The sequence below is a fragment of the Malaclemys terrapin genome, chromosome 3 (genome assembly GCF_027887155.1).
Source record: "Malaclemys terrapin pileata isolate rMalTer1 chromosome 3, rMalTer1.hap1, whole genome shotgun sequence".
Taxonomy (NCBI): Eukaryota; Metazoa; Chordata; order Testudines; family Emydidae; genus Malaclemys; species Malaclemys terrapin.
In genome coordinates, this window is record NC_071507.1 from 6,874,475 (window position 1) to 6,945,655 (window position 71,181).

General features: G+C 46.5%; 3 protein-coding genes across 4 annotated transcripts in view; 1 reads left to right on the forward strand and 2 right to left on the reverse strand.

The window, feature by feature from the left end:
* Nucleotides 1-519: 519 nt before the first annotated feature.
* On the reverse strand, nt 520-21,216 carry KAT14 (lysine acetyltransferase 14). 2 transcript variants are annotated; one of them, XM_054022515.1, is made up of 10 exons: nt 20,650-21,216; nt 19,042-19,160; nt 14,463-14,584; nt 12,230-12,411; nt 11,227-11,643; nt 9,550-10,121; nt 8,517-8,653; nt 8,048-8,223; nt 3,992-4,182; nt 520-1,986 (listed from the first exon to the last, which is right to left on the reverse strand). In XM_054022515.1, exons 1-10 carry the CDS (start codon nt 20,903-20,905, stop codon nt 1,813-1,815), a joined length of 2,346 nt encoding a protein of 781 aa, XP_053878490.1. In that variant the 5' UTR covers nt 20,906-21,216; the 3' UTR covers nt 520-1,812. The 2 variants fall into 2 exon arrangements, with proteins under 2 accessions (XP_053878490.1, XP_053878489.1); XM_054022514.1 differs by having other exon boundaries at nt 11,227-11,646.
* Nucleotides 21,217-21,226: 10 nt separating this feature from the next.
* On the reverse strand, nt 21,227-31,037 carry LOC128834064 (protein PET117 homolog, mitochondrial). The gene is made up of 2 exons (XM_054022516.1): nt 30,859-31,037; nt 21,227-21,376 (listed from the first exon to the last, which is right to left on the reverse strand). Exons 1-2 carry the CDS (start codon nt 31,012-31,014, stop codon nt 21,227-21,229), a joined length of 306 nt encoding a protein of 101 aa, XP_053878491.1. The 5' UTR covers nt 31,015-31,037.
* A 33,286-nt stretch (nt 31,038-64,323) lies between these two features.
* Nucleotides 64,324-71,181, forward strand: part of OVOL2 (ovo like zinc finger 2) — a 14,579-nt gene continuing 7,721 nt past the window's right edge. Inside the window, exons 1-2 of the mRNA XM_054024051.1 lie at nt 64,324-64,612; nt 67,006-67,205. Coding sequence (XP_053880026.1) covers nt 64,513-64,612; nt 67,006-67,205 — 300 coding nt within the window. The 5' untranslated portion in view covers nt 64,324-64,512. The remainder of the gene's footprint in view (nt 64,613-67,005; nt 67,206-71,181) is intronic.

Sequence of the window (71,181 nt, forward strand, 5' to 3'; positions counted from 1 at the left end):
GGCCTCTTGAAAATCTCATTGCATATTTTGTCTTAAAATCCAAAGAATCATTTCATTCCCATGGTTTATTTAAGATACTGCTTGATTTCATCATAATCAAACACTTCTTATGCTGTCTTCTGGAGAATGTGGAAAGGGCCTGTTAAGGCAAGATCCTCTATGGCCCTTATGCAGTTGTGCAATAGAGGTGAGTGTAAGGAGCCCTCCCCCCCACACACACACACACACCCTGCTTGGCTTGTTGCTCTGTCCCTGCTCTCCTGGAGGGAGTGAGGAGCAGTGTAGCCACAGAATCTCCCATGTACAGACCGCGAAAAACATGCTGCACTAATGAATGAAAGGCTGTCGCAGGATGCGCATTTCCCCTGCACATTGGGGAGTTCCACAAGGCCATAATGAGTCATTTTGGAATAGCAGAAAATACTCTGCGGGACATGTTCGATTTTGCATGACATCAAAGAAAGACGGTAGAAGGGAATGGTGGAAAAATAAATGAACACGCTATATGACTGCAGCTGGGCATGTCCAAGAGAAGGTCTTTAATTTCACTCAAGGACAGATCTTTCCAGAAACAGCTAACTCTTAACATCAGTAACATCAAAAATTTTCACACACAGTCATAAAATATTTGGAAATGTGCACAGATGGCAGGGCAGATAGTTCTCGAATGGTTTCAAAACGAGTTTTTTCTAGTACCAATTACATATGTTTCAGGGAGGGCTTACCTTGGCTGTACAGAAACAGAGACGGTGTCTGTCTCTGCTTCTATTAGAATGCAGACTCCATTAAGGCAACAACTACCATACTTAGGCACCTGAAATGTATACAAGGTGGATTTAAAAAAAACACATCTGTTCTCTGCAGCTATGTGGCCTGGACATTAAGACTACACAGAAGGTGTGGTTCATGTTCCAGATGCACAGACTGCCGTATCTACAACCTGCTAAACGGTAAAACAATCTGTCAAGCTACCCATTCACCTGCAGTAAAAGGGGAGTAGGAGTTGCTAAACTATGTAGGAAAAGGACTGGTCCTCAGTGTGAGACAAGCCCTGTGTTTGCTTCTTTTGTTGCCTTAACATTTTTCTTGGCATACCCAAGAACATTTAGAGCCTTACAATCACAGACTGGGTTTTTCTGAGAAAATTTACTGCCTCATCTTTGCCCCCTGTTCTCGCTAGGTTACAATAGGTTAATGCCATAAAACAAGGATCAGATTTCAAATCTCAACTGCCTCTCCTCTTGTGCTAAGATTCCTCAAGCCAGAGTGCCTATGGCATAGGGGAGTGGGGTGTCGGAGCCAGCAAGGCTGGGCCCATGGTTGGATGGGTGCTCTATAGCTTCAACAACTGATGGATGGATTTAAAGATTTCACAGAGTTGACTTAGCAGCTCTTGTATCTAACATTATCTAGCTACGAACACACCTGACATCCTGTTCCTGCTACAGAATATTGTGCACTGCACAAACTTCCTACTGAACACACAACCACTGCAACACACTTAGGTTTGAGAAATTTAATGTCCTCTAGCCCCTTCGAAGTCTCAAATTGTTTGTCAAAGGGCTCTCCAAAAAGAGGGCAGGAAATTCCCCTTCCATTGTATCCCAGTTCATACTCAGGCCTGTTGCTCGACACCCCCACGGAGGCCATAAATCAATCTCGGACTGCACATTAAGCATACAGTACGTCACTGCTGATGTTGGTGATAAAGGCATCGTTGCACTCTAACAGCCAACCTCCTGAGCTGAAATCATGGCAACTCTTAATTCAGCCTCTCAGGTTTTCCACAGAGCTCTGTGTATCCGTGGTATATTATCGTCGCAATCTCAGGAAGAACGCATGCTTGCACTCCTTGCTATCTAAGGGGTAATATTTGTCGTAAAAATCCAAAATGTATTCTTCAGTCTTAAATCCAAATTTTTGGTACAGCAGCATAGCGGAGTTGCTTGCAGAGACGTGAAGAGTAACATCTTTGCCCATGCAGGTCTGCCAAAGGAAAAAAACAGCCAGAAAATGAGAGCGCCTCCAGGGAAAAGGAGGAGGTGAAGAAACTCTTAAATTCTGGAATTTACCTAGTTAGGGAAACGTGAGAAAAGCAGAGGCCTTGAAACAGAGAAATTACAACACACAGCAACAGCTGAAATCAGATGGGAACTACTGTTTATCAAAAACCTTTGTGATTGAGTAATCAGCAGTTTGAGGGCAGGAACAGAAACTAGATTGTAATTTGTCAATTTTCTTACCTCCTTCTCAGTGTAATTGTTAATTAAAAATAATCTCAAACACTTAAGAAAAAAACAGCCAAGGAGCAGGCATTCTGCTTCTGGCACTGGACACATCTCTGTCATCAAATAAACCTAGACTTGCTAGAATCACACTGGCACCACTAGGTTACCTAAGGGTGTGTCACACTGGAATTCCAGTAGATCCCAGCCTGATCCACTCCCATCCTTCAGCCCCCGGGGCTCACCGCCTGAGAAGCCCAGCTAAATAGCTAGGTTCAGATAGTAAGTGACAATTCTGACATTAACTTGGAGATTCCTTGTTATTTAGCAACCAGATTATTCATAAAACCTCTCCAATAATGTTTAATATAATAATTCTTCTGCCTTTTAGAACTCCTTTCATGCCATGCTCTGAAAGCATTTTTCATCCATTACATCCAAACTGTAAGAACAAGGAAGGAGTAGGATACAGCCATTAAAGAATTTTAATGACAGAGCATTTGATCTTGGCTTGCAAGAAAACATAATTCTTGTTTTCAGAGGCTAGTAATAAGACTCCCACCTGTATGAGGCCAGAATAAAGCAATCAAAATTAGGGACATTTTTGATGCAGCCTTGCCCCCAATGAAATGTGTAACTTTTGGAAATGCATTCACACAATTCACAGCACCGTGCTTGCATCAGAGGATGGAATATAGTCTATTGTAGATTATATTACTGCCAACAGTTCGTCTTAAACTGAATATAACCTGCCTCCCACCATAGACACAAATACAGAGCAGATCAATGGTAGTCAAACAGAAGCCTAATGGGAAGTGGCAATCTCTCATTATCACTGGAGTCAGTTTGTGGGACACCAGTGAAAATCCTCGTTAGCTCTATTGAACTTGATGGCATTACTTCGGTTTTATCCCAGTGTAAATGGGAGCAGAATTTGGTCAATCGTTTATTACAGGTCCTGCAAACAGTAGTGGTAATTTTCCACAATGGCCCAAAACTCTGCCATAGAGGAGACATAATTCAGTTTTCATGCCCATTTGAATTTTGGCCTCTTTTCTAAGGATGTGTCCTCACTAGACTTTTGTATCTGGAGTTCACTGATGCCAGTGAACTCAAGGCAGTTAACATGTTTGTAAAAGCTAATGTGGACATTCCTCACATTTGATCCAAACGACAAACATTTGTTCTTTACCTAAACTGAGAGACATTTGAACAAGCACCCTGAACGTGAGAGTCTATGGCATTAACTCTGCTTGTGATCAAGTCATCAGTGGCCAGAGAGTGGCGTAGCTGAATTTTAGGTAAGGAAAGCTATAACTGGTACTGACTGAGCCTTCCCCTGCTTGAAACTGGGATTAGCTCATCCAGTGCAGATCGCAACTTTTCTTCTCTACACTTGTGGTTTGCAATGTTGCTGCTGAACAGTTACTGGCTGCTGATGGATGAATCCGAGCCAAACCCAAATACAGACAAGGCCTATATCACTTGGCTAATCTCCTGGCCATCCAATCCCCCATAGCCTATTCTATTTGAAAACGTCCTTTTGAATTCATTACAAAATTTTGTTCCAATGTAATGATTTTCACAATAAAAATTCACACATGGTAGCACATCACCCATGTAAATACACAAACAAGGGAACAAAGGATGGGAAGGGGAGAGAGAGAGGATAAAAACAAGCGCTATTGACCCAGCACTGTTGCATTCATACATAAAACTGGGGACAATGCTGGGCTCTTTATCAAGGAGAAGGATCTTCCAGCTACCTGAATAAGATGGTAGATCATAAAGGTTGCAATCCCCGCTCTTCTCCACTCAGGGTGAACAAACAGAAAAGAGATGTAAGCTTCATTGTATTTCACGTCTGGCACCATGAAGCCAAATGCAATGATGACTTTTTTGTAAAGGACAACAACGCTGAAGTCTGGATACTGCAGGCATTCTGACAAATCAATTCCTACAGTGTGTGAGAAGAGCACAGCTATAAAGCACTGCAAACCAAGGGGAAATGTTAATGCAATACAATACAGTTCATACACTATCATACAGTCAGGGCATGATGGAATTTAAGGGAAATTAACAGCTTAAAGACTGTTAAAAAGCATGTTTTTCAGGAGAACCTGCTCAACTACTACTTTTTGTTGTCATTTTCAAACTCCTATGCATAGAAAGATTCTATCAGTCAATAGGGCCAAAACAGAAGTCTCATTGTTGAAGTCAATGGGAGCAGCATTTAGCCCATGTACAGAAGAAAAAAAATCCTTAAAAACAGACTCGACAGCAGCCAGTGCTAAGAAATTAACAACACTGATTCACACCCAAAGGGTACGAAAATAAAGACAAAAAAACTAACTTAAAATGTGGTTCTGCTCTAAAAAGTGATGGCAAAAATGGCATCTTCCTACCCAACTGATCATCTTCCTGTGGGTATTCAGAGCCACATCTACTGCATTTATCAATGGCCCAATCCCAAGTACACACAAGAATAAAGTTGTATGTGTAAATGAGAGCTGGACTGGGCCCTAAATGTGTTTGTACTGCTCTTTACTTCTGCCCAGCCCAGCCAATAAAGCTGTGGGGCAGTGTAATGGATTCTATTACGGCTTGCTCATCAACAGGGTTGTATTGCTGGCAATGTGTGACTCCAAAAGAATTTCAGATCTCAGGCTGAGATTGCAGGGCTGCAGACTGAAAAACTATTTTTACTTGTACACTGGTCAGATCTGGTCTAGAGCCAGGGAGGTACAATCAACATGGAATCCCAAGAAGCCATGTGTAAGGAAGCCACCTCCTCTCTTCTGCAGCTGAGACTCTATCTTCCTTCTTCATGAAAAGAGGTAACACTGGACTTTCTGCAGATGCAATAAAGGGTTCATAGATTTTGAAATGAAGCACAGAAATTAAAATGATCCTGCCCAGATTTAAATCTGACTTATTGAGCTTAGATTCACTAGAGATTTTTTGCATCAGTTAAATTGAGGAAGTGAGTATCTTTGGTTATGTATCATTGCAAAGAGTTGTGGTTTTATGGCAAGATAACTAACTTACGTTAGTTTTCTTGATGCACAATCTTAGTGGAGACAAAACATTGTAGTTTTTATCTTAACATAGCCAGTTAATTAGCACTACAACCCCCACCTGGGATTTACTTCAACTAGCTACCTCAAGGGGAAAACTATATTGTCTTATCTCCAGAAGGATTTTATTATCTCAATGTAAAAAACCCAAACTTTTTTTTTTTCTTGCAGTGAAGACATAGTCGTTGTAAAAGCTAGTATGGACACTCCTCACATGTCTGTGATTTACCCTCTGCTGATCCCTCCTAGCCTGTAACAAAATATTTTAATTATCTGAGCCTTTACAAAGCTCCTAACTAACTTTAATTAAAGTGGCAATAGACTTATCCTTGAAGTCACTTTTCAGAGTAGAACAGTGCACTTGATCGGTGTCTGTACAGTCCTCAGGGCAATGGGGTTCTGGTCCATGCCTGGGGCTCCTACACACTATGGTAACAGAAATCAATAAATATAAGGTCCAGATTCTCTATTACACCTGTACAAAGGTAACGCCCAGTACATGTAAGCCATTACCTTCTAATTTGGTAGTATTTTACACCCATTTTCCACAGATGGAAATGCCTAAGCAAGATGTAAGGCAAGGAAGAATCAGACCCTTCATGTTTCCTCAAATGCTCATTAAAACTATCACGAAAATGCCAACAACGGATGTATTTGCAAAGGTGGAATAACAGAATAATGGCATATGGTTTTTCTGTAATGTGTATTATTCCTGAGATTTAAAACTTCATGGAACACAGGGAGCAAACAGTGGAATTAACCAATCTCTTGCTTGAGAAAGGGCTGGGTGGAGAGGAATCAATTGGCGATAAGAAGTGTTAATTATCTCAGGGCAGCAGTCTACTGTGAAATGACTCAGAGCTTGTCTGTACATAAAGTTGTATGACTTTGACTATACTGGTTATAAAGCAGTACAACCCCAGCATGGCTCGTATACTGGCTTTACATAAGTACAGTTTAGGGCTTATCTACATGGGAGGTGTTGCCATTGTACTATCAGAGGGGTAGCCGTGTTAGTCTGGATCTGTAAAAAGCAACAGAGGGTCCTGTGGCACCTTTAAGACTAACAGATGTATTGGAGCATAAGCTTTCATGGGTGAATGCCCACTTCTTCGGATGCATGTCCCATGGACTCTCTGTTCCATTATACTAGTATAATTATACCGGTATGGTTAAAGCACTGTCCCTTATACTGGTATAACTCCCCAGTTTAGACACACTTATTCCAGAATGAGTAGCTTTTTTAGGCTGTTTAAACTGCTATCAAAGCAACATAAGCTAAACCAGAAAAAAGCCTCTCCCATGCCATAACTACAGCTCCACATAGGGAGTCACTCTGGTATAATTAGAGCACTTTAAATTCACACCCTTCCTCATATCGGTATAATTTCCCCATGTAGATAAGCCTTATTCGTGGAGGTTCTTGTATCAGTATCAGGCACCTTTATACCAGTATAATTGTATCCACACTAGGGGCTGTACTGGTATAACTATCTCAGTAGAAAAATCACACCTTTAACTGACACCCAGTGTGACTGTAGTTTGGGTACACATACCCACGCTATCTTTAACCTCATTAGCTCAGGTACCAGAGCAGGGAAGCCAGGGCAGCTGACCAAAACCCTGGGTAATCACTCACAGAGCTGGCCCGCTCCGTCGCAGCTTCAGTGCTCTGGTACATGAGCTAGCTAGATTAAAACTAGATAGATGGATTTCCATTAGGAGCCTAAATAACTTTGTGTATTTGGGCCTTGGTGCTTATCACAAATTCCTGTCTGTGCCATAAGGATAAGCACTGAGTGGATGGGGGATTGAGGGATTTGAAGGGGTGTGGGGGAGAGTTGTGATAAAGGTGGTCAGTTTCTGTTAGAACCAGAGGGTGTCTCATGCTTTCCAAAGTGGCATGTGTAAAGAAAGACCTGCCATCTTATCTACTCCTGATTTGGGGCTTAATGGTGCTACTGCAATACAAATAATATCTAATAATCTGCCAAAGTGTAGTGCAAATATTGATTTTAAAATATAGGTGTGGACTGCTTGTGTGTTATGTAAAACTTAGTTTGCAGGGTTAGAGATGCTGAACCACACAGCAGATCATCATTACTAAGTCTCTACTGCCTAGGAACCACACCCGAGATCAGGGTTGCACGGTGACATGCACATAGTAAGAGACAGCCCCTGCCCCAAGGAACTTACAATAAATAAATAAATAAATAAATAAAGCAACACAGACAAATAAATTCTAGAATCCCTATTTTACCAAAGGGGACTTTGCCCATGGTCACGTAGACATGTGGCAGAGCCAGGAATCCTTCCCAGATCTCCTGAGTTCCAGTCCAGTGCATTGAGACCTTGTGCTTACTGGGAAGAAACTTTCTTCTCACACCAGTTAGAAGCAGGTGTGTGGTAAAACCTCTGTTTACTATGATAAGGCCCTGATTCAGCAAAACACTTAAGCGGGTGCTTCACTTTAGGCATGCAAGTAGTCCTAGCTCATGCTCAAAGCACAGTACATGTTTAAGTGCTTTGCTGACTCAAGGCCCAATTGCCCAGTACTGTTTGATCTCAGAAATGTAGAGGCTGACATGTCTGTCCAGCACAGACCGTCTGACAGAATTCCTCTTAAATATTTATAGAATAACTGAGCCAAACAAATACCCACTGAGAAAACAGACCTGCTCCAAAAATCATTTTTGAAACCAAACCTTTTCTTTCCTAGAAAACCAAGTACTGAGGGAATCCTACCAGGCCAGAAGAATTCATGGCACATGGAGTTGATAGTGGGGATGTGGTTCGGGCGAACATAGCAGTAATCGATGGGTGCTTCAGGCTCAGCCTTCCAGTCAGGATCGTTCTTGTGTGGATGGGCACAGATTTCTGCCAGCAGCTGGAGTTTAGGAGGCTTGGTCTCATGGTCACGCCTGCAAGTATCACAAAAACAGTCAACAATATGAAAGACAAGTTGGTAACAATAACTGCCATTGCTGCTAAATGTTTGTTGCACAGGAAATATTCCTCTGATAGACTACAAGTGCTACAAGAGGATGTTGTGTTCCATTCGTTCATGTGGAAACTTGCGCCCAACCAGGCAAAAATACAAGCTATGCACAGAAGCCAGGATGCTTTTGCAATCCCGAGCACCCTGCGCCAGCCTGCCCTTAAGGATGGGAGCAGAGAATGACAGAAGTGAGATTCAGACTCTAGGGGTCCATACCTGATGTAAGGTTTCAGGACGCGAGACGTGTAGGGACTGACGATGCTGTGGTCTGTCAACAAATCTTCTGAGCCTACCAGTCGGTACAGAAATTTTGTTGTCTGGTGCCTATATCCCTTCATAGCAGGCAGTGTAGTCTACAAGGCAAGACAAAAATAAACGGTCATGTCAAGAGAGCTGCCCAGCAGCCCAATGTTTGGAACCCAAAGCTACAGAAGGGAAAAAGATTCTCACAGTCAGGGTTTCCACCTGTCCAACCAGGGCATCTGGTACCTACATTCCAATGCTCCTGTCCATAGTGACTCCACAGCTCCCCCCAATTTCAAAGCCTGATCCTGCAAAGTTCTGAGTGCACCCATCACCCACTGTCATCTTGGGAGTGCCCAAGTTCCTGGATGGCAAGAAAGTAATGCAATTTGTCAAGGTACTTACACAGGCTCCATCACGATAGTGTTTGAGTGTAGAATGATCTTGAGCAACTGGAACTTAGCAATGGTGGCATCTACACGTGTTTGTATTTTATAGAGCAGGGGTCGGCAACCTTTCAGAAGGGGTGTGCCGAGTCCTCATTTATTCACTCTAATTTAAGGTTTCGCGTGCCAGTCATACATTTTAATGTTTTTAGAAGGTCTCTTTCTATAAGTCTATAATATATAATTAAACTATTGTTGTATGTAAAGTAAATAAGGTTTTTAAAATGTTTAAGAAGCTTCATTTAAAATTAAATTAAAATGCAGAGCCCCCCGGACCAGTGGCCAGGACCCGGGCAGTGTGAGTGCCACTGAAAATCAGCTCGCGTGCCGCCTTCGGCACACGTGCCATAGGTTGCCTACCCGTTATAGAGTATTACCCAACTGTAAAATGGAGCTGGGAAATGTGTTGGTGTGGATACAAGTCCTTTAAAAAATGAAGTTCATTCTTGTAATCCTTTTTACTTTGGCAGTCAGGCTTCTTCAGTTTGATGTCTACTGCCTACAACAGAAACCCTGATACAGCTGGCCCCAGGAACTAACTTGGAATTGAAAGCACTCACCTGGTACCTGTCCAGGATTCTGAAGTCCTGGCTAGTTGTTCTGTATGTTGCATGCCCTGCTGGCAGCCTGGAAATGCCTCTTTCTTTGGCTCCATAGATCCCATCAACCAAGAGCAGAGCAGCATTCACAACCTGGTCCAAGTCAAAGAGTGGCAGTCCCCTTTCCCTCTTGGCCTGCCGGACTATCAGCTTGCGCCTCAACCTCCGGGCCTCTGGGGTCATGCTCACGGCATTGGGACAGGCCTCCAGCCTCTTCAGAAGCAGCTTTTCCTCATAGATGCTAACAGATGTGTACTTGGAAGCTTTGGGCTTACTGTCCTTCTCCACCTGTGGCTTCCTCTTGTCTCGCCCCCTGGCCTGTAGGGATGAATTTGAATCTTCAGGGTCTTCGCTATCACCTTCCATCCTCTCTGCTTTCTCTTCTTCACTCTCCACCTCTTGCTTGATCTGCTCCGGCGTTTTCACTTTCTTTCTGCTCACTATCATAGGCCCAGCACCCATTGGCCCACTAGGAGGGGGAATGTACTCTATTCCTGGATCTATGACTCCATCTCCTTCCATCTCTTCATCATCTGTACAGAAGACCAAAATAACGCAGTAGACACACACAAATGCAAACCCAGCATAGAAAGAACATCAGCCTAGGGGGTTTGTGGCTTAAGTGTGAAGGAAAGATAATGTGGCGTTTACCTGTCATATCCTGCCAGTCATACACTCCTGGGCCTACATTTTCAAAAGCGACTAGTGATTTTGGATGCCCAACTTGAGAAATCTTAAAGGAGCCTGATTTCAGGAAATGCCAAGCATCTGCCATTTAAGGGCCCTTTAAAATGTCTCTCAGTTTGGCCCCTTAAAATTGGGGCAACCGAAATCAACAGTCCTTTCAAAATTTAGACTCTTTTTTTTTTCTATTTTAAAGGAACGCTTTTTAGAATTGTTCTTTAGTTAATGGCTTCCTTAAAAATTCCTTAAGGGCATGAAAACTGATGCAATAAAACGGCAGAGTGGAGCTGAAGCCTTACGGATTACCGGCCAGATGTTCAGCTGGTGTAAATTGGACAAGTTCCACTTAAGTTAATGGAGCAAAGCTGATGTGATGTCCTTACTTACAGTGAGTAGTGCTTATTCCATGTGTTCCCCCTATTCATTTCAATGGACTACTCATGGTGTAAAGTACTATTCTGCTTCAGTAAGCATCTCACAACCTGACCCAGAATTCATCTCTTTGATTTGGGAATGTTACATGTCTGTGCTCAGACAAATGAAAGCACTAGGAAACAAACAAACAAAAACCTCAATACTTTACTGATGTGAAAGACTCCTTCCTTTAAGAGAGCTCTCTAATTCTGCCTTGACCTGACACTGCAACACTATTACCTGTCATACTGTTTTATGCAGGAATTACTGGGTGAAATTGTCTGCCCTGTGTTATAAAAGATGTCACACTAGATGACCAAGTGGTCCCTTCCTGCCTTAGAATCTATGATTACATCTGTCTGTGAAAATCTAATTTAGATTGTCATGTAATTAGGAAGAAAACTGCGCTTTGCCAGTCATTTTCCATCATGCCTTGAAGTAAAGCAAACAGGTTATTCTTTTGTCAAGGTAACTATGTCACCCCTATTGTTAGAAATTGCTTGTCACTTCCTATTAAACAAAACACATGGCATCTCTTACCATGGAACAAGGCCTGTGGCGGCATTACATCCGGGATGAGATCTGCTTCTGAGAGCAGGCTGGGAGTAGCTGAATGGGAAGCTGGCGTCCCAGGAGCAGAGAAGTCCAGAGATGGGGAAGGAGATGGGCTTGTCAGAGGAGTTCGATCCGAGGAGCTCAAAGATGAGAAGTCAATCACCTCTCCCTTCTCAAGGACCATGTCAGGGCGACGGCCTCGGCTGGTGAATTTGACAGGAGTGGAAGAGGTGCTTCGGTCCAGGAAGCCAGCTGCCTCCTTCTGGGCTCTCCTAATGTCCTTGGCTTCTTGAGTGCGAGACCTCTTCTCCTTCAGCTCCATTGCTGACTCTACAGGATTGCGGCTCACCCGCTTCCTCAGCCCCTCCACTGTAATGATGGGATCCAGAGGTGGTTTTGAAGCTGCTAGAGAATAAATAGCTTGTTTATTCTTAAAGGCACTGAGCTTTTGATGCCTCTTTACTCATCATTTGTATCCACGTGAGCAAGTTTTGATGGTAGTCTTTCAAGAAGGGCCTTCAAACCATGGCTGAAATTCTCCCCTGTGCAGAGCATCCAGTATAAAGGTTAGGCACCACTGGAGTCCGATACTGGCCCTTTGCACAGGAGTGAATTTCACTCCATGTGACTAAACCGACAAAAGATGCTTTAAAAAGAGAACAGCAAGGTAACATGTGATAATTACAGAGACAGGAAAGCAATACAAAATACAAAAGCACTTGGATCATTTAAATGACAATACATGTCTGTACACTACAAAGAGGGTATAAAATACTCTGGGCCTCTTCTCACACTGGTATAAATCTGGAGAAACTCCTCTGAAGTCAGTGGATTTACACCAGTGTAAAACAAGTGCAAATGAGAGCAGAATCAGGCCCTGTAACCCCATTCACAGCTGTGCCATTTAAAATAAGCGTCATCTCATACCTTTAAACACTGTCAATTCGGGCCTGACTAGCACACTATGTGTTGTCATCAGAATAGTTACCTTTTGCTTTCAGTGCGGATGCAGAGAGCTTCTCTGCTTCAGGTTTCATCGTAGGAGGCTTATTGTGAACAAGTTTCCACCATCCTGGTTCTCCGAATTCCTGTGCCCCTGAGCGGAAAAACAAGGGGCTGCCTACAGAAAGACAGCCAGCAACAGTGCTCCACCAAGTTGAAGTCTTCTTCCTAAATCAAGACAGGGAAAAATGAGAGATACCAAGAACATTTTAGTTGGACTTTATTCTCCTTCACCAAAAAGACTAGGGGGGTGTTTGTGCCATTTACTCTGATGTAATAGTTCACTTGGCCTCCAGGCTTAAAGCATTTTAGCAATGCTACTCTTTCTGATTTCCACTGGGTGATTTCCAGCTGGAATCTGGGCCACCAAGTTCCAAGACCCAGCTAGATTCTGCTCTGAAAAGTGATTCCATTTCGATTCTCTCTCATGGACTCTCAATATCAAATCTGCTGAGTTTACTAGGAAAGGGATGATTTTCCTAACTGCTGGTGCTTTGTTGATTCAGGCTTTCACATCCCCAACCATAAAGATTCTGCAGTTGGGTGTCAATCAACAGTTCTCGTGACAATACAAGAGCCAGAACAGAATCCAGCTCACTCTCCAGTAGCTGTGCTAACTTAACGGTGCTAAGAAGAGTAAAAACTTACTCTGTTGTTAAAGTCAGTAGATAGGACTCAGGATACATGCGGGAGGAGGATTGGAAGGGGGGGGAGAGAGAGAAGGGAGAGATCTCCTGAGTAAGAAGGTGTCATTTGACATCTTCCCCCTTGTGACATTGCACTCTATAGGATTTTATAAATATATGCTAATGAGTGAATATAATGTAACTGGAATATGCTTCATGCAAAAGGTCTCTTGTAAGTCTATCATTACAAAGCTTATAAACTACTGAGTGTGGTCATCCTATTTGTATAAATGTATCACTCTTGTATCTGAAACTAGAAATATGAAATATAACTCTGAGAGCCTATTGTAATTATGCAAAATGTGGCCATTAATGGTGGTTTGGAATCTTGATGGCTCCCGTCAACCAGGGCAATTGACTATCGATGGCTCTGTTTGCAGGCAAGCCTTCCTGTGAGTCAGGCTGGGAGGAATGAAAGCTTGAAGTCTTACAGTGACATGTGATCATGTCACTTGAACTGGAATCCATCTTTAACCTGGTGTCTTTCCATTGAGAAGGAGGGGGTGGGAACCCAGAGAGGGACAAAGGGGGGTGGTCACAAGATTATTTTGTTTTGGGGGGGGGGGGTTGTGGCACTGCTACCCTTACTTCTGTGCTACTGCTTGTGACACTGCCTTCAGAGCTGGGCAGCTGGAGAGAGGCAGCTGCTGACTGGGATCCCAGCTCTGAAGGCAGCGCCACCACCACCAGCAGTGCAGAAGTAAGGATGCCATGGTATGGTATTGCCACCCTTACTTCTGCGCTGCTGCTGGTGGGGCGCTCCCTTCAGAGCTGGGTGCTTGGCCAACAGCTGCCGCTCTCCGGCTGCCCAGCTCTGAAGGCAGTGCAGAAGTGAGGGTAGCAATATTGCGACCCCCCGCAAAATAACCTTGTGACCCCCCGTCACTCCCTTTTGGATCAGGACTCCCAATTTGAGAAACACTGGTCTCCCCCATGAAATCTGTATAGTATAGGGTAAAAGCACACAAAAGACCAGATTTCATGGTCCATGACGCGTTTTTCATGGCCGTGAATTTGGCAGGGCCCTACATAGACTGTGAAAAATACCACAGTGTCACAATATTTTGTAGTAGATAGTAAACAAGAGATTTCATTAAGAAAAGATCCAAAATAGAAATAGGAAAAATCAATTTCTTTCTCTGGGGGTTCTGATCTCACATCAGTTTTGTGTCAGTGTAATTCTATTAATTGTGATGGTGTTCTCCCTTATTTACATCTGCATAAATGAGGGTAGAATCAGGCCCTGTGTGTTCAGAGGCAATTAAATTCCCCCAAAAGTACAAAGCTCTGTGTCCAGTTCTGTACAACACTAACTCTCTTTCACTGTGTAACAGGTTTTTTTCCTAAGAAATCCCTTCATATCCCTGTTTGAGCTCTGCAGGTCAAACCCTCCACTTCCTTCCTTCTTGTCCGCCCTGAATTGAATAAAGAGAGAAATCTCTGAATAACCTGGGATTCCTGTTTCCAACTGAGCAACACAATTTCTTCCCTCTCTAATCTCCATTCTGAGTTTCAGGGAAATATTGGCTTTACCTGTTCCCTAATAGGAAAGTCCAGTGTTTCTCAATAAAAGCACAAATATCTTCTTTCCATCTGAAGTATCCTTGACGGCCAGTTCCTTCCAGAGACAGGTTGTACATCGCCAGCATGACAACCTGGAACACAAAAGGGAATGGATTCAACCGGTCCATTACCATTTTGTCTGGTGGGGAAACACCCCCTCCACTCTTTGCTGATTTTACCTATTTATGCAAAGCTTCCAATTGATTCACAACCACACAGCCCATCTATGTAACCCATGATCTTGTTACCTGTACTCATCCTTCCTTCCTTCCTTCCTATTGTTTGTCACGCTCACCTGCTTTACTCACCCAGGGACCCTCTCATGCCAGGGGAATCCTCAGCTATCTGGTGATGCTGCTTTACAGCCCCTTTGCACAGCCTGAGTGGCATAAAGGAGGATCCAGACTGGGGACACAATGTCTTTTCTCTCCAGAAAAGATGGGTAGCAAAGGCTCCAGTTTGCTAATCCTGTAGAAATGTGTGCACAAGGACAGACTCTTTGGGTGTTATTTGCTTAATGTCTTATTTCCACTTAGAATCCAGTAAAAGCAGAGCAATCCATACAATACATTGTATCCCATGGATCACTCTGCTTTTGCTTTGTCTTTATTGAACACAGTCCTTTCAGAGCACATTTACATACATCACAGACAAACTCAATTGACTCACTAAGAGCCTACATTAAAGCACAGTTTTGGAAATCAGGCTTGTTTGTGAATAAATCTAAGAGGACAAACTGTCAATTACACTGAACCATTTCAGCCTGGAGTACAAATATTAATGGTGCAGATGGGTTTGGAGCTCCTGCTGTCAACCACTCAACTCCCTTGAAGGCGGTCTCCTACAGAGACTTATTCTCTTCTTTCTTAGGGCTCTGGAACCTACTTTGGCAGGAGATGGTCTCCAATGACAAAACACAGGTCAGAATTTTAAAAACACTGCTCCTTTCAATGGGTGAAATTAGATGGTCATGATAGTCCCTTCTCACCTTAAGATCAAGGAATCTGGGTTTTTTCATATGCCAGCTAAGGTGATTCTCCCACTTCCCAACACCAGACTTGGCTATCCTGGAGACACTGCTTCTTGTCTTAACTGTCTCTGAGAAGGTCCATTTTCTTTGTCTGTGTGTCAAGATGTGCACACACAAAACATTGGGCCCATGAGCAGCAGCAACGGACAGTGGACATTTCTAATGATCCATGCTGAGACAGAGCATCACTACTGCCCCGAGGGCACAAACATAGGCCTCAGCACCACAGCACTGGCATCCTGTATCTGAAATAAAGAACGCTGAACAGCAGCAGCTGCCACCGCTGAATCAGATTCACCATTCTGCGATGAATATATGGATTTGTGGCAGCATGTCTAAGTTGGCTAAATTCTTTTCTTCCGTTTCCGTAATTGACAAACATTCTAACCATTATACTCAGATGATGTACCTCAGTCAGACTCAGTCCTATTCCAGCTGAGTGAATATCCCAACCTTGCCTAAACAAGGAATTGAACTGGGGAAACACCTTAATGTCTGTCAGATTTACTAAGCTCTTGAAGTCCTGAAACGAGGACAGCTGGGACTCTTGATTGCAACTGTAATCAAAACTAAGCTGAATATCATGCAAGGAATCCTTCAGAGAGATGTCACTGTAGGGCCAAAGTTACTGCTACATAAATCAGAGATTATTTGGGGTTGCGGCTTCATGACTGGCTAAAACAGTAAATCCCAACAAAGACTATTACTAATATGCATGCAGCCAATCTGGAGCTTTTCTGAGCTGTATGGAGCAGAGATTTCTTTATTTTCAGGGACCCAACAGCCGTTTGGCTTGTACACAGGCATTCCACTGGCTTTAAATCATAGCCAAATGAAAGAATCATAGATCTGGAAGGGACCTCGAGAAGTCATCTAGTAGTCCATTCCCAAAAGCAGGACCAAGTATAGCTAGACCACCTTGGACAGGTGTTTGTCTAACCTGTTCTTTAAAACTTCAATGATAGGGATTCCACAATCTCTTTAGCTAATCTACTCAGTACTTAACTATCCTTACACTTAGAAAGTTTCTCCTAATATCTAACCTAAATCTCCCTGGCTGCAGATTAAGCCCATTACTTCTTGTCCAACCTTCGGTGAACATGGAGAAAAATTGATCACCCTTCTCTTTATAACAGCCCTTAATGTATTTGAGGACTGTTACCAATTTCCCCTGTCTTCTTTTCTTGAGACTAAACATGCCCAATTTTTTAACCTTTCTGCATAAGTCAGGGGTTTTTTAAATATATTTTACCATTTGTGTTGCTCTCCTCTGGACTCTCTCTAGTTTGTCCACATCTTTTTTTTTTAAAGCATGGCACCCAGAACTGGACACAATACTCCAGCTGTCGCCTCACCAGTGCCGAGCTGAGCAGGACAATTACCTCTTATGTCTTACATACCACATTCCTGTGAATACACCACAGAATTATATATGCCCTTTTTTTTTTTTTTTTTTTTTTTAAACAAACGCATCACATTGTTGGTTTGTGATTCACTATAACCTTCAGATTCTTTTCAACAGTACTATCGCCTAGCCAGTTATTCCCCATTCTGTAATTGTGCCTTTAATTTTTTTTTTCCCTAAGCGTAACATTTTGCACTTCTCTTTGCTGAATTTTTTATCTTGTTGATCTCAGACCAATTCTCCAATTTATCAAGGTCATTTTGAATTCTAATCCTGTCCTCCAAAATGCTAGCAACTTCTCCCAGTTTGGTGACACCTGCCTATTTTATAAGCACATTCTCCACTCCATTATTCCAGTCTTTATTGTAAATACTGCACTGTACGAGATCCTAGACGGACCCCTGTGGGACCTCATAGATACGTCTTCCCAGTTTGACAGTGAACCACAGATAACTACTCTTTCAGTATGTTTTTTCAATAAGTGCACCTACCTTATAGTAATATCATCTAGCCCACATTTCCCTAGTTTGCTAATGAAAATGTCTTGTGAGACTGTCAAAAGTCTTACTAAAATAAACATATATCATGTCTACTGCTTCCCTCATCCACTAGTCCTGTCAAAGAAGGAAATTTGGTTAGTTTGGCATGATTTGTTCTTGCCAAATCCATGCTGGCTTTTATTTATTACCCTATTATCCTCTAGGTGCTTACAGACTGATTGTTTAACAATTTGCTCCGATATCTTTCCAGGTATCAAAGTTAGGCTGACTGGTCCCTAATTCCCGGGATCCTCTTTGTTCTCCTTTTTAAAGACAGGTATTATATTTGCCCTTTTCCAGTCCTCTAGGACCTGACCCGTCCTTCATGAGTTCTCCACGATAATCGCTAATAATTCCAAAATTGCTTCAGCTAGTTCCTTAAGTACCCTAGTATCCCACTGATTTGAATACATCTAATTTATCTAAATATTCTTTAACCTGCACTTTCCCTATTCTGCCTTGTGTTACTTCCCCCTTGTTAAACAGTATTAAGCATCTGGTCACAATTAATCTTTTTAGTGAAGACTGAAGCAAAATAGGCATTAAACACCTCAGCCTGCTTGGTTGTCATCCTTTATTAGCTATCCTTCCCTGCTAAGTAGTGAACCTACACTGTCCTTCATCTTTCTCTTGTTCCTAATATATTTATAGAACTTCTCCTTATTGCCTTTTACGTCCCTTGCCAGATGTACCTCAATTTGTGTTCCTTAGCCTTTCTGATTTTGTCCCTATCTGCTTATGCTATTCCTTTGTACTCATCCTTAACTATTTGTCCATGTTTCAACTTTTTGAATGATTCCTTTTTGATTTTCAGGTCATTAAAGACCTCCCTGAGGCAGCCATATTGGCCTATTACTATTCTTCCTATCCTTCACCGCAGGATAGTTTACTGTTGTCATGTTAATATTGTCTCTGAGAAACTACCAGCTCTCCTGAATTCCTTTTTTCCTTTAGAATTTTTTTCTCATGAGACGTTACCTACCAGTTCTCTGAGTTTGTTCTTACTCTGTGCCTCTCACTTCTTCCTTTCCTTAGAATCATGAATACTATCATTTCATGATCCCTTTCACCCAAACTGCCTTTCACCAGCAGATTCGCAACCAATTCCTCCCTGTTAGAATCAAATTTAAAATGGCTGCCCCCTGGTTACTCCCTCTATTTTCTGAAACAAAAAGTTGTGCCCAAAACATTCCAAGAATTTACTGGACATTTTGTGTTTTGCTGTATTACTTTTCCAACAATGCCCATATGCCAAAAAATTGTTAAATGCACAGCAGCTAAATCGCATTCTCTTTGCTTTTCTAAAATTGTGTAGAGTTGTATTGAGCAATGCAGAGTATTGATGAAAAATGGGGAATTTGGCTTTTTTACAACATGTTAAGATGATTTTTTCAATTTGCTCACAAAAGTCCCACTTCCTGATAAGCAGGTACATAGCAATCCACAAAAAACTCATAGGTAAATTTTTTCACCACTTGTGACTGACTCCAAATTTCTAGGTGTTATGTATATTGTACACAGAGCAACTTTTGAAGGTCTTGTTGGTTTTATGCCTGAGTGAATGCTTTTACTTACTTGCTGCCAGGTTAGTCTCAGCCGTTCAAACTGCTCCTTCCCATCTTCTGAACAATCAGAGCAAGTAAACCTGAAAAAGTTATCTCCCTTGAGGTAGCTGAGTTGTTCTCTCAGCTGACCTAAAACAAACAAGCAAAAGGGATATGCCTCAGTCCTTTTATAGGAAAAATGGAGCAAAGTAAATTTGCATTCAGAACAGTGTTTATCCGCTGAGCAAGAGATCAGCAACCCTGATAATTCCATAACAGAAGTATAGAAACTCTGTGTGATGCTTAATTTACAGTTACAGAAGTCAACAAGGGATCAATAGAAAACAACCACACATTAAAGATGGGCTTTCCTATCTAATACTTGAATACAGGTAAAAAGGCAAAGATTTTAATACATGCAGTGTTATTGGAGCCAAGTCAGTCCCAGGATATTAGAGAGACAAAGTGTGTGAGATATCTTTTATTGGACCAACTTCTGTTGATGAGAAAGACAAGCTTTCAAGCTACACAGAGCTCTTCTTCAGGTCTGGGAAAGGTACTGACACTGACACACTCAGTACCTTTCTCAGACTCTAATTGAAACACTAACTGAAAGAGATTAGAAAAAACATATTTCCATTTTTTTCAGTTTGTTTACATTGTGCATTTGACAGCACTTGGTGTCGAGTCATTTTCACTGATCATTCTGGTGATCGATTTCCCTTGTATGGGTCTTTCAGAAACAGCAACAGAAGACAGAAAAAAAAAATGAAACATAAAAAACTGATTGTAAACACTGGCAAAAGGACACAGGATCAGGTGTCGTACCGAAGTAGACTAGATTTCAAGTTGACTGTGTCCCTTTAACTTCTTCCTACTGAACACCAAATGTGAAATCCTCGCTCCAGTAAAGTCAAGGGCAAAACTCCCAATGACTTCACTGGAGAAAGGATTTCACGCTACAGCTTTTGGAAAACCGGGCAGTTGAACTAACTGACAGGTGTGGAGCAAGTCAGAAGAATTCAGTATTTCCTGCCACAAAATGAACAGTGTTCAGGTAGATCTTGATTTTGGAAAGGAAAAACTGCTGTACTAGAATATGAAGAAAGCTAAAAGGGTTTATTTAATGTTAAATTGAGATATTGGAAAGATCATTTTAGCTATTTAGCACAAAATACCTTCTTCCCAGGGCTGCTGCTACTGGTTTTATATTGTTCTGTGAATGCTAATCTAAGTTCAGGATACCACAGAACCGTTCTTATATACAGAAGGCTGAAATTTATGCATACATCCCACTGAAATGACAAAGCAATCAGGAAAATAATAATAGTTAGCTCTTCTGTAGCACTTTTCATTGGTAGATCTTTACAAAGGAATTGTCATTGTCCCTGTTTTACAGATGGGGAAACTGAGGCACAGAGACGGGAACTGACTTGCCCAAGGTCACACAGCAGGCCAGTGGCAGAGCTGGGAATATAACCCAGATCTCCTGAGTCCCAGACCAGTGCTCTATCCACCAGGCATCCCTGCCTCCCATACATTCAGGAAAAAAACATGCATTATTTTCTGGGAGGAAAAGAACAAGTAAACCCAGAAAAGGAAAGTGACAAAGATAACAGAGGAAAATCTTGACTCTTACTTGCTGGTATCCACTTCTGACACTTCTCACAGTAATAGGACATCTCCTCCATCCAGGATGCGTCCCCCTCATCACTGTTCAAGGAGTCCCCACTCTGGTCATGGGATAAATCCACTGAAGCCTGATCCTCAGATTCAACAATCAGGAGAGTCTCCCCTTCCACCTCACCCTCCTCCAGCCCTTCTGAAGTTGATGTCCTTGTAGCTTCGTCATCGTGACGACTCATCAGCCCACTCATGTGAACGTTATTATCCATCCCTTCTTGGCAAGTAGAGGAAGATTTTTTTTACATTACATGGGGCACTTCCTCCCAGCATTTAAAATACTATCCATATAAGGTGAGCCAGCCAGGTATGGAGCCTACACAATATTTCTGCACATGTGAAAATACAGAAGCTAGAGAAAAAACTTCATGTTTGCACTTCTTAATGTATATAATTTCCTAGACTTGATTAAAATGTATCTAAAAGATATGGACTTTCAGAAACAACTTCTGTTTACTCAAACACCTGGGAACAGTCAAATACAAATCCTTGCTGTGTTCCTCAGTCCAAATTCTGATACTTCAGTTCTAGGTCTAGGATCGTTGGGACCTCTTTTCCATTAACATCTTGTCTCTTTCTGCTTCGAGTTGCTTGGTCAGAGTAATCTGTTCTTGTAAAAGACGAATGTTTTCCAGTTTACGGCTTTGTCTCTCAAGGTCTCGGATTACTCCTTCGTGCAGCCTCTGAAAATACAAGAGACATGGTTCGTTATAGTGTGTCCTCGGTTGCATGGGACGAATGCCCGTTTGCATTCCAACCTCTGTCACAGCATTGCCGAGTGTATAACTGTTACAAACCTTTAATTCTCTGTTAGCGACCTGAGCTACTTTTGGAGTCTAAAATTACAAGAGCAGAGATCTGATGTCTGGATGTTGATAAACTACTGGTAGCATGCCAGGAATACTGTATTTGTTGGCTTAGCTGTATGATCTTAATATAATGATAAAGTGTTGGACAACGGTAAATATTGTATAATTGATAAGCTCTACAACATTATGGAGAGACAACAATCTCTCCACAGAAGATTGACTTCTCCCCCATCCTTACCAGAACTCAACTAATCTGCCCCAAATTTCTCAATTTGTGTTCCTCTGCTTAAGAAGAATTTTAAGGTGACCTGAAAAGAATGTTAAGAACTTTTCTCCTTCTTTATGATGTATAAAAGCTGGCCTGAAAAGGTTTCTTTCAGCTTGTTTTTTTTAAAACTTAAAAATATCTAGTATGTAAAGTCTTCCCTGGTTTTGCTGGAGATCCACTGGAGGTCCCACAGCACGTTTATTGTGGGTGCTTGAAAAAGTAATATGTGATTCTACAAATATGTTCTTTCTTCAAAATGTTCATTAAAGTTAAATAGACATTGGTATACACAACATGGAGGCTACATTTTTTTTAAATGAAAATGTAATAGGATTACTATAACTGAAAGAGAAACAGTTTTTCCACTTTGTTTATTTTGTGCACTTGACAGCATTTTGGTCCTAATCCCATGGACAGACCTCTGCACCCATGCAGAGCCCCCAGACTTCGGTGGGGATTCCAATGCACACATAGGGATCTACCCACACAGAGCTCACAGTACTTCGTATGCAGTCAATTTAACTGTTTTCCCTGTATAATCAGTCAGGCCTTGATGCTGAAACTGGATCCCTGCAAGCGGATTCAAGTGCTGGGCCTTTGCCAGTTTCCTTTTTTGTTTATGTGAGTATTTTGCACAACAATAGGGGAAAGAAAGGCATATTGAAAACAAGAAAATACATCTACAAAACCACAAAAATTGGCAAAGGAACTATGTGGCAGGAGTAGTACCTGCAACTGTTCATAACTCCTAGCAGATTTCAAGCTGATGGTGGCACATTTAACAAAAGATAATAAAATATGATATCTGATTAGGAAAACATATTCAATGGTTACATGGAAGCCAATACTGGAACAAGCACAGGGTTCTGTCCACATGGATCCAACTTCAGGATCAGGGCCATATTTTGTTACTACCTATGGTCTTGATCCTTGAAAGGCTTATATGCCTGCCTAATTTACTAACTGATATATGTAAAATTAAACTTGGGCATAAGTCTTTGCATCATGGATGAGGGTTTTTTTAAACAACTAACAAAATCATCCAAAGCACAGGACTTGGTAGTGATGGGGGACTTCAACTACCCAGACATCTGCTGGGAAAATAACACAGCAGGGCACAGATTATCCAACAAGTTCTTGGAATGTATTGGAGACATTTTTTTTTATTTCAGAAGGTGGAGAAAGCTACTAGGGGAGAGGTGGTTCTAGATTTGATTTTGACAAATAGGGAAGAACTGGTTGAGAATTTGAAAGTGGAAGGCAACTTGGGTGAAAGGATCATGAAATGGTAGAGTTCAGGATTCTAAGGAATGGTAGGAGGGAGAACAGCACAATAAAGACAATGGATTTAAAGAAGGCGACTTTAGCAAACTCAGGGAGTTGGTAGGTAAAATCCCCTGGAAAGCAAGTATAAGGGGAAAAACAATTGAAGACAGTTGCCAGTTTTAAAAAGAGACATTATTAAGGGTACAAGAGCAAACTATCCCACTGCGTAAGAAAGATAGGAAGTATGGCAGGAGACCACCCTGGCTTAACCAGGAGATCTTCAATGATCTAAAAGTCAAAAAAGAGTCCTATAAAAAATTGAAATTTGGTCAAACCACAAACAATGAATATAAACAAATAACACAAGTATGTAGGGACAAAATTAGAAAAGCCAAGGCACAAAACGAGATCAAACTAGCTAGGGACATAAAAGGAAACAAGAAAACATTCTACAAATACGTTAGAAGCAAGAGGAAGACCAAGGACAGAGTAGGCCTGTTACTCAATGAAGGGGGAAAGACAATAACAGAAAATGTGGAAATGGCAGAGGTGCTTAATGACTTCTTTGTTTCGGTTTTCACCAAGAAGGTTGATGGCAATGGGATATCTAAAATAGTGAATGCCAGTGAAAATGAGATAGGATCAGAATTTAAAATAGGGAAGGAACAAGTCAAAAATTACTTAGACAAGTTAGATGTCTTCAAATCACCAGGGCCTGATGAAATGCATCCTAGAATACTCAAGGATCTGACTGAGGAGATATCTGAGCCATTAGTGATTATCTTTGAGGAGTCATGGAAGACGGGAGAGATTCCAGAAGACTGAAAAAGGGCAAATATAGTGCTCATCTATAAAAAGGGAAATAAGGACAACCCGGGGAATTACAGGCCAGTCAGCTTAACTTCTGTACCCAGAAAGATAATGGAGCAAATAATTAAGCAACCAATTTATAAACACCTAGAAGATAATATGGTGATAAATAACAGTCAGCATGGATTTGTAAACAAATCATGTCAAACCAACCTGATAGCTTTCTTTGACAGGGTAACAAGCCATGTGGATAGGAGGGAAGCTGTAGATGTGGTATATCTTGACTTTAGTAACGCTTTTGATACGGTCTTGCATGACCTTCTCATAAACAAACTAGGGAAATACAACCTAGATGGAGCTACTATAAGGTGGGTGAATAACTGGTTGGAAAATCGTTCCCAGAAAAAAGCAACAGAGGGTCCTGTGGCACCTTTAAGACTAACAGAAGTATTGGGAGCATAAGCTTTCGTGGGTAAGAACCTCACTTCTTCAGATGCAAGTAATGGAAATTTCCAGAGGCAGGTATAAATCAGTATGGAGATAACGAGGTTAGTTCAATCAGGGAGGGTGAGGTGCTCTGCTAGCAGTTGAGGTGTGAACACCAAGGGAGGAGAAACTGCTTCTGTAGTTGGATAGCCATTCACAGTCAACCCAGAAAGTTATCAATGGTTCACAGTCATGCTGGGGTCCCGCAGGGATCGGTTCTGGATCCAGTTCTGTTCAATATCTTCATCAATGATTTAGATAATGGCATAGAGAGTACACTTATAAAGTTCAGTGGCACCTTATAGACTAACAGACGTATTGGAGCATAAGCTTTCGTGGGTGAATACCCACTTCATCAGACGCATTCACCCACGAAAGCTTATGCTCCAATACATCTGTTAGTCTCGAAGGTGCCACAGGACTTGTTGTTGCTTTTTACAGATCCAAACTAACATGGCTACCCCTCTGACACTTATAAAGTTTGCGGACGATACCAACCTGGGAAGGGTTTCAAGTGCTTTGGAAGATAGGATTAGAATTAAAAATGATCTGGACCAACTGGAGAAATGGTCCGAAGTAAACAGGATGAAATTCAATAAGGACAAATGCAAAGTACTCCACTTAGGAAAGAACAATCAGTTGCACACATACAAAATGGGAAATGACTGCCTAGGAAGGAGTACCATGGAAAGGGAACTGGGGGTCATAGTGGATCACAAGATAAATATGAGTCAACAGTGTAATGCTGTTGCAAAAAAAGCAAACATCATTCTGGGATGTATTAGCAGGAGTATTGTAAGCAAGACATGAGAAGTAATTCTTTTGCTGTACTCTGCGCTGATTAGGCCTAAACTGGAGTATTCTGTCCAGTTCTGGGCGCCAGGAAAGATGTGGACAAATTGGAGAAAGTCCAGAGAAGAGCAACAAAAATGATTAAAGGTCTGGAAAACATGACCTATGAGGGAAGATTGAAAAAAATGGGTTTGTTTAGTCTGGAGAAGAGAAGACTGAGAGGGGACATGATAACAGTTTTCAACTACATAAAAGGTTGCTACAAGGAGGAGATAGAAAAATTGTTTTTCTTAACCTCTGAGAATAGGACAATAAGCAATGGGCTTAAATTGGAGCAAGGGCGGTTGGACATTACGAAAAACTTCCTAACTGTCAGAGTGGTTAGTCACTGGAATAAACTGCCTAGGGAGGTGGTGGAATCTCCATCATTGGGGATTTTTAAGAGCAGGTTGGCCAAACACCTGTCAGGGATGGTCTAGATAACTTAGTCCTGCCTTGAGTGCAGGGGACTGGACTAGATGACCTCTGGAAGGGACCTCGAGTTCTATGATTCTATGATCATCAGGACACAAATATATTCTCAGGCACTACAGCTGACTGGCTGAATGCTGGGGGGAAAAATTGCCCCCAAAATTATCAAATAAACTATCTGTGAATATTGTGACCAGTTCTAACAGAAAGAGGCTTTATTTCTCACCCAGTATCCAAGTACACATTTCAAGGGAAATAATTTGTTCCATCAAAATCATCAAGAAAAAATGTTTTGTGCAAGAAATATTTTAATCTCATTTTCAAAAAATATGGACTCAAAGACAAAACGTATTTCACCCAAAAATATCACTCTCTCTGGAAATGAATTTGATGGGAGAGGTTCTTTCCCATCAGTTTCAGTCAATATAATTCAGGTTATAAAATTACTACTATCCTGACAGACTAGTAGGTAGTACTGTATTATTTAATGAAAATACAGAAAAGAGGAAGAGATTTTGATCAATGCAGGCATCAAGCATGTCTCTTTATCCAATAAAATACAGCGGTCCTGTAACCTACCAGGCTGTATTTTCATTCACTTTAGTGCTACACAGCTATAGATGGGTTTTGCAAAAAACCTTTATATTTTGTCCCAAATGACACAGAGCTATCATCCATCTTTAGCACAATCAGAATACATACAAACCGACTTGGGTCTGGTCAATACGCAGAAGTTGCACCTGTTTATTTTTTACATCAATTTAGCTAACCCTGTGCAAGTTTAAATTCACTTGGCTTATCTCAAATTAGTTCATTAAGGCCAAAAATTTCTTAAATTAAATCAACATAAACCAGACATGAACTGATTTAAGAGTGTCCACATTCGGGGTCTGCCTTGGTTTAACAAATTAATTTGAAAAACAATTTAGATAAACTGGTGCACTTTTGAGCATAGACAAAGCATTAGTACTTGCGGATTACCAGGCCCTGGATTAGAGAGGCCATTTTTGCTTATACAGTGCAGGAGAACTGGGGGAAGAGTACACAGATGTGCAAGGTTTGAGCCCTGTCTACACTCTGGGCACTACAACGGCACAGTTACAGTGTCATAAGTGGCGCTGTAGCATCATAATGTAGATGCTTTCTACAGCGACAGAAGGTGTTTTTCTGTTGCTGCAGGACACCACCTCCCAAACAACAGTAGCTAGGTTGACGGACGCATTCTTCAGACCCTTGAGTACCATAGCTATGCCGACCTAACTTTTAAGTACAGACCAGGCCTTAGTTATAGCTAAGAAACTAGCGGATCTATGTGAACCTTTGAAGGCTGTATCCATCCACACCTCCGTCCCACTCTACACCATGTTTTTCATTTCATGTCTCTGCTTTCCCTCATAGCCCTAACCAGGGACTCAGCTCTCCTGGTAATCTTTAGGTCCCCATAAAGCCTGTAGCCATCAGTTCCTGGATTTGTGGTAACTAGAAATGTAATGGAGAATCTCAGCTTTCATTTAAGAACAATAAGTTTTTGGCCCTATTGCTTGTGAACAGAGCCTTGAAAATGTGAACCAATTTAAGCTGATCACTAGAGTTGAAAGGATCAAGCAGCTGGAACCCACTTCTGCATCAGGGCTCTGGGGAATGCTAAATATCGCCCAGTGAACACAATCATTTCATGTAAAATTCAGTTAAATTTGGGGTGTATCTCGAAGAATCATCTCAATAACCCTCCCTAAAATCTCTAGGCCAGCTGTCTGTGCCTAAAGTAGTGCGATCATGATGAACAGAGGAATAGATTACCATTTGGGTGGAAAGGGATGTGGACATAACATTGTTTCACAGGCCACCCAACAAAATGCTACTGCTGACTGTGCCCCACAAGACAGATTTTCCCAGCTGACCAATAAGCTCCTCTGTACCCTCCACCTTTAAAGGGTTTCACTCAGTCCAATAGATCTGGCAATACAGTATATCTGCTTGGCAGCTGGACAATTGTTGCAATTCGTCATCCTCTGGGATTTCCAGTCAGAAGTACAGTGGCAATCTTGAATGTCCCTGACCAAAGACACTCAACACTATTCTGTGAATGGAGCTGAAGTTGAAGGTAGTAGCAGATACACTGCTAAACCTACAGGAATCTTCAAAGTCTAAGGAACAGGACTGGGAAGAGAAGCCTTTTGGTCTAAAGGAGGAATTGTGGCATGGGGCTATGGAAACTTATAGAAAGATAGGGGGCATTGGAAATGATACAGAGAAAGGTGGGAACAGGGCTGTTTGGAGTCAGGTGAAGTCCCCATACTTTTTGTAACCTTAAAAAATATATGAGCCATTCTTGAGGGACTACCCACATGAATTTATCCACTACACAGTTCCCCTTTTACATACACATACATGCACAAATTACATTAGAAGAACACGATATTTGCATAGTTAAGCACTCAAGAGTGAGGAAATGCCTTAATTCAGCCCCTTGTGTGGATGCAGTATGATACGGCGTTTAATTACATGATCACAGGCTATTTTTACTCACAGCATCCGTGTGCACAGAATGGATGGTGCTTACTTAATGAACACCTTTTCTCCCCAAGTGTGATTCCTGTCTCCCCCCATCCTTTAGGCTCCTAATCCCAGTCCAAATCTCATTCCCTACCCAGTCCATCTTCCTTTCTGGGTTCCCCATCCAAGTCCTAGTTTCACCCTACCCCTCCTACTCATCCCAATCCCAGTTTCTTTCCACAGCCACCAGGTTCCTTGTCTCAATCTAATTCCCTCAATAACCCCGCTCCTAGTCAGGCTCTTGTACCTTCTACATACAAGTCAGGCAGTTTCCTCCTCCACACTGCCTGGTGACGAAGCAGTGGGAGAACTGAGAGCACAAGACAATCTCCATGTTCTCAGTTCTGGTGTCCAACCCCAAACCAGCACAAAGCAGTGGGAACAGCAATTGCAGGGAAAGTTCTGCTCAGATTCTAACCTACTGCCCCAGGATGGAGCCTACTCAGCGCATACTGAATCTTCAATGAAGTTAGCGACTAAACACCACCAAGTCTCTACTGAGCATGTGTGAAATGAAATATTTCAAAGGCTTATAATTTGGCCAGTTTTTCATAGAACAGCAGAAAGGCACATCATGATACAAAGGTCAAATGCCAAGCCTTTGTTCCAAATCAAGGAGGTGCTTGTTGTGCTTCTCAACAAACTGTTTGAAAGAATTCTTTTAACATGGGCAAAACAATGCATTTTTCCCATTGTTGTCCTTGAAAATGGCTGAATTATTTTAGCTGGAAAAAAAAATCAGACCAAGACATACAACCAGTATTGGAAATTTCAGTCTGAACAATTACAGTTTGGCAAAGTTATAAGGAACTGAAAATGGGATCCTATAATGGGAACTGATGGACAATCCTAGCTATAGGTGGTGCTCCCACTCCCACCTACCAAAAAGGTATTTCATTCAGAATTAGAACACTTTTAGTTGGGTTCCTCCATACAGGGACTCATCATCTTCTCAAGTGACACTTCATACCTTGTAGGACACTACCTTCAGGGTTAGGGTTCACTAGGAGTTATCAGATACGTATGTACAAGGCAAGAACCTTCTCAAGTTTAAAGCTCACGCAAAATCTTTGTCAGCTGTGAGATTGGATTGCTAGACTGCATATCCACCAGTGCAAACTGTGAAATGCAAAGGAACAAGCCGTTAAGTCAGTCAGTGCTGCATCTCCCATCAACTCCTTTCCTCACCCACCTCCCATAACTTCACCCAAATCAGCAACCAAAGTGCACCCTTAAGCAAGACAGAAGTCTACCCCCATATCAATTTCATAGCCGAGTGCCTATATATTGCACTTCTAGGAGATGAGCTTGAGGATGTGATAGGAGCTTGGAAAATTTACTGGACATATACTAGCCAAAGAGCCAAACTTACTAGCCTAATGCTGATATGACCTAGAAGAGGAGGGCCATGACAGAGGAAGGGCTGGGCACAGACAGGGGTGGATGCAGTTAAGGGGAAGCCACAGGAATGGGCAGGATACCAGAAGGGAAGAGGCAGGGGGAACAGGCAAGACTGGGAGAAAGGGTATTATTTGCAGATATGGGACAGGCAGATCTAGGTCCGCCCAAAACCAAAGGCCCTCATGGGGAAGAACTGCTCAGCCCAGGCCACAGGTGAGTAAATGGGGCAACAAATGAAAAAACAGGAACAGAAGTGAGGTCAAAGGTTGAAAATCAAGGAACCAGAATGGGACCCCAAGCAGAGAACCCTGGACAGCACCCACTGCACCTCAAAGGCATCTAAGGACTCAGTGGACACTGCCCAGAGGAACTCTGCAAAGAGCCGTGATCAAACAAGGGAACAGAAATAGGCCCCACAATCAAAAAGCACCCTGCTTTCCAGCCTCCAATGGCCATCTTGGCCATTCCAGGAGGAGGTCCCACATACAGAATCTCTCAGCACGGCTCAGAGGAGGGGAATGGCGTGAAGCACGAATGGGTTCAGACGCTCTCGGCGCAGCTGGGAGGAAGGAGACGCCATGGAACACGAGCTCGTACAGACGCTCTCAGCACGGCTCAGAGGAGGGGAATGGCGTGAAGCATGAATGGGTTCAGACGCTCTCGGCGCAGCTGGGAGGAAGGAGATGCCATGGAAGACGAGCTCGTACAGACGCTCTCAGCACGGCTCAGAGGAAGGGGATGCCACAGAGCCTGCCCGCACCAGCGAGGCAAGTCCGAGACTGCTAGCCAGAGCCCCACGAGATTCAAACCTGTGACCCCGGCATTCTGGGCACCGTTTGGAAACAGACCAGTGGGATGTTGGGGGGGGGGGGGGGGGGAGCTTGCAGGGCAGGCACCCGATGACACATTTGGAGGGCACTGGGCAGAAGAGCAGAGTGCTGGGTGGAGCTTGGACTAGGAGGGGGCGGAGCTCAGCGATGGGCAGGATAGGAGGGGGGTCACTCTACTTGAGGCTCAGGGCCAGAACCATGTGTGGGCGGGGCCAAATATGAGGGGGCGTGGCTATGAGCGAGGGGGGTCGCTCTCAGTGAGGGGCGGGGCCAGAATCTCACGGGGGTGGGGCTGAGTAAGGGCGGAGCCTACGGGTGGGGCGGGGCTCTGAGTGAAGGACAGGGGCTGAGGCCGGGGGCGGGGCTGAGGAGGAGCACGTGACGGGTGGCGGCTAGCGCCTGCGTGGGGCGGGGCGCCCCCCCTCCCCCCCGGCCCCGGCCCCTCAGCCGGGTGGCGGCAGCTGACGCTCACTCACCTCCTTGACGCGTCTCTGCTGGATGTGCACGGCGGCCACCGTCCCGGCCGAGAGCAGCACGGAGATGCCCAGCGCCACCTTGGAGGCCGTCGACATCCCCTCCCCCACCGGGCCGTTTGCGGAGCGCGAGCCGCACAGCTCGAGCGGCCAGTGCATGCGCGTGCGTGCCGGCCCGCTGCTGCCGGGGGCGGGACTCTCTGCACGGGCCGCGCGCGCGCTGACTCGCCCAATAAATAGAACGCGGAGCGCATCGATCCCTACGCCCCCCCCAGCCACTAGGCCCAGCCCAAAATAATCGAAAGCCGAGAAAGGGATTGGGGGAAGGGCTAGAGCTCAGCGGGTGGGGAGTGTTGCTGTTTGCCTTGGCCAGGGGCTGTAGGGTCCCTGCCCTGGGCAGGGGATGCTGGACTCCCGGTGGTGGCCCATTGCAGTGGTACGAGGGGAGGGGGCTGTCCCTGTGCCAGAGATGCTGGGTCATTGCCCCATGCATGGAGGGGGAGGGGGCTGCAGGGCAGGTGCTGGCTTATTGCCCTGGTACATTCAGAGGATCTGTCAGCCCCCACCCCATAGCCGCCCTCCCCAGCTCTGCCCTTGACCTCTTCCCCTCTGTGAGCCTCAGCCACTCCGAACCTGGGGATGTGGGGAGAGTGATCCCTACCTTCCCCCTTAGGCTTTCCGGTCATCTCCTGACTCCCCCAGCTGCCTCTCCCTATGGGTGGCACCTGCCCACCTCTTCTGCTGCTCCCACACCAGCTTCCTAGCTTTCTGCTGGGTGGAGTGATGTTGTGGGAGCTCAGTGAGTGGACTCCATGTGGGCCTCTCCTCGAGTGACCAGACAGCAAGTGTGAAAAATCAGGATGGGGTGGGGAGGTAATAGGAGCCTCTATAAGAAAAAGACCCAAAAATCAGGACTGTCCCTATAAAATCAGGACATCTTGTCACCCTAGTCTCTCCAGGGAGCGCTGCATCTGTCTGTAGGAAGGGGACTTGTGGGGGAGGGTTTTTAAATCATCAGGCTGCCATCAACATTGCCTCAAAGCCAAGTGCATCTCATCAATATCCTCCTGTGCTCTGATGTGCGTTGTCTCAAGGGGGTACCATGCTTGGCCACCTCCCCTTTAATAGCTTCACTTACAAGTGAGGAACAGTAACAGATAAGAGTGGCTTGTTATTTGTGCTGCTATTTATGCAAAACACATGTGAAGATTTAACTGCTACTGCCATCTCCTTGTTTTAATTTCCCCCTACACTCCCTGTTCCTGCTGCTTCCATCTCAGCCCCCCTTGTTACACCCCTCCTCTGCTCCCTTCACAAGTGACTGGGCCTGTTCTCATATTGTCCCCTGCCTGGAATCTCCTCCCTGATCCCATGAATTGCACAACTTCACTCTTCTCCTTCCAAGCCTTCCTTTTCTACTCTATTCCTTTAGGCCCTGTCTGCATTGGAGACATTTGCAGGGGTGGAGCTACATCACTCCAACTAGCACAAAGATGTGCTGCAGGGGTTCAACACAGGTCTTGCACTGGTGTAACATAGCCCCAGGTGATCCCCATTTGCGCCACTGTAGCGCATCTTCGTTAGGGTAAAAGTGGAGGGAAAGGTGAAGGCAGCTTTAGAGAAACAGGAAGCCAGAGAGAAATGGACCCTCGGGCAGTTTGTCTGTTAAAGGTGCTGTGGAAACGGCATAGGGACTGTGATATCTTAGGACCCCAACATTGTCACTGTTGATGTAGTGAGGGGACAGGGAGGGCCTGGGGCTGTAGGGGGATGGAGAGGGACTGACCTGAGAGGATTGAGAGAGGCCAGACTGAAGGAAGCGTCAATGGGGAATAGGCTTTTCCTAGGGCCCATGTTGGAGAGATATGGGGTCTGGGGTGTGGTGTGTGCCCCCCCCAATGAAGAGGTGTGTGGGAGGAGGATACCTGCACCTAACCCTAACACCTCCCAAGCGATCACAACTGGAAGAATGTTTGAAGAGTCAACTGAGGGGAAGCTGAGCACAAAGACTCGTGACCCCGAACTGGGCGTTGGATCCGGTCCTTAAATTCCACAACCTCACTCCCTAGACTTGGTGCCTTAGGTCTAGAAAGTCTGCCCACCCACCCTCCATACATCACCTGCATTGATGTGTCAGTCTAACATTTCTGATGAGGTTAGGACAGGCTACCAGGTAATTCATATCCAAGGAGACTCATTCCCTGCAGCCCCCTAGACCTAAAACCCATGATTGCCGCCCCCCCCCCCCGACAACCTTCTCTTCAAACACCATGCAAGAGAGACAAATGCTAAACAGGAAGCATAGCTTATTCACTACAACATAACACACAAACTGTCTACATGAAAGCCAAGGGTCATTGCCCTGTGAAAGGGGCATCATCAGTTTAAGTCTCTTTTGTCTGAAATTAGAAGAACAGGAGTACTTGTGGCACCTTAGAGACTAACAAATTTATTAGAGCATAAGCTTTCGTGGACTACAGCCCACTTCTTCGGATGCATATAGAATGGAACATATAATGAGGAGATATATATACACACATACAGAGAGCATAAACAGGTGGGAGTTGTAAAGGAAGATGATGTCTGTCTGTATCTGTACTGAAACTTGTCTGAAATTGTTACCTACACTAAGGCTATGTCTACACTAGCACTTGTGTCAGACAGGGGTGTAAAAAAACCACACCCACACACCCCTCACTGAGGAATTTCACAGACAAAAGTGCTGGTGTTGACAGCGCTATGTCAGTGGGAAGACACTCTCCTGCCAACACAGCTACCTCTGGTCCTTGAGGGTGGTTTAATTATGCCAATGGGAGAGCTCTCTCCTGTCAGCTTAGGTTCTCAACCAGGAGTACACGCACCCCTCGGGGTATGCGGAGGTTCCAGGGGGTACATCAACTCATCTAGATATTTGCCTAGTTTTACAACAGGCTACATAAAAAATGCTAGCCAAGTCAGTACAAACTAAAATTTCATACAATGACTTGTTTATACTGCTCTATATACTATACACTGAAATATATGTACAATATTCCAATTGATCTATTTTATAATTATATGGTAAAAATTAGAAAGAAAGCAATTTCAGTAGTGTGCTGTGACACCTTTGTATTTTTATTTCTGGTTTTGTAAGCAAGTAGTTTTTAGGTGAGGTGAAATCTGGGGGTACACAAGATAAATCAGACTCCTGAAAGGGGAACAGGAATCTGGAAAGGTTGGAGCCACTGTATTACAAGTATCAGGGGGTAGCCGTGTTAGTCTGTATCTACAAAAACAACAAGGATTCTAGTGGCACCTTAAAGACTAACAGATTTATTTGGGCATAAGCTTTCGTGAGTAAAAACAAAGAAGTGAGGTTTTTACTCACGAAAGCTTATGCCCAAATAAATCTGTTAGTCTTTAAGGTGCCACTAGACTCCTTGTTGTTACTGTATTACAACAATCTGTAACCCATTAACAACCCCACACACTTCCCTTCTCCCCCTTTTCCTCTATGATTGGAGGGGTGTTAACATCCACTTCACCTTGAATGGTCCCTTGAAATGTGTTAACTACTTATGCTAAACAATCTGTTTCACCTGGTATTTAGTTGTGACAAAGTTGGTCCAATAAAAGATATTACCTCACCCACCTTGTCAAACAAAAAAAAGACCTTCCTGAATTCAAGGCAGACTGCTTCATTATGGGAAAACTCCCAGGCCTGTATTTGTATTCTTGCCCAGAACACTCAGAGTCCACACCATGCAAACTGCTGGAGAATGCAGCGGTGCTAGAGTCCTTGCCAGTTTTGGGGGTGTTATTTTGTAGTCCAGCAGCAATGTGGCAGCACATCAGATGGCAACCATGAATGGTTCAATCTTGTGAAACCTATTTCTGCATACAGCACTTACTATGGTGGATCAAGCCATAACCCGGAACAGGTCCTCCCCACACCCACTATTGTATATACAGGCAGGGGCAGATCCTCATAGGGTGACCAGATGTCCCTTTTTTATAAGGACAGTCCCAATATTTGGGGCTTTTTCTTCTATAGGCGCCTATTACCCCCACCCCCGTCCCGATTTTTCACACTTGCTGTCTGGTCACCCTAGATCCTCAGCTGTAGTCAATTATATAGACTCATTTCCATAGTGCTATGACATTTGCCACTGCTGAGGACCTGCCCCACTGAGTACCTAAGGCCTTGGCTACACTGGCAATTCACAGCACTGCACTTGCTGCACTCAGGGGAGTGAAAAAACACTCCCCTCCCCGCGAGCGCAGCGCTGTAAAGCGTCAGTGTAATCAGAGCCTGCATTGCTGCACGCTCGCTCGCAGCGCTGCAAGCTATTCCCCTCAGAGAGGTGGAGTACTTGCAGCGCTGTGAGAGATCTCTCGCGGCGCGACTACACTCACGCTTCACAGCGCTGCCGCGGCAGCACTGTGAATCCGCAAGTGGAGCCAAGGCCTAAGAACAGCCATACTGGTCAGACCAAAGGTCCATCCAGCCCAGTATCCTGTCTTCCAACATTGGCCAATGTCAGGTGCCCCAAAGGGAATGAACAGACCAGGTAATCAGCAAGTGATCCATCCCCTGTCACCCGTTCCCAGCTTCTGGCAAACAGGCTAGGGACACCATCCCTGCCCATCCTGGCTAATAGCCATTGATGGACTTTACACCATAAAGTGCTTTGGGATCCTTCATAATGAAAAGCACTAACCAGGCTGTAGAGGACATAACTTTTGCACAGAAGAGCATTAAACGCAGCTCTCAAAGGATAACCACCCCCTAGTAGGGCAGAAGAGTACCTTTTAGTCTCTCCCTTTACTCAAGCCTTCCTGCTGCTTCTTAGCAATAAGATACAGTGACGAAAACAATTGCCGGAGAGGAGAGAAAGAAAAGAATGGAGAGAAGGAAAGAAAGTGGGGGAAGGGGGGAGAAAAACAGAAAAAAAAAGCGTGTGGCAGGGGGAAAACAAACTATGAACCACTCAAGTGGAAAGTTATGAAGTTGTATTTGCCGGTGATTTCTTCCTGTTCACTCTAGCTTGTGTTTTAGGCGGGACTCAAGAGTCTGGTTTAAAATGATAACTAGGGGAGGCGAGGCCACATGGGCTAGTTAGTAGACAGGGCACAGGAGGTCGGAGACCTGCGCTCTGCCCATGGTGTGACATTGGGCAAGTTACTTCCCCATCTGCCTTGGGCATTAGCTCTTGAAAGCAGGGACACCCCCTCCCCTCACACACACTTTTGACTCCTGGGCTTGGCAAACTTAATGTTCTTTTAATGCATTTTTGTGTGTGCACATTCAATTTCCTAGTTTTTTTAAAAAGCAAAGTGAAAAAAAATGTCAGACATTCCATCATGCGGCAACACAGACTCCCACAAGAGTCAGCAGCAGGTTTGGAACCTTGATCCACCGCACAGATCTCTGCCTCTTGGACTAATGGAGTAACCAAGAGCAGTAGTAGGTTGTCACCCTCTGTGTGGGCCAGTGCTGGAAGGGGAAGACACTTTCATAGGTATTTGCTGACAGCAGAGAAATCTTCAGCCTCAGGAACCTTGGGTTCCATGCTAGGCTCCAGAGAGGCATGTTGCCTTGTGGGCAGCCTCTTCTGCCCATTTCCTACGATCCTGACCCCTTCTGTACCAGTCCTGTCTCATCCCCACCCCAGGCCCAGTCTCTTTGCCTAGCCCCCCGCCCAGTTTCCCAGTCCACTTGCCCAGCCACTCCCAGTTCCCCCACTTCCCAGCTCCTTGTTGAACCTGTCTCTTTGCCCTGCCCCCCGCCCCCAGCATCCAGTCTATCTTCCACCAAAGTTCTCCATCCCTACTGGCTCCCGGTCCCCCTCCTCAGGGTACTTGTCCAGTCTTAGTTTAGGTGTACACCTGAAACACTACAGCAGCTCAGCTGTTGAGTTCAAGCATAGACACTCACTACAGTGACAGGAAGGGTTCTCCTGTTGCTGTAGGCAATTCACCGCCCTGAGAGGTGGTAGCTAGGTCAACAGAAGACTTCTTCCATGGACCTGACAGCATCTACACGGAAGGTTAGGGCAGCTTAACTACACGTCTCAGGGCATGACTTTTTCACACACCCCCGAAAGAGGTAGCTATGCCAATATCACTTTTTGGTGTAGACCAGCCCTTAGCATCCACAATACCCCCTAGCTCCTGGGCTCAGGACTGCTCCACACTAGGAAATCAGATTGGTATAAGTATGTTGCTTAGTGGTGTGAAAAGTCCACATCCCTGTGGTGCAATTAAACTGGCCTAACCCCCAGGGCAGACCATGTTAGGTCAATGGGACAAGTCTCCTGTTGATGTAACTACGGCCTCTCAGGGAGGTGGAGTACCCACAAGCCCTCCCTGTCGGAGTTCCCACTCCCAGTCCTTCTGTGCCTACCTAGTCAATCTCTTCTCCCCTCTGCATTCAGATCAGTTAGCTTCCGCCTCACTGCCTGGGCAACAGCAGGGGAGGCATTGAGTGCTGAGGAGAGACAGACCCACTATTTTCCATACCAGCTCCTGGCCCACACCAACCCAGAGCAGCAATTGCAGGGAACACCCTGGTCAGCCTAGCCCTGGATGGCACATGCTCAGCACAGATGGAATTACAGGGGATCTAGCTGCAAAACTCAGACTTAGCCTGCATGGACTGCGGTTTTTCCAAGGCCTTATGATTCAGCCAGAGTTTCACAGGGCCAGCAAAAGGTGCCTACCTGACTGTCATGGGATCATGACTGCCCTATAGCACCTCCTGCTGGCCAATTGTGGCACTCTGTCTTAGTTTCCTTGCCTTGAAGATAGGTCTCAGCTGTTCACCCACCAGTCTCTGTTAGAGCCATGGCTAGCCTGCCAGCCAAATAAACAAGTTTAACCCCATCCAGGCTGTCAAGAGTCCAGCTAAGAAATGCCAATGGACAAAGAGCTCTTCTGGACTTCAAGGGCTTCCTTTCAGCCCCCCTGCCCTGTTCCCAATGCCTTTCTAAGCTATCTTTGAGAGTCCCTCTGGCTCTGGGGTTCAGCACTCAGACCCCAGCTGGTTCATCTGGAGTACCATTCTCAGCCCCTCCTGGGCTCTGTTCCTTACAACCTTCCCTACCCCAGTACAGCACACTGGGCTTCCAGACTGTTTACCCTGAAGTACCCAGCACTCTGCCTACCCTAGCCCAGAGTTTTCCATAGCCGCATACCCACTCTTCATAGCCTCACAGAGTGATCTTTCTTTTGCCCTCACAAGCCCTTTTTATAAGGCCCAGGCATCCATTAAGCTATCACCTGACCCCCTTAGCTCCACCTCCTCTGGCTGGGAAGCAGCTAATTAATTATGGCACAAGTGTGAGTGGGCTCATCTCCCCTTAAAAGGGCCGGTCACCCTTTGAAACTGACACAAAGGTCACTCTTCTGCCTAATTTCCAGTCCCTGCTCCAAAGAAAACACTTGGGTTCTGTGGATTCTCAGAGGAAAGATCACCGGTATTTAACATGGGCAAAACAGCTTTTTTCCTCTTGGCCTTGTTTTTGGAAACAACGGAACCGTTTTGGCTGAAATTTTCCAGAAACAATCAGCCTGAGGTAGGCACCTAACACAGAAAAATTCAGCCCAAATAATTAATGTTTGGGAAAGTTATAAGCAACAGAACACAGGCTCTTATAGTGGGAAGGGTTAGGCAACCTTAATTGGTGACACTACCGGCCCTGCCTATAATATAATCAATTTTGTACCAATATTCTGATGGCGGAATGGGCATCTTACTTTTTAATGTATCTTTGTTGCTTTCTATCTCTTCCTGATGTTTCTTTCCTGTAAAACAAAACGGTGTTGGCATAAACAAAATACTCAATGATTCTATTTACATCTCTTTGGATTATTGAATGGTGTAGTTCATCCCAAACACCAGCTTGGAAACTATCCGTCCAAAAGGAGATTTTTAAAAAAATTATGTTTAGGAAGTTGTGAGTCTGTGAAAGAGGAGGGTTATACTGCAAACAGTTTTGCAGTCTCAGCTGTAGTGTTTTGCCACCAATTGAATGCTGCAGTGTATCTGAAACCCAGCCATGATCTGAATGGGAAACCAAACATCATGCAATGTATAAAGCTAATCATTGTTCTCAGTTATAATCTTCTCATATCTGCATACTGAGCAAACATGATTAAACCACAGAGCAAAATTGGCTTGGCTGATAACATCTGAATTCGGCATAACTGTTTTGTCCACACTGGTATGTTTACTAATTTGTAGAAGTATGAATAATCATCTGTCTGGTAGCAGGAAATGATACCACATCACATGGCATTACATGGGATGGGAGGGAGCCAGGCCAGATCCTCAGCTGGTGTCAATCAGGATAGCTCCATTGACATCTGGGGAGCTCCATTGGTTTACACCAGCAGCGGCTCTGGTATTAGCAGAGCAAAGGGCTAAAATCCAAATCAGGATGGTTTAGTGAGAATGCAGAAACATATGAGCAAATGGGTCTTGCAGGTTATTGCATGACCAACATGGATCTTATTGGTCCAGGACTGCCTCAAAGGTGTTTCACGAGATCTAAGTTGTGCAGAGAAGAAAATCAGGTGTCCAAGTGGTAGGATGAAGGCTGTCTACTTCAGGAGATCACAGTACATTAGTGGGGCCTGGTCTACACTTAAAATTAGATTGACCTAGCTACATTGCTCAGGGCTGTCAAAAATTTCACGTTGTGTGCAATGTAGTTAGATTGATGTCACCCCACAGGGTAGACATATCTAGGTCCTAGCTACCACCTCTCGGAGAATTGGATTAACTACTCTGATGGAAACCCCGCTTCTATTGATGTAGGAAGCATCTACACCATGGCCCTACAGCCTCACAGCTGCATTGGCTGTAGTGTAGACAACCTGGGTCTCTCATATAACAAAGAGGGGTACGGGAGAAAGGATGGCATTGTTGTTAAGGCAGTGGATTGTGAGTGACTCAGGAGAAATGGGTTTAATTCTCTCCCCTGCTACAGAATCCCTCTGTGACCTTTGCCATGTCACTTAGTGTTTATGTGCCTCAATTCCCCCTGTGTACAAAGTGGATAATAGCACTGCCCTAGCTCACAGAGGTGTTGGGAGGTGCTTATTTACATGGGATGGGAGTCGTATAAGTACCTACATAGGACAGCAAACCCTTTTTCCCCAGTGTAGCCAGGCCTGACACATGTACAGTTGCCCTCTGTAGCACGTCTGAGGTCAGATGCTGAGTGGACAGCTTTTTTTAAACCAAGTCTTCAGAGGAAAATGTCTTTGGCCAAATGAAAAAAATAAATCATTAGGATGCTTAGTCAAGCACTTCTTATGGGATTTTCAAAGGTTCTTGCTGAGGTCAGAAAGCCCCAGCACAACATGAGCCCTTGATCTTACCTGATCTTTGTGCCATGTGCAGGCTGATAATGAACTGCTAACTGTGGTCTGGTCTATACTACCCGCCTGAATCGTCGGGTAGAAATCGACCTCTCGGGGATCGATTTATCGCGTCCCGTCGGGACGCGACAATCGATCCCCGAATCGGCGCTCTAACTCCACCAGCGGAGGTGGTAGTAAGCGCCGCCGACAAAAAGCGGCAGAAGTCGATTTTGCCGCCGTCCTCACAACGGGGTAAGTCGGCTGCAATACGTCGAATTCAGCTACGCTATTCACGTAGCTGAATTTGCGTATCTTAAATCGACTCCCCGCTGTAGTGTAGATGTACCCTGTATCTGCTTGTTTGGAGGAACCTATAAACATATATTAAGTATTGTGCAAGTCACGGAAGGTGGATCTACTAGAAGAGGCCTTAAAAACCAAAGTTCCGTCTGCAATGTGTGGCACTTTTTCTAAGAGCGGGAATTTGCCCTGGAGTCCTTAGCCAACATTTTCCCTCCCCAAACTGTTGTGCTATTGGCTGGCGTCTGCCACACTTCCTCCCAGAGCTGGCCGGTGCACTGTATTCAATCTGTGAAGTGCTTTGGAAGGCAAGGCCTTACAATAAAGGTTTATTATTCATTATTATTATTACAAACAGAATAACTGGTTCTTAAACTTGCATTCCCCCCCCCTTAAAAATCTTAAACCTTGAATCTTAAAAACTGATGTCTCGTCTTTGTTTTTTTTTCCTGGAAGACTGTGCACACCTGGAGAACAGATAGCTTATGCCAGCAGAGACAGCATACAAGGAAAACCTGATTAACTGGAGCAGGGGCAGGTTTATTCAGACTTGAATTGTTTGTGTTTGTTTTGGGTTATTTTTGTTAGCACCTTGTTAACCAAAGAAACACGTTAAGAGAAGATTCTTTATTACTGATTCATCACTCACTCTTTCACTTAAGAGCTGCAAGAGCTGCACTCCGCTATCCCTGTGCCTCTCAATGAGTTCTCCAGCAAAGCCAGGGAAAAGCAAACTTGACATTTCAGCTATTTCTAAGGCTAAAACTAAGCAGAGAAATACACTTTTCTGATGGAAGCTAATAATCATAATACCTGACTGTCATACAGCACTTTTCATCAGTAGATCACAAGCCACTTTGCAAAGGCGGGTAGTATCATTATTCCCATTTTACAGATGGGGAAACTGAGGCGTACACAGGCAAAATGACTTGCCCAAGGTCATCCAGCAGGCTGCTAGCAGAGCTGAGAACAGAGCCCAGGTTTTTCAGTTGAGAGCACAATGCCACGCTTTTATTTTCCTTTGCAGTTCACCTTGTAAAAAAGTTACTTTTAATTTGCCTTTGCCCTTCCTGGTTCAGGCCAGAAGCAGGAAACACTAGAAAGCCAGCAGGGAACTCTGTTCTTGTAAGGTTTCAGAGTAGCAGCTGTGTTAGTCTGTATCCGCAAAAAGAACAGGAGTACTTGCGGCACCTTAGAGACTTGTAAGGTCTCCCAGCCCCATTTTGTAGATCCAAGGGGTTCATGGACAAAAATCTACATTTTGGGGCAGTTTGTTGAATCGAACCAAACCTCTGACCCATGTGAGGATCACCCAACACATTTGCAAAGCCTCTGTGGCTATAATGAATTGTAGGCGGTTATAACTCAGTTAGGGGCCAAAGTCTCGTAGTCCAATAGCAGGAGGAGGGTATAAAGACAGAGAGCTTTATAATTACTGTACATTGGCATTTTATTTCACACAACCTTTTCCATAGGTAGAAAGAGGGGCAGATACACCAGCTGTAATGCTGGGAATTTAGCCTGGGCAATACATTTAGAGGCGTGTTGTATCTGCAAACATTGTAAAACACAATGGTGATAAAGGCCCCTGTGCCCAAATGGTAGTGAAGTAATCCAGAACTAGGCAGCAGCTTGCATGACAAAGGGAATTCTATGTGTGGTTTGCATGCTGAGCGGAGAGTTCCCCCACATGGAATTCTGGGCACCAAATTATGGCCCCTCAGGGTAGGTGCACTGGGCTGGGGGCAGGAGGGAGAGCAGTGGAATCCCCTCCCATAAAATGCCAGGCAAGGACGGGGGGATACCAGTGCTGCTGGCAGCAGAGGGAACATATCTGGGAGGGTGATTCGAGCCATGGCCTCACTCTTCTGGGCAGTAGCAGAAGGGCTGTGTGGGAAGCAGTACAGGCAAGGGGCTGCTGGTGAATGCACTCCCCTCAGGGCAGATCCTCAAAAGCATTTAGGCACCTAACTCCTATTGATTTCAATGGGACTTAGGCACCTAACCACTTTGGAGGGTCTGGGCTCTCTGTTATGCAAGCAGTGTAGCCCTAGCAGGGCCGGCTCTAGGATTTTTGCCGCCCCAAGCAAAACAAATTTTGCCCCCCCTTTTTTTTCGTGCCCCCCTGTCCCCGGCCCCATCCCAACTCCACCCCTTCCGAACCCCTTCCCCAAATTCCCAGCCCCGCCTCCTCCCCCAGACGTGCCGCATTCCCCCCCCACCCCATTGCATCCTGCGGGCCCCCCGTGACCTCCCGTCCTAGCTCACCTCCACTCCGCCTGCTCCCCGGGGCGTGCCGCTGCTCCGCTTCTCCCCCCTCCCTCTCAGGCGAGGGAAGGCAGAGAAGCGGAGCAGCGCCGCGTTCAGGGGAGCAGGCAGAGCGGAGGTGAGCTAGGGTGGGGAGGCGCAGGAAGTAACGGGGGGGTAGAGGAACCACTCCCTGCTCCAGCTCACCTCCGCCGCCTCCCCCGAGCGCCCCACCGCTCGGCTTCTCCTCCCTCCCAGCCTTGCTGCGTGAAACAGCTGTTTCGCGCATGGCAAGCCTGGGAGGGAGGGGGGAGAAGTGGAGCAGCGGCGGCGCTCTCAGGGGAGCAGGCGGAGCGGAGGCGAGCTGGGGTGGCGGGGGCACTTTTTCCCCATGCCCTGGAGTCGGCGCCTATGATGGCCGGCGCCAGAATGCCGCCCCTAGAAATGTGCCGCCCCAAGCACCTGCTTGTTTTGCTGGTGCCTGGAGCCGGCCCTGACCCCTAGGCACCACTTGCTCTTGCAGGGCCCCGCTGCCCCGCCCAGCTCAGTTCCACATCTCGGAGCCTTAATATGACCCTTAATATACAGAGGACATTGGTGCATATATATACAGGGGGACATTTCTCCCCAACACCATGTGCACTCAGCAATATGGGCACAGAAGCAGGGCCGGCTCCAGCATTTCTGCTGCCCCAAGCAAAAAAAAAAAAAGCCGTGATCGGCGGCGGCAGTTCAGCGGCAGGTCCTTCGCTCCTAGAGGGAGTGAGGGACCTGCCACCCCCGAATTACCGCAGGTGCCGCCCCTCTTCCTTGGCCGCCCCAAGCACCTGCTTGTTAAGCCTGGAGCCGGCCCTGCACAGAAGGGAAACCGATCACATCGGGGAGGGCGTTCACCTGGCTGAAAACAGGAGCCGGGCCAGCACAAACAAGCCAATAAGAACAACAAGGAGTCCGGTGGCACCTTAAAGACTAACAGATTTATTTGGGCACAAGCTTTTGTGGGTAAAAAAAACATAGACTGCATCTGAAGAAGTGGGTTTTTTACCCATGAAAGCTTATGTCCAAATAAATCTGTTGGTGCCACCGGACTCCTCGTTGTTTTCGTGGCTACAGACTAACACGGCTACCCCCTGATACTTGAAGCCAATAAGAGTACAGAATAATTTTATAAATGATGGGTGCCTTTCCGAAAGGTCAGCTAGCTGTACGTTAGCTAGAATAGGGCCTGTCTAAAGACAGGCACCAATGGTCCAGCAGGCAGAGCCAGTACTGTGCTAAGAGATCTGAGTTCAATTCCTGGGTCTGCCCTTGAGAAGCTGTGTGATTGTTTCCCCTCTCCTCCCTGGTCTGCTTTGTAAGCTCTTGGGCGCAGGGAGTGTCTCATGTGTGAGTACAGCTCCTAGTGCCTCCAGTTCTCAGGTCAGGCCTCCAATCACTATTGAAATGATTTAACTTTCAGTGTACAAGTGACACTCAGCATATCACCCCCAGGCTGAGAGAGACTCTCCCAGCATTACTGAAAGGCAGGGCAGTAGGATATTAGATAACAGGCATGCTTTCTATAATATAAACTATGTGCTTTCTTGTGCCATCTGTTTCTATGGTAAAATAAATTTGTTCAACCAATGCAAACAAAACCCAGGTTCCATTTCCCCTATTTTCCTGTTATACTCCCCTTGGGGCAGGGCTGCACATACCAGATACAATGGTGATGATAGGCCGTTGTGGCATAAGGACCTAGATTCGGCTGAAATCTGATAGCTTTACTCATTTCAGTAGTACCTTAATTGGCAAGAAGTCTCATTAAATCAATAGAGCATGGGGTTTACCAACCTGCATAATCCAGCCCGCTCTACAATCCTAGTGTAAAGTCCTGGCCTGTGAAAGAGCCGTTGTTATTCTGTTCTGTTGCTGGATCAAGTCTGGTGTCTTTACTCTGGACTGGTCACAACGTTACAAAGTTTAAAAGTGAATAGGCCAGTTCCAATTATGCTCTGCATACCAACTAGTAGCTATGCCCAAATACTCGCCTCCCTGCAAACAGAAGCAGTTAAAACACTTAATACACTTCTCTGGGAATTACTGATGTATTATGTTGTGCCAGTGCTCAAAGCCCACAGGGTTGGTCGGGCATGGAGGCATTGTAGCGGGCACAATGGTACAAACCCATAGGGCCAGATCCTCAGCGTGTCTATGCCAGCATTGCTCCACCCATTGACTTTAAGGGCGTGATGTCAGTTCACATCACTTGTGGATCTGGCCCTTGCGTCGCTGTTTATCCCTGTGCAGACCGAATGCAAAGCAGTGGAACATGCTCTCATTCTGATTTAGCAGCATTTTACAAGGCACTCACTTTACACCGGAGTAAGTGACAGGCAAGGAGCAAGACAGGGAAGAACCAGGCCCGCTGAAAGGAATGGGCAATTAACAAATAAAAGCCTTATGCTTCACAGATGCTTCTGCCGAAGAGCTCCAAATAGAGGTCCCAAGTACCCCACTTGACACTTGCATTGCTTTAGGCATTTGCATAGCAGACCTATAACCAGGTCTTTTCCGAATTGTGATCCTTGGTTTGCTCACTATCTGTCACAGGGAAGGTGAATCACCAGCCAGAGCCATTTCCAAGCAGTCAGGGGCATCCACCTTAGCTTTTCCCCCTAATGTTTCCCCCTGCTACTACCACCACCAGTGCAGGTCCACCAAAGGGAGTGCTTGTGAAAACCAGCTGTCGGTGTTCTAGCCACTCTGTCGTCTAATGCTCAGGGCTGATCTAGGTGACAGGGGGCTTAAAACACCAGAAGCTGCCAGCACGGTCCTGTCTACACCAGCACCCCTACCACGGGGCAGCAATGATGAGAAACTTCAGGAAAAGAAGTCCAGTGTAGACCATGCCCATGAGCCTCTCAATACGAACGCTATCGGGAGAAAATGACCAGCAGTTGGGTACTGTACACCAAGCACAACCTGGCAGACAGTCTGATGTAAACAGAATTATGTTCATTTTAAACTACAAGGAGATGCAATTTTCATGTTTGCGTACAACAGATTTTATGATGACTTGATTGTATGACATGCATGAGGAAGTCCCAGGACAGTGTGAGAGCTGCCATTTGTCCTCCTCGTACAGGTAGTTTCTATAATGCAAGGTTTATGCTTAAAGGGGATTGCTAACACAGACATTGTTTGCAGGGGAGCTGAAAATGCAGCTGTCCTAAAATACAGCCCCCACCTCCCCTTGATACAGCTTAATAGAGGTGTTTGAACTATAGAAAGAGTTTTAATTATTTTTAGGAACATAGGAACTGCTACACTGGATCAGATCTGCAGGAAGCTATGTAATAGGTAGTCATGGGGTAATCTGCCACTAAGGAAAATTTCCTCCTGACCCTTATTAGTTAGAGCTGAATTATGCCTTGAAGCATGTGAATTTATATCCCTGCCATGCTCTTCTTATTTTTAAAAATGCTTCCTGTTATAACGCTGGATGTTCTTGTTATCCATATAAATGTCTGCTCTCATTTTGAATCCCACTAAGTTATTGGTTTCAATCCTCTATTGTGGCTGTGTGTTCCACAGGCTGTGTACCTTGTGAAAAACCCTTTCTTTCGTCCATTGTGAACTAGTGGCCTTTAAATTGCATCGAACGTCCCACTGTAACAGGCATCAGTAGGAGAACAAAATGCAAACAGTACAGAAATTCTTAGTGCGGGGGGTTAAAGGTAAAGGGTTATAATCAGCTTTAAGGAAGACGTGTCCGTGCAGAGTAAAGTCAGCCAGAGCACTGGGTTAATGTCGCTATGATGTGGACAAGTGTGTTGCATACTCATCCCTTGAAGAGTGGCCGGTGTCTCTCTTGCTACGCTACCTTTTGCCAGCAATTTGTCCAATGCGATTACTGGCAGGAGCAGCCATATTGATGATGGGTGGACTGGCAGGTCCCGCCCCCTTGGGCTCATCAAGGGTGTCGCTCTGGGCACTTGGCCTCCCTCCAGCAGCCCCTGTGGCTCCATGAAACGTGGAAGGAAGGATTCCATCAACTGCCTCCTTGGGGAGCAACCAGAACCCCAGGAGGCAGCAAGTCGTCCCTGTGCAGTGCCTGGAGCAGTGGGAGGGAGCACAGCAGGCAGGGGCCCCTCTCCAGCCCACACCCCAGCACTCAGCAGGGAGGGACACTGGTACCATGAGGGCCCCAGCACGCACCATGCTGGACCAGACGGGCCTGGAGCCCCAGCCACCATCTCCCAGGGTTGGAGCCAGAACTCCAGGACGGGGCAGTGGTGTGTGAGCACTTGTTTGTGTGAGAGTCTGTGTGCACGACTGTGAGCGCGTGTGTGTGAGTGAGTCTGGGTGTGAGAGTGAGCAGAGGTGTGGGTGAGAGAGTGGGCATGAATGTGAGCATGTGTGTGAGACAGGCAGGGTGTGGGTGAGAGTGAGCACATGTGTGAGAGAGTGTGGGCATAAGTGAGTGTGAACACACCTGTATGAGTGAGTCTGGGTGTGAGTTCCAAGCTCAGAGTTTCTTGTATTTATTAATGCAATCCCTACATTTTGGGGGTCGGGGAGAGAGGATCAGGCATCCAGAGAGAGAGAGAGAGAGGGTGACCATACATCCTGTTTTGGCCGGGACAATCCCTTTTTTAAGCCCTGTCCTGGCCATCCCAACTATTTTGGCAAAAGTGGGTATTTGTCCCCTTTGCTCTTGCCAACTTGATCAGTTGTCAAGAGCAAACAAGACAAATGCCCACCTTTGTCGAAGAAGTGGGGTGCAGAGGGGGCAAGCGGCGATGCCAGCCCTGCGCGGGGGGGAGGCAGGGCTCCGGCAAACAGCAGTGCCAGCCCCAGCCTCACACAGGGGGAAGGGGGACAGGCAGGGCTTGGGTGATCCCGTGCAGGCAGGGGGGCTCAGGCAAGCAGCTCGGGCCAGCCCCACACAGGGGTGAGGAGGTGCTCAGGCTAGCCCCATGCCATGTCCCATTTTCCCTTTGGGAAATATGCTCACCCTAGAGAGAGAGAGAATCTATCCCCGCTTAAAATTGGAGTCAACTTAGCCAATACGAATCATGGCTCTCCTTGTCTACATTTGGCATTTGCCCTGTTGCAGCTACACTGGTTACTGGCCACTGATGGCTAAATCTGAGCTAATCTCAAATACAGAGAAGGCCAAAATTGCCATTGGTTGGTGCAGACAACCTCCCCCCACCACCCTCCTGCTGCTAAATAAAAAGAGAAAGGATCCAGTAACGTATTCCAATAGCCTGGGGAGCTGAATGTGGAAGAACAATGTGCAATTGTAATCTCTGCTGGAATACACAATAATTCATCAGGCGGAGAAAGCTATCCAAATGTGATAATATACAGCAAGGCAAACTTGCTTCACACCCATTCAACGGGAGCAATTTCACACTGTTTGACAAGCTAGATTGCAATTGAGAGCTTTGATGTCGCATTTAAAAGGAAACAGACACAAAAAGAACAGGTGCAGCGTGATTTCTTTCCTTTTCACTTGGCTGGTTTGTTTGGTTAATACTGGATGGCTCATGTGAAAATGTAACAAACTACAATGATAAAAAGGCAAAGCCAGGCTACTTTTAAAAACGGTGCGAATAGAACCTGGATTTTCAAAGTGGCCTAAGAGAAAGAATCCAACACACAACAGGGTCTTCAACAGCAGGAGGGGCTTTGCAGCCTGAAGGTCTCCAATGATCATCTTTCTACTCTTTGCTGATGAATTAACCAGAACAGGCCAGTTTTTATGCCCTGTTGTTGTGTTATTTGTAGGTGCCCAATTCCCATGGGCTCCAGACTTGTTTTTTATGCAAGGTCTAACCCACATAGGTGGTCACACCATGGACCTGATCTTTGGCCTAAATATTAAAATAGAGGAGATCACAACCCAGCCACCTTCTTGGACGGGCCATCCCATACTTAGAGCAGTGGTCAGAGACCTTCTATCATCCAGGCACCAAGAAAAACCAGTGATCCTGCTTCAACCATGAAGATTCATGGACGCCAACAAATTCCATAGCCTGCTAAATCACAGCAGTACCCCTCCCTTGGGACAAGCAGTTGAGCACCTGGTGAATCCTTTCTATGCTACACAGACCTCAACCCTTGATATGCTTGCTCCCAAACAGCTCCTTCTTCCCCATCTCCCACAGAGATCTCCCTTGTTTTCTGACATCCTGTGCTAAATGACAAGAGAAGGGCAGAAAAACTTGAGCATCGATGGTGAAAAACAAAGGCTGATTCAGGCAGGATGAAACATAATTAATGCCTCCGAGCATATGCTGAGGCCGTATTACAGGCCAAGGCAACCTTCCTATCAGCTTCCTTTGAGACTGCCCTATCCCACCGCAAGTTGCTATGCAAGGTGGTAAACCGCTTCTTCAATCCCGAATGCCTACAACCTGCATCAAAGCCGAGCACCAAGTGCTGTGAAGAACTATCACTCTACTTGGCTGAAAAGATCACAAGGATTTGGGAAGCCTTCTCAAACAGCCTAAATCTGCTTCACCTGCACCCAACCCTCAACACCCCACCTGCATTCCCAGAGTTCAGTACATCCACTCCTCAAGAAGTTCTGGACACCCTAAAAGAGTCTTGACCCAAGACTTGTGAATCCGTCTCATGCCCTTCCTGGCTTGTGAAAGAGAGCCATGAACAACCCATGCCAACATAGCCAACACCTCATTCAGAGAGCAAATCTTCCCTTCATCCTTCAAACATGCAATAGTGCGACCGACACAAAAAAACCCACCCTGGACACTTCAGTCCTACCCAACTACTGCCCAGTGTCAAACCTCCCATTCCTGAGCAAGCTCATAGAGAAGCTAGCCAGAGGCTAACCAGAAGCTCAGCTAACTGAAGCCAACATGTTAGGCCCAGCACAATCTGGATTCAGGCCAGGCCCATGACACAGAATAGAAACCACTTTAGACGATATCTTCCGGTCAATGGTTAAAGATAAACATCATTCTCATCCTGCGGGACCTCTCTGCAGCATTTGACACTGTTGACTACGAGATTCTTCTGTCTCACCTGAGGGAGGTGGCAGGAGTCAAGGGTAATGGGCTAAAATGGTTTGAATCCTTCCTGGAAGGACACGCTCAACAAGTAGTGATGGGAAATAGCACTTTTGCCACTAGAGCCCCCACTTGTGGAATTCCACAATGTTCAATTCTCCAGTCCTTTTCAACATCTCCTTGCACCCACTAGGTGAGCTGGTCAGACACCATGGACTCAAGTGCCAGCAATATGCAGATGATACACAGCTCTACCCAGGATGGCCCAGCGCTTACATGAGATCAGCTCATGGATGAACCCAATGTAGACAGAAGTAATGCTGGTGGGCAAAGGGAAGCATTTTGAAGAGGTTAAACCAAAGAGAAGTCTCCGTTGGTTGAAGACGCACACCCACAATTGGTCAATTCAGTCTGTAGTCTATGAGTACTCTTGGGTTCCTCGCTGATGCTGAGTTAATACATAGCAGCATTGGTGAGTAGCGCTTTCTGCCATCTCTGGTTGGCGAGGAGACTCCATCCCATCCTCGTGGACAAAGACCAGTCCTCAGTTATTCATGGCTCCATCACCTCTTGCCTAGACTACAGCAATGCTGGAAGTAGGGATGCTCGGGGTGCTGCCGCATCCCTTGGCTTGAAATAGTAATAACAACCCAAAACAACTCTCTGAGCTGTGGCACAAACGTAGTATCTGGGCATGAAGCCTTTAGCATTTAGTAAATACCAGCTAGTACAGAACTCTGCAGTGCATCTCCTCGCCAACAAAGGCTACCAGGACTATATCAGACTTGTCTTCCATTCTGCACACTGGCTTCCCACAGAATATCGAATCACAGTCAAGGCCTCAGTATTTATCTTCAAATGGATGCACAGCCTGAGCCCCGGGCCGGTAAAAGATTGTCTACACTTCCGGAATGAAGATCTTGATCAAGAATTTTGTTCTTCTGGGACAATGGAATTCTCAACAAGAAAAGTGGGAGACAGAACTTTTTTGGGGACGGTCTGACACTGGGGAAGCTCTCTCCCAGGACTAAGGACTATCACAAACTTCACCACCTTCTGCTCCAAGCACAAGGTGCATTTCTTGGATCATACTTTCTCTAATACAAACACTGAGCAACAGGAATATTAAAAAAGAAAGACACACACTACCAAAACAAGACATTCTGCTGCACAGGCTTCCCCCTCAGGGAAGAGGATGAGAGAACAAACAACACATGACAGATGTGTAGTCATGTGGCTTAATGCACTACTGGAAGGCGCTCAGATACTATGGTGATGAGTGTGGTTTAAAAACCTATGTAGAACAGACGAGACTAGAAGGTTTCAGGACTGGAGACAGGAGACAGATGTTTTTATTTAGCCACAGCAGAAGCACAGCGATAGCAGAACCCGCCCTGCCAACATTTTTCAAACCTGGTGTAAGGGGATCAGTCACTTTCCTTGCTGATTCTGTGCCTGCCCTCTCTTCTGAGGCAACCAAGGAAGATGTCAGTTGCAACATGGAATTATAGGACTGGAAGAACATAACAATGGCCCTACTGGGTCAGACCAAAGGTCCATCTAGCCTAGTATCCTGTCTTCTGACAATGGCCAATGCCAGGTGCCCCAGAGGGAGTGAACAGAACAGGGAATCATCAAGTGATCCATCCCCTATCACCCTTTCCCAGCTTCTAGCAAACAGAGGCTAGGGACACCATTCCTGCCCATCCTGGCTAATAGCTATTGATGGACCTATCCTCCATGAACTTATCTAGTTCTTTTCTGAACCCTGTTATGGTCTTGGCCTTCACAACATCCTCTGGCAGGAGTTCCACAGCTTGACTGTGAGTTTTTTGAAAAAATACTTCCTTTTATTTGTTTTAAACCTGCTGCCTATTAAAGGGATCTTGAGAGGTTGTCTAGTCCAGTCCCCCACACTCAGAGCAGGACATAGGTTTCTATATAACGCAAACAAGCATCTCCCCTCATACAGACCACCCCAAAGTCATTTTTATACTAACTTCAGCCAGAGACAGATTTGTACTGGTGGCTTAGAACAGATCTACTCCTTTGAGCAATCTAGGTCCCCTAACAAATTCTACTAAGCAGCCAGTACTTTGTACAGACAATCTGCTACTGACTGTACAGTGTCAGAGTGATGAGTTAGGAAACTTTGGGATGTTTCTCAGTCATTTTAGCCTTCCAAGTTCTTCCATGTTGCAACTGACATCTTCCTTGGTTGCCTCAGAGAAGAGGGCATGGAATCAGCATGCAAACAAAACTGCAGGGGCCACCAGCTAGCAACATCATTTGTGTTCACTGACAACCTGTCTGCCCATTTTCTTGACTTAATCGTCTGTGCAAGGGCTGTATGCGGTGTATTTTCTGTCTGTCTCTGAGGGTGCATGGGAGGACTTTGCTATCAGTGGAGCTCAGGGGCTGGTAAATTAGGATTTGGGGGAGGGCTTTGAAAACCAGGGAGTTTGGGATGTGGGGCCACAAGAAGGCCATGGTGGGTGGGAGACTGCCTCTTAGGTGGGACACAACCAGACTGTCCATAAGAAACCCAGGTGTTTTGGTGAAAGGGGGTAGGGGGATTTGGCAGAAATTAGAGGAGAGTGGGAGGGTGCATTGATCAGGGGGCTGTTCTATGTGTAATGGAGGTGAGAAACAAGGCACGAAGTCTGGAGCAGCCAGGTGAGGTGTAGGAGACAAAGGGAATGGTGACATTAGAGGCTTGGGATGCCGGCTGATGTAGGAGGCAATGCAAGCAGAAATACTCTATTTCAGAGTTCTGGGATGCCTTGGATGTGAAAAAGGAGACGTGTTTAGTTTAGTGTTTCTACCATAATCATGGGAGCCATTTCCCTGTATATGGAACTGTTTTTATCTCCCATCCAATGGTGCTGGAACAGTTTTCATAGTACGGTGCTGAAGGCGGACACCATGTATTTGGGTTGTTATTACTATTTCAAGCCAAGGGATGCGGCAGCACCCCCAGCATCCCTACTTCCAGCACCTGTGTTCCCATCTTGTTCCACATACAAAGAAAGCAGATCACTGGGTCCTGGGAAGCCTGTGGAGCCGAGATTCTGATCTCAATTACAGTGGTAAAAATCCAGAGTCACTCCACTGGCTTCAGTGAGGTTACTTCAGATTTATCCCAGGCTACGTGAGCTCAGAATCGGGCCCAAGAGCTGTATTTTTCATTGCCCGGGGCTCATGCACATTACACTCTCACATGTTATGCGTCTGATCCAAAGCCCACTCATGTCAATGGAAAGACTCCCCCGGACTTTAGTGGGGTTTGGCTCAGGCCCTCAATGCATTTCAGGATCGTACGAACATTCTCAAGTTTTTAAAATATCATTATACCAGAGCTGTGGCTCAGCTTCCCTCTACTTCTCACCCCAAGAAATAGACACGGCCGAACAGAGCTAAACATGATCATCATGGAACGTTCTTTCAAACAACTTGCCCAATAAAAGAATATCTCAGCTGGGGGACTGGGCACTGGGGCTCGGAATTGCATTATAGCTGTCCAGAAAGAAGGCTGCAATACAACGGTGTCTATTGGGCATTCATACAAATATAGAAACTGTTGTGAATCCTCTAACTTTGCAGGTACAGGATGGAGGGGGAAGGGGAGTTAAAATCGAAACAGTAGGGGTGCAAAGGGAAAGAACCGCTCCAAATTCACATTGCATTCCAGTGGGGAAATGATGTGGAGACAAAGTTGGGGGCATGAGTCAAATAAAACTGCTCCCAGGAATGCACAGTAGGTGGAATGTGGGTTTGGGCAGCAAGGATAGGTACAGATGAGCTATCTTCCACTCACTGCGCCATGCATAGTACGGTATTTCCTTAAGCATCAGTCATCCATGTCTGTTTTTCCACATTTCCTTCACCAGCGTTAAGGTACTGGGCCAGGTCCTGCCCTCACTTCTCACTGCTTTGCACTGCTCTGGCAAACAGCTGGCTTAAGCAGCCAAGTGGGGATGGTGTGGAAGAACCTACATGATGTGTTTCAGATGCACCCACGGGTTCTGCTGGGCTGCCCCTCAGTCTTCTCAGACACCCTCTTGCTGGGCTGGTCTTATTCTTGCCTGAAGAAAAAGAAGGGGTAGTGACTCCCAAGTGCCACCTACTTGTGGGGGTGAAGTGAGACATCACTCAGGGCAGATTGTGTATAACCCAATCACCCCGCCAAAGGGCTGTAGTTAGCACTGTTGACATTTCGACAAGGGGTGAGCTCAGATGTCTGATGTCCTAGGTCTTGAACCCAGGCCTGGGTTTTGCCAGACAGCTGCTGCATCCTGGCCTCCACCCACTATCGGCTGAAAGCTGGGGTAGGCTGAAGTGATGGTCTAGGAGCTAGTAGGACTAACGTCTCAGCAAAAGCACCACCCACAGGAGCCCTGATTGGAGGATTGCCTGGCTCCACCCACTGGTTCAACCACTCTATTTAAGCCAGAAGGAGGCACTGGAAGTTTGTCAGAGCAACAAGGTGATTTCCTGTTGTGGCTGTATTGGACTCTACTTGTGCCTGCCTGTTCCTGTTCCCTGCTCTGCCCTGACTCCTGCCTCACCCCTCCCTTTGCTACTGTTCCCACCATGCTCCTGCTCCATGCTTGAGCCTTGCCTCCCTGACAGTTCCTGCCCTTACACCTCACCACTCCTGGCTCTGTTCCTGGCCTCCAACTTCTGACCCTGACTTGACCCTTGGCTCTGGCGGTTGGTATCTGACCTCGGCTCTGACCCTCAGCTTCAACTCCTGGTTCTGACTCTGACTTGCCCCCTGGCTTTGGTAACTGGCAGTTGAGTCTGGTGCTGACCCTTGGTTTCATTCCCCACCTGGGTGCCTCCTCTGCCCACTAGACCTGACTCCTGCTCTGATTACTAGACCAGGCCACCCACATCCCAGTCCATAACGAGGTGTTGGTATTGGAGTCAACGCTTCACTTAAATGATATGGGGTAGCTCAAATCCCTCAGACTTGTGGTTTCAGGCTCCCTGCAGACTCAGGCAGACATCGCTGTTACTCCTGGTTTACATTCTGAAGGATTTCTTCACAACCAGAAGATGTGCATTTTAAAAAATGAAATCTTCGATTCTGCAACACAGGTGGGTGCATGCCCTAATTTGCATAACTCCTCCCAATTCAAATACTGCTGGCAACCTAAGGCTCTAAACTCAACTATCAGTTCCTTGCGCCATCCAGTCCCTGCCTGTTCTCTGTTTCAGTTTGTCTAAACTCAGTGGGACTATAAGAGCTGGAGAACCAAGTACTGATTGAATGGAACTTGCAAAAGCCACAGAATAATTGCTGGGGGCATGCTGACATTTTGCTGCAGAGATTCCATCACGGGTATTGCATGGTTACTAATATTACTGTGGATTGTCATATCATTGCAAAGCAATGTCAGCAAGTTGTACTATAATGTGTCTTTCTCCCCTCTGCACTATTTCATGGAATCATAGACTATCAGGGTTGGAAGGGACCTCAGGAGGTCATCTAGTCCAACCCCCAGCTTGAAGCTTTTGATCCAGTTTCCTTCTCTCTCACTCTCCTACACTGCAAGTAGTTATGGGTGTGTCCCATTGTGCTCAGATACTGGAGGGCATATGGTACATTTATTTGACTTGTTACACCCAGAACGTTACTTTAACACCATGGGTACTTTACCCCACCCAGCTAAGGCTGAAATTCAAAATAGATCCTATAAAAAGCTTTGCATGCTATTATCCCATTAGCATTGTTATTTATTAAGTCATTACAGGTCTAACAGGGTATCCACCCCATGAACCACTTACATTCAACAGATGGCTAGAAAAGGATACTGACAGCTTGCATTTTTTTTTTTTTTAAATTGACTCATTTTAAAAAAATCTACTTTGCCGGAGGCCTCAAAAGACTTTTTTTTTTTGGTAAGGAGTACATTTTTTCTCCTTACCTGGTGTCATTCATTAGGGTGCTTTCAGCAAGGGAGAACCCAGGTAACAACTTGTCTGCCTTCAGAAAATTTGCAGAGGTGATGACTACTAAATCAAGTTGCATTGTCATCAGCTCCACTTTGCACCAGCATAGCATATTTAAAATGTTTATGAAAGCTAATGTTAAAAAAGTATATAGTACACAGGTTAAGAAAAGAGTGTCTGGACATCTGGGTACAGTGCTTAGATTATCCACAAATACAAAGTTTGTTTTAAAAGTCATAGGATACATAGAGTACATGATCAGTAATAACCCAAATATAGGTGAATACATTTAACAATGCAGTTTAGATATTAGCATCCAAATATTTGGGTACATCACTCATGAAAAGTTATACAGAGAGTTGGTTGTGGAAAACACATATCTCAATGAGTGAAGATTGTTTCTCAGTCATTGAGTTTTAGGGTTGGTTGTCCATTCAATACAATCTATCAGGGAAATATTTCAGTTACTTTCCCAACTGTGCTGCTCATTGATCTACAGTAGGGTTTTCTCCCGGTGTAATCATATCCGTGCGTTCAGACCCATGCACTTGACTTTACTGGGATTACTCCTGAGTCATGTTAAGCACGGACCCACGGGCTAGGTCTTCACTCTGGGTGTATCTACATTGCAGTCGGGACAGCACATGGAGGCAGACCTGAACTAGTGTCCAAGGCAGGATTGTACTTTGGCACTAGCCAGGGGGGGCAAACATTTTGGCCCAAGGGCCACATCTGGGTATGGAAATTGTATGGCGGGCCATGAATGCTCATGAATTTCGGGGTTGGGCTGTGGAAGAGGGTGAGGGCTCTGGCTGGGGGTGCTGGTGCTGGGGAAGGGGGTTGGGGGTACAGGAGGATGCTGCAGGCCGGGACTGAGGGGTTCGGAGGGTGGGAGAGGGATCAGGGCTGGGGCAGGGGGTTGGGGAGCGGGAGGGGGTCAGGGGTGCAGGCTCCAGGCGGCGCTTACCTCAAGCAGCTCCCAGAAACAGCGGCATGTCCCCCCTCTGACTCCTATGTGGAGGCACGGCCAGGCGTCTCTGCACGCTGCCTTGTCTGCAGGCGCCGCCCTGCAGCTCCCTTTGACCACGGTTCCTGGCCAATGGGAGCTGCGGGGGCAGCGCTTGGGGCAGGGGCAGGTGCGGAGGCCCCTGTCTGCCCCTACGTGTAGGAGCCAGAGGGGGGACATGCCACTGCTTCCGGGAGGCGTGCGGAGTGGGGCAAGCCCCTGACCTTGCTCCCCGACTGGAGCGCCAGAGGGGGGCAAGCCCCGGACCCTGCTCCCCAGTGGTAGCTCAAGGGCCGGATTAAAAGGTCTGGAGGGCCGGATGCGGACCCCGGGCCGTAGTTTGCCTGACCCTGCACTAGCCCATGTCTCCGTCTGTGCTGCCATTTTTAGTGAGCTAGCTGAATCTCAGCTCATTCCAGCTGCAATTGTGCCTCGATTGCTGCGTTGACATACCCTAGGAAAAAAGATGTGATCTTAACTCAAGGGAAAATCCCAGGGCAGACAATACTCCCCCCATAGTCTTTAATTCAATCAGCTAACTTGTGTGAAAACAACAAAACGGCCTTGTCTTCACTAGGATTGTACCCCATGTCAGTTAGTTCAAGTTAAGAACACCTGTTTTTTTCTAGTGAAGATAAGGCTACGTGTTTGCAGGATCAACGCCTTACAGCAGGGGAGGGCAAAATACAGCCCATGGGCTGGATCCGGCCCGTCTAACATTTCTGTCCAGCCTCCTCTGCCCCCTTGTGATCTCCGAGTCCGGGCCGCTAAAAGTCCCAGATGTCAGCTGTCTGCCTGCCGTGGCCCCATGCTGCTCCCAGAAGTGACCGGCTGCTGCTGGCACGTCTCTGCACGCCCCTGGCGGGGGCGGGGGGCAGGCAGCTCCACACACTGCCCATGCCCCCAGCACCGTCCTCACAGCTCCCATTGGCCGGTTGCGGGTGTGGGCAGCGCATGGAGATCCGCTGCCCCACTCCCGCACCCCAATCTCCTGCCCCAGCCCCCTCCTGCACCAAACTCCCTCCCAGAGCCCACCCCCCTCACCTTCTCCTGCACCCCAACACTCTGCACCAGCCTAGAGCTCCCTCCTGCCCCCAAACTCTCTCCCAGACCCAGCACCCCTTCCATTAATATAGTAGAAATGTGCGGCCTGTGACGGCTTACCAAAATTCGTGGAGTGGTTATTATTGCCCACCTCACTTTACAGTATGAGGAACTGACGTTACCAAACACCTTTTGCAGAACATACAAACATGTAGAAGAAGAGAAGGTTTTAGATCACGTAGTCCCTGATTTAGGTAGGTATTTCAGCACATGCCTAATTTTAAGCATCTGATTAAAGTTAAGCCAGGGCTTAAGTACCTTGCTAAATGGGAGCCTCCAATCAGACATTTTAAAAAACCAAGAACATCTAAAAGACCCATATGTGATAATCGGCAGTACGTTATTGGTTCGTGAGGCTTATGATTAACGTAATTTGCTAACCCTTTGGGCTTAAATGACAAGGAGTGGTTAAAAGAAAAGAAACCTCGACTTGAAAGCATTGCAAAAATCAGTTAAATGCCTCTCGACCTGAAGTGAAATCTCAGACATAACAGAGAAATTAAATAGCTCATTTTTTTAAAGTTATGAGTTTATTATTGTTAAGACTCCCTGAAGGCACTCTGTGGTCTCCTCTTCCCCAGTGCAGGCACATACCGTAATCCCCAGGGCTGTTAGTGGGAGTTAAGCTCTAAGAGTAAAATAGACTCCTCTATGAGTCACCGTCTGTCACAAGAAGCTTGTACAATTCAAGAAAGAGCCTCTTATGTTTGATTCTATTTGGGTGGGATTTTCAAAAGAGCTCAGCATCGTCTTAATTCTACTGCCACTGAAGTCAATTTACCATCGACATCAATGGCAGCAGAGTTGGGCTAATGCTGGAAAGTCCAGCCTTTGGATTCTGGAATCACGGCAAGTTAAATATCTTCAGTGATTATTGCTGGGTCATGTGTTGTGTGCTGATAAACAGCTGATGTGGTTCACCTCAGAGAAGGCTGCATCTCCAGGTGGACAATGCATCCTTTGTGTCCTGTAGTTTGTACTGCAGTTTGTTAGGGGCCAGACTGTGGGAGCCTTATTCACCCTGGTGAGCAAATTACTCCCATTGATGGGACTGCTTGTGTGAGTCACGTTATGGCAGAGACACAGCTATGGCACTGTAGTGCGGTAGTATAGATGCTTTCTGCATACCTGGAAGGGGGTTTCCCGTCCATGTCGTTAATCCACCTTTCCAAGAGGTGTTAGCTAGTTCAATGGAAGAAGTCTTCTGTTGACCTAGATTGGTCCACACAGGAAGTTAGGTTGACCTTAACTACGTCACACAGGGCACAAATTTTTTCAGACCCTGAGTGACATTTTCTAATGTCTAAGTGTAGACCAGGCTTCATTGTTCACCAACGTAAGGGCTTCACAATCTGCCTCCAAAGGCCCCAGTCCTGAAGAACACTGATGTGTAATTTTACTCATTGGAGAAATCTCTGGGATTACTCATACAAGTAAAGATACACACATAGAATCATAGATTTGTAGGGCTAGAGGCTTCTGAGAGCAGATGTATTTTAACAAGCATCTAGCTGGATGTTTTCTAATTACCTGTATCACAATAATCGTGTCTAATTACCTGCATCTTTCTGAATCCTCACACCTCTGCTGCTGCAATCAGTAGAGGTCCTTGTGCTTGATTCCTCCTTGGTGTAAAAGGGAGAAGGGATGCTAGAGAAGAGAGTCTCACCCTACCCTGAAACAAATACCAAAATAGCCAGATTTTGTTGTCCTTCCAGGCCCATCTGTCTGAATGGGCATTGGAAAAGGGGGTGGGCTGAGGGTGGAATTTCTCTTTGGTGGGAAAAGAGAGTGGGGTTTAAAGTGGATTGGTTGCATGGCTGGTGACTGAGGGCTGGTCCATACTGAAAACTTACATCGGCATAGATATGTCTCTTGAGGGGGAGTGTGAAAAATCCGCACCCCTTAGAGATGTAGCTATGCCAACCTAAACCCTGGCGTAGACAGCACTAGGTCAATAGAGGAATTCTTCCGTTGAGTCAGCTACCGCCTTTTGGGGAGATGGATTAACTACATCAGTGGGGGAAGCCTTCCTGTTGGTGTAGTAAGGCCTGGTCTACACTATAAATTTACATTGATATAGCTACGTCTCTCGAAGGTGGAGGTGGGAGGGTGTGTGAAAAATCCACATCCCTGAGAGATGTAGCTATATTGACCTAACCTCTGTAGACCGAGCTAGGTTGACTGAAGAATTCTACTGCCTCTCGTGGGGTGGATTACCTACGCTGATGCTGCTGGAGCATTTTAAGTGTAGACATACCCTTTAGTGTCTACACTGTAGCGTTACAGCGGACATACTTTGAATGGTAGGGTGGGAAGAAGAAGAAGTGCTTTGCTTGATTTTCACTCTGTATCACCTAGGCTCTTGGGATTAGAGCTGAGTGGAAACTGGGTTGTCTGTTTCATGGGACATTCCATGATTTCAAAATGTTCTCTGTTCTGAAACTGAACAGAAAATGCTGAAATTTCCAGCCAAATGAAATTTTGGAAAAAAATTGTTTTGCGTTGATCAAATTTATTCCAGTGTGATCATTTTATTCTGATTTTGGCCTTTTAAAAACTGTTCAAAAAGTAGATAAAAATATGAATTCCCTTTCAAAAAGTTGTTTCAAAATGAAAAATTGAGGTGTTCCGCTTTGAAAATTTCGAAACAGGACTCCCCCCCCCCCCAGTACAGTTTTTCTAAACATCTCAATTTTGTAAAAACCAGCCTTGTGACTAAAAATGTCCAAACAGCTCTATCTGTGATTTTGAATGTAATGGCAAGGCGCCCCAGAGATTGGGAAGAAGTGTCCTTTGGGTGAGGGGTTTCTTTTAAACAAAAGCTAAATGATTTAACAAATAAATATATGCTAGTTTTCCATAAATGGACACAATGGAGCCAGATTCATCGCAGGCATGATTACACTATAATGAGTACTCTACTGACCTCATGTCATGTGGGATTTCATTCAGCAACTAGTTTGGTATCAGTCATTCAGTGTTTCTTAACCAGGGGTACGCGTACCCGTGGGGGGTACGCAGAGGTCTTCCAGGGGCTACATCAACTCATCTAGATATTTATCTAGTTTTACAACAGGCTACAGAAAAAATACTAGTGGAGTCAGTACAAACTAAAATGTTGTAAGCAAGTAGCTTTTAAGCGAGGTTAAACTTGGGCATACGCAAGACAAATCAGACTCCTGAAAGGGGTACAGTAGCCTGAAAAGGTTGGGAACCGCATTGTAGAAATGTGTTGGGCTTTTTTTTTAAAATAGTCAAAGAAATACAGCACTCATATTCTACCCAGCATTATAAATAGAGTAACATGTATTAATCATTGCTGCTAAAAGGTGAAATGGAGTTGTTTAAAGCTTTTAATTACAATTAGCCTTTCTAAAGGACTTGTCCACACACAGAAGTTGTACTATTTTAACTATCCCTGTTTAATTAATGTAATACAACGCCCCTGGTGTGGACACAGTTATACAGTATCAGTATAAAGCACCATTATACTTTATGCCAGTATAAAGGTGATTTATACTTGTATAACTATTCCTGTGATGGAAGAGAAAAGTATAATGTTCCTTTATACCAGTATAACGTTGTCCACACGAGTGGGTGTACCGGTATAACTATTTTGGCAAGAAATCTCACTTCTAGTTAAAAACTGTGCATGGATCACATCTTAGAACTTGATTCGTAGCCCACTGGAGTTGGTAGCAGTCTTTCCATTGACTTTGGCTTGGTCTATATTAGAAAACTTGTCCCCGTGTAACAAAATCGATTTAAAATCAATCTGGTTACACTGGTGCATGTCTGTATTATTTATCATTTCTATGGTAGTAGCATCCAGACGCTCCAGACCCATTGTGTTAGGCACTGTACAAACAGGCCAATGACAACCCCTGTCTCAAAAAGTTTACAAACCACAGCAGGGATTCGCAATAAACTAAATAAATCTATTTAATTACATTGGTGCAAGTTTTCTAGTTATCCTTGGGCTTTGATCTGGCCCTTGGGGTGAAATTCTGACCTCAATGAAATTAATGACAAAAATCCCATTTGCTTCAATAGGGCCAGCATTTCACCCTGAGCAAAGAAGGTGTCATTTGTAATACTGGTGTCATTTGTAATACTATTTGTATGAGTTTAGTGAGGAAGGATGGGGATAGATTTCCAGTGTTGTTTAATAAGGGTTTAACGAAATAGTTTTTAGTCAAGTTGGTTGAAAAATGCAAAAGGAGGGGAGAATTGCAAATAATAATAATAAAAAAGCAAAGTCAATTCCTTTTGTGGGTTTTGAAAAGGAATTGTTTTTATTTATTTTGGTTTTGTGAACATTTTTATTGAAATCTTGATGTTTAATTTTTTTTTAATCTCTCTCTCTCCTCTAATTTCTTTTTCCATTTTGCCACTGAAAAAAGGAGGATGGAAGAAGGGAAAAAAAGAGGAGAATGGAGGGGGAAAAAATGAAAAAACAGTACACCAAAAACAACCACATTTTTCGTTTTCCAATGGTGTAGATAAAAAGGAAAACTTTGAAGAAAATCATGAACATTTCCAATTTTGGTAAAAAGGCCAGTTTTGATTCCTTTTTAATTGTTCCTTGGAAAAAGTTCTGCTGACTCTAGTTTTTCGCAGGAAAGCTCTTGGGGGCTTTATTTTTGTCCTGTCCCCAGCAGACTGTCAGCGATTAACAACTCCCAATCATCAAACAAAGGCTGAAGGTGTAAAAGAAAAGCCTGTTGACACACCAGGTTAGACACTACAAGGCGAGACTTTTGCAATTCACTCAAATGGGGCCAAACTCCAATTGGGGGCCAGGACTCCAGCCAGACTCTCCCACAGCACAGCGGGACACGGGGAGCGGCCAAGTGGGGGTTTAAAAGCCTTTAACAATGAGATCACTTCACAGTTGCGCCGTGGTGAGAATAGCTCGGTTCTTCCCCTGCTCAGGAGGGCAAAGTGGGCGCAGTTTGCCTTGTTTTGCGTTGCTTGTTTGGCACCTAGAGAGGTTGGAACCACTGATCTCAGTGGAAAAGCTCCCACTCACTTCAACGGGGCAGGATTAGACCCCAATAGGACTCCAGTTTCAAACGTGTAACAAAAATAAACCGTTCTCCCTTCAGCCTGGAGAGGAGTCGCTTTGGGATGAATTCCCACCCTACTCCATGTTAATGTGCCATGCCCAGCGCACGTGGCCCAGGTCTAGTCACCCTGCTGATGTGAAACTGGAACGAATGCAGAATTGTTAATCATTCCCTGGCTTGATTATCATCTGCAATCGCCCTTCCTCCAGGGCTCATCAGCAGGAACCCCAGGAAAGCCCGGGCACTTAGGAGAACCAGGCCCGCAGAACGGCTTCCTGGTAGTCCCCATGGCTTCCCTGTTTGTATTCAAGGCTTGGTCCAAACCCACTGAGGTCCAGAGGAAGGCTCCCATTTTTCAGTGAATTGCTTTGCTTTAAGAGAGCCCTGCAACGTGTAAGTCTCACCCCGCCCTACAAGGGGTAAAAACATTGCTGAGAGGGGGCTGCACTCATGGTTGCCCTAAATCTCTCTTGCTGTTTGAACTTGCTTGGGAGTCGTTTGATTCTTCCTCTATAGAAGACCTTACCCCTTCTTTGGTTCCAGCCCCAGCCACCGCACTGCCCAAAAGGTCTGGCCAGGGAAGCAAAGTTGGGAGAACTTTCCCTAAATCCGTTAAGAGGCTTCCTCCACCCGTAGGAAAACCGTTGCATTTCCCCGCCTGTTCAAGCGGCCTGGGCGCTGCAAGACTCTCAGGTTTCCACCAGGTAAAAAAAAAAAAAAGGAGGTGTCGGCTTTGCAAGCAGTGTCCCACCCCTCTCCGTTGCTGGAAGGCATCTCCATCACCGCGCTCGGGGAGCCAGACCGCTGAAGATCGGTGCACGCCTGCAAAGCAGACACACAAACACACACACACACACAGAGCAAAAATGCCCGGAGCTGCTCGGCTGCGCGCACAGGTCAGACGCCTGGAACGGCCGGTGTGTTGTTCCCACACGAGCGTGTGCCTGTGCAAAAAGCCGATTGCCTCTGCACCGGGCTCCCGGGACGCTGGCGCGCGCCCGGGTCGCCCTGCACACTCACAATGGGTGTCGCTGCTGTAGCAGCGCTGGGTAGGGAGCCCGCAAATCCAGCGCCCAATAAAGCAAAGCCTATTGTGTTGGGGACTGATAAACTGATCAAACAAGCAAAGCCCCCGGGAAAGCCGGCCCTGCTGGGGGGGGGGGGGGCTCTACCTGGCTGTGGGGGATGGGGGAAGTTAAGGGGGGGGGCAAGGAGAACATGGTGGATCCCCCCCCCCCCAGACGTTGAATTCTTTTGCAAACATTCATGCCTAAGGAGGAAGGGCTGGAACAAAGCGGAGCCGCTCCAACCGGTCGGACAGGTAAGGAGGCTTGTTGACACCGTTATGTTTGCAGCACGCATGCTCCTCGCCGAGTTTCCTGGTGCATTTTTCTATTCCACCTTAGGAAACTTTCCCCCCCCCCTCCCCTCTTTTGGGTGCGTGCGGGCTGCGCTCCCCGCTCCGGGACCCCCTGCCGGCGCCGGGGGTGCGGGCCGCCCTGCAGCTGCAGCGGCCCGGCTCGGCGCGCCCAGGGCTGGGGGGCAGCAGGAGGACCCGCAATCGGGGGAGGAAGGGGGGAGCCCGGCGCCCGCCCGCACCATGCCCAGAGCCTTCCTGGTGAAGAGGCGAAGCCCGCAGCCGGCCAGCCGCAGCTGGGATGAGCTGCCGGACGAGGAGCGAGCGGACACCTACATCCCAGGTACGGGGCAGCCGAGCCGCGGGGCCCTGCGCTCCCACGCCGGGCGGCGGGGGCCAGCCAAGCGCGGCGCTTTGGGGGGCGGCTGGCACCGGGGGGGGAATTGGGGGCTAGGTAGGGCGGTCACCTGCCTGCGACAGAACCGCTCTCTGCCCAGCAGGGGGAGGGGAGACAGACTGACACCCCCTCCCCGAAATGGATCGGGGCGCAGCGGGAAGGCGGCGCTCCCCGGGGACCAGGGGGGGGCGCAGTTTTTGCAAGAGTTTGGGAGGGGAGGGCGAAGATGTTCAGCGAGAACAGACGGGGGGGGGGGGTCGTCGCACGTGATAGTACATCGCAGCTGGGACACAGAAATGGAGACGTGGGGTGTGGGGAGGGCTGTGGGGCTGGCTGTATGTGGGTGTGGGGGGCTGGGGTGTGTATGTGGGTGGGGGGCTGGCTGTGTGTGGCGGATGGGGTGTGAATGTGGGGGGGGGGCTGTGGGGCTGGCTGTATGTGGGGGTGAGGGGCTGGGGTGTGTATGTGGGTGGGGGGCTGTGTGGGTGGGGAGTGGGGGGATGGGGTGTGTATGTGGGTTGTGGGGCTGGGTGTATGGGAGTGGGGAGGGTGGGGGGGCTGTGGGGCTGGGTGTGTGTGGGAGTGGGGGGTTGGATGTGGGGGGATCGGGGTGTGGGGGGATGTGTCCCCCCTTGATCCTAGCTGATGCCCGGGGACCTTCCCCCAACTGTGCTTGATCCAGACCCCCTCCCCCCCGAGTGACTTCCAGTCCCGCTGGCCTCTGGGCCTGATCCAAAAGCCCCCCGAAGCCGAGGGGGGCTTTCCATTGACACCCCCGGGATCGGGCCCTAGTGCCCGGGGCAGCGCCCCCCGAACAGCCCGAGGCTGCTGCCCTCGGAGCCGGTTGCTGAGCGCACGGGGCGGGGCGCCGGGCCCCTGCCGCCGCCCCCTGCGCGGGTATAACGGGAAGGAGGAAGCCCCGGCCGGTCCCCGCTGGGCTGTTTGAACTTTGGGACCATTAAGTGTTTGAGTTTCCGATTGCCCTGTTCGCCGCCCCGCCCCGCCCGCTGCTCAAACAGCGCTGCCCGCCGGCCTCCCCCGCTCCCCGCCACCTGTGCCCTGCCTGGCACCACGTGCCCCCTGCCTGCCTGGCATCGCCCACCACCTGTGCCCTGCCTGGCACCACCCCCTGCCCGGTACCCCCCACCACCTGTGCCCTGCCTGGCACCACCCTCTGTCCGGTACCCCCACCACCTGTGCCCTGCCTGGCACCACCCCCTGCCCGGTACCCCCACCACCTGTGCCCTGCCTGGCACCACGTGCCCCCTGCCTGCCTGGCATTGCCCACCAACTGTGCCCTGCCTGGCACCACCCCCTGCCTGCCCCATGCCTGCCTGGCACCACCACCTGTGCCCTGCCTGGCACCACCCGCTGCCTGCCCCCTGCCTGGTACCCCCCCACCTGTGCCCTGCCTGGCACCACCCCCTGCCTGGCACCCCCACCACCTGTGCCCTGCCTGGCACCACCTGCCTCCTGCCTGGCACCCCCTCTCCCACCTGCGCCCTGCCTGCCCCCTGCCTGGCACCTCCCACCACCTGCTCCCTGCCTGCCTGGCACCCCCACCACCTGTGCCCTGCCTGGCACCCCCTCTCCCACCTGCCCCCTGCCTGCCTGGCATCCCCTGCCATCTGCACCCTGCCTGCCAGCCTGGAGCCACCTGTGCCCTACCAGCCTTGCACCCCACCCCCTGTCCCCTGCCATCTTGCCCCTGGATAGTACCCTGCCTGCCCACCAGCCTGACACTCCTCCCCCCCACCTGCGCCCTGCCTGCCAGCCTGGCATGCCTCCCCCTGCCTGCCTGGTCGCCCCTGGGCAGCGTCCTGCCCGCCAGCCTGGCACTGCCTGCCACCTGCACTCTGCCTGCCCTCTTCCTGCCCCTTGCCAGCCTGCCCACCCGCCTCTGGACAGTTCCCTGCCTTCTGCCCCTTGCCACCCTGGCACCCCACCACCACCTACATCCTCTGGCAGCGCCCTCCAGCAGCACCCTGCCCGCCTGCCCCCTCCCTATCTGCTCTCTGCGTGCCTGCCCCCTGCCTGTCTGTCCCTGGACAGCACCCTGCCAGCCTGCGCCCTCCGGCAGCACCCTGCCTGCCTGCCCCCTGCCAGCCTGTCCCTGAGCAGCACCCTCCCACTCTGCTCCCCCGACCCTCTTCTGGGAAGGGCCAGAGCCCAGCCTGCCCCTGACAGTACTGCAGCTGCCATCGGCACCCTGCTGCTGCTGCCCCTCCCCTGGCCACTATTACTCCTCTTGCAGGAGCTCTGAATCTGGGCCACCCCCTTTCCCCTGCAGCAAGCGTCTCTCCCTTTCCCAGTAACCCTCCTTCTCTGCCTTGCCCCAGGAGGGATAAGCTGCGTGCTGCTGAACTACCGCATTGAAGACAGCTGCAGCTTGGAGAGCAATGGCAGCAGCGCCACCAGCACAAGGGAGGCTGAGCAGAGTGATCCCCCGACTCCTCAACCAGCAGCCGAGATCGGGAACGCAGAGGGGACCCTTCTGGACTTGGCCATGAAGCGCCCAGTGGTCAGATCGAAAATCAAGGTACAGCACCAGCCTCCCATAATCTGCCCACCTGGCACACAACCAGCCCGGTGACCGTCAACCGGGGGAACACAGGCCCAGACCACCCAAGATATTTAGGCACCTGACTCCTATTGGAGTTAGACGCCTACATACCTTGGAGGATCTGGGCCACAACGGCTGCCACACTGGGGCCTACTCACAGGCATAGTTTGACTTCTATATCCGGGGGGGAAACTTGAGTCAGGCCAATGGGGCTGCGAGTGGGGGAGCAATGCAGTTTGAAGGGGGCAAAGACCCTCTGCCCCCTCCCAAAACTATACCCAAGGGCCTTCTTTCAGTTAAATAAATACAAAGCTATGGAAATACCCGCCCTCAAAAACCGTGGATGAGATTCGCAAGGCAGACGAGAGGATTTAGTCACTCACCGTGTGTTGAAATTCATGAATTGTCTGTTAACTAACTACTTGGAAAAAATCACTCTCCGTGTGTGTTTCTTGCGTGTACACACACGCACATATTTGGAGCCTGACTGAGTGGAGTCAAAAACCAGCTGATTGTAATGGAGATTTCAGCAGAAATGGCAAGACCGAAAAAGGGCAGTTAGCTGAGTGTTTTTCCCCGGTGTAAAAGAAAAAGTAGCCCGATCAGAGCAAATGAGTTCCGCCTCACTACGGAAGCTTCATTCAAAATTTTGCAACTGGCTTGTTATCTTTTCCATGAGGCAGTTTCTGCGAGCGTTGCTTTGCTACTGAGGAGGAGGAGGAGGATCGGGCAAAATAGCCAGCGCGTCAGGAAAACCTAATTCTCTGCCTCTTCATTGTTATTTATTATTTGTATTAATAGCTTTGTGCTGCTGTCGGCCCTGACCCTGCCATGATCTCTGTGCAGGTAAAGCCTCGCGTTTGTACTGAGCTGACTGCCACAGGGATCTAGGCCACATATGGCCTGGAAGAAAAGAATCCGCTGGGAATTTGGGGTTATTTTTTGTTCAAACCGTGGAATTTATTTTGCTCACTAGTTTACTGATGACCCTTATATTTTAATCCCCGATATTGTTAAAGCCACAGAGAAATATGTATCGTCTTATTAACCAGGTTTCTGCAGAACCCCCCCAAACTTTCTAGAAACACCACTAAATGCACAGCAGATTCTCAGGAGTCTGCTAAAGTCCCTTTTTGCTCTGCCTGCTAAACTCACCTTGCACCCTGTGTTTTAGGGTACGTCTACATTGTGATAAGAGACCTGGGGCACAGAGGGGCTGGCATGAGTCAGCTGACCTGGGCTTCTGGGGCTAGACAATTCCAATATAGACATTCCAGCTTGGCTGGAGCCTGGGCTCTGGGACGCTCACATGGGGTCTTAGGTTCCAGCCCCATCCTGAATGTCTACACTGCAGTTTTATAACCCTGCCTCCCAAACCCCAGAGCCTGGGTCAGCTGACCCAGGCCAGCTGCTGGTCTTTCATTGCAATGTAGATATATCCTTATGGACAGCGTGGCTATTAAATTAATGTTTAACTATTAGCATAATCAAAACACTGAGCTTCCCCCATAAAGGACGTTCTTCCAAATAGCTGAACCACCAGCATCGGGTCCAGCCACTTCAGATAATCACATTAGCTCAACCTTTCTTGTATTAGAATGAAGAATGAAAACATTAACTCAGAATAACACTTTCAAGTTAATTAACAGGCAAGTGAGATAAACTGGGGACGACTCTATTGTTTCAGTTCTGCAGAGTCAACACATGGCATGCTGGCTTACTTTGTAAGGATTATCTTCACAACCAAAACCTCTAGAAACTTTTTGGTAAACAAATCTTCTGTTCCATCAGACACAGCAAAAGGAAGTCTTTAGAGATACACTGAAATCTTGTTTACACGAGAAAGCTGCATTGATTTCACTAAAGGTGTGATTCTAAACCGATTTAAGCCTTGTCTATACGGGGAAGTTTTGCGGTGTAAACTAAGGTGTTAATTCAAATACCCTCATAATCCTCTGTGTAGATGCTCTTATTCCAGTATAAGGGTGGCTTTTTTGTGTGTTTGTTTTAGTATGTTGCTTGGAAGGGATTTAAGCTAAACTGAAAATAACCCGTAGCAGAGTGGCTATGTGTGTCTATCTAGGGCAGTGGCTCTCAACCTTTCCAGGCTACTGTACCCCTTTCAGCAATCTGATTTGTCTTGCGTACCCCCAGGTTTCACCTCACTTAATCAGACATAAAAATACAGAAGCACACTATTACTGAAAAATTGCTTGCTTTCTCATTTTTACCATATAATTGTAAAACAGATCAATTGGAATGTTTAATATTGTACTTACATTTCAGTGTATAGTATCTAGAATGAAAGTTTAGTTTGTATTGACTTCACTAGTGCTTTTTGTGCAGCCTGTTGTAAAACTAGGCAAATATCTAGATGAGTTGGTTACGCCCTGGAAGAGCTCTGCGTACCCCCCAGAGGTACACGTACCCCTGGTTGAAAACCACTGATCTAGGGGGTTCTACCTCTCTAACTGGTAAAACTTTCCTGTGACGATGAGGCCTTAGTTAGATAGGCATAACTCTCTCATGGAGACAAGGACCAAGGGCTTGATCCAGCAAAATACCTAAGTATGAGGAGTCCCATTGAAGCCAATGGGTTACTCATAGGCTTACAGTAAAGCATGTGCTGAAGTGCTTGGCTGGATTAGGGCATAAATCTTTGGAATGTTTTCATTTTTTCTCATGACTGCATGTTTCTATTATCCCGGTTTATGACTCATGGGACAGGTTCCCTTTCGTCCTGTGGAAAAACCCGCAGGGACTCTGAGATTGCTCCTTGTCCGTTGAATTGGGCTACGGACTTTGCCCCATAAGCTGCAGAACTCCTCAGATCTGTGTGGAGTCTGTGGTCCGTGCCTTAGGTTGTATAACACCTGGACAATTCCTTGTGACGGTGGAGGGAGTCATCCTCATTTCTCAATGTCCAACCCAACGTCGTGCTAGCTGTTTCTCTTCCAACACAAACAACCCACATTAACATGGCAGTAAGGAAGCTGGTATCCATGCCTCACTAACTGACATACTACAAATCCCAAATAAGATTGTTTCACATGCTTTAGAAATCCTGTTCTCTTCCATTCAGTCAGTCCTCTCTCATATAAGTTTGAACAAGAGTTGGAAATTCACCCTTAACTCTGACCCCCCCCACACTTGAGTTTACCTTTTCAGCTCATTTTATTAAATAAATCCAGAGGCTCACAAAATGTTTGAGGCCGTTTCTGCAGAACTCTCCGCTCCGAGCAATTAAATTCTTATATATGTCAAATCCTGAGCTGGTGTAAATTGATGTCGCTCTAATGACCTAAATGGAGAGAAGTCAATTGACACCAGCTGAAGATCTTGCCCAAATCCATATGGAATAATCTACACCCAATTCTATGTTGTTAAGATGCAATTCCACTAACTGTAATAACAGACTCAAATCACTACAGCTCCTTTAGGGGGATTTTAGCGTTTTTAGCGTTCTTTTTAAAAATAGTGCTAAAAAACAAACCCTCAGGCACAATATGTGTTAGTAAATATGGTCCAAAGGGCAGAATTAGGTGCACCATCAATGGAAGCTGGGCACCTGGCCGTCCTTTGTGCCTTTGAAAATCAGGCCCTGGATACAGTTGGGCAGGTAATTCAGGGTATTGTGAAATGGCACTCTATTTTCAGATCCAGGTTGTGACACTGATTATGGGAGCATGGGGAGGGGACATGTAATGCAGGGACTTTATGGCATGTTTCTGTTGGATGCGATGGATCTCTGGCCCTAATGTTTTAGGAGATGAAAGCCCTGATAATGCAGGGAGGTCGGTGTGAGGAATGTGGGTGCAAGGGGTCAGCTTCACGCAGCTCACTGCAAGTGGAAGCTAAGGCCTCAGACAATAAAAGCCGATTTCTCGTTGGTGATACTATTCAGTTTCTCCTGTGTTGTTACCGTGAGGATGCTTTCACTGTGCAGAGAGAG

Excerpts from the sequence above, each read along its gene's own strand:
- KAT14 (XM_054022514.1), bottom strand. The coding sequence starts at position 20,905 with ATGGATAATAACGTTCACATGAGTGGGCTGATGAGTCGTCACGATGAC. Across the intron at positions 10,122-11,226 it reads GCCACAGGCCTTGTTCCATG|ATGATGAAGAGATGGAAGGA; the intron begins GTAAGAGATGCC and ends TCTTCTGTACAG. Across the intron at positions 1,987-3,991 it reads TGATCTACCATCTTATTCAG|ACCTGCATGGGCAAAGATGT; the intron begins GTAGCTGGAAGA and ends TTCCTTTGGCAG.
- LOC128834064 (XM_054022516.1), bottom strand. The coding sequence starts at position 31,014 with ATGCACTGGCCGCTCGAGCTGTGCGGCTCGCGCTCCGCAAACGGCCCG. Across the intron at positions 21,377-30,858 it reads AGCAGAGACGCGTCAAGGAG|AGGCTGCACGAAGGAGTAAT; the intron begins GTGAGTGAGCGT and ends TTGTATTTTCAG.